The sequence below is a fragment of the Strigops habroptila genome, chromosome 1 (genome assembly GCF_004027225.2).
Source record: "Strigops habroptila isolate Jane chromosome 1, bStrHab1.2.pri, whole genome shotgun sequence".
Classification (NCBI taxonomy): Eukaryota; Metazoa; Chordata; class Aves; order Psittaciformes; family Psittacidae; genus Strigops; species Strigops habroptila.
Window position 1 is genome coordinate 82301203 of NC_044277.2, and position 72089 is coordinate 82373291.

Sequence of the window (72089 nt, forward strand, 5' to 3'; positions counted from 1 at the left end):
CATAAACCCTGACTATACTGTAGAGTTGTCATACTCTGACAAAGTATTGTAAGTAAAAGTTTCTGGTACCCATGCCTTGGACACACATAAATGTATATATATTTCAGGCGTTTACATGTAAAGCCTGATTGTACCATTTGGAAAACAATTTAATTATTTAATTTAACTAAATTTAATTATTTGCACCTCTTTTACTGCCTGCCCATCTTGGTTAGGTAAGTAATTGACAACATTAAAGGGGTTCCTTAATTCTTCTCTGTTTCACTCCTCCAGAAATAAAACTTTGAAAATTTACTTAGGAAAAACTAAACTAAAGGGGGGTGGGGGGGGGGGGGGGGGGGAGGAGAGGAAAAAAACCCAAGATGTAGAAACTGGAAGTCAGAAAGTGCTTTCAATGAAAGTTGGGACAAAACCAGGTCTTCTGTTAGACATGAAGCCTTACTGAACATCCATTTCAGCTGTTCAAATGATCTGTTAAAATCTAAATGTCTTAAACCCAATTTTTTTTTCAGAGATAGAAAAATTCAATTGTTTAGTAATATGAAGGTGAAAGAGTTAGAAGCATCTGAAATTTTTAATACATTTCAGTGCTCTTATTTATAAATATGTTTAACTATTCACTTTCTAGATTTCAGGAAGAGATTAATGCCTGCGACTACCCAGTTCCAGTGGAAAGCATCACACAGATAAGCAGTATCTTGTTCTGTAGGTCATTACAGCTTCTTTTGTGGTAGTTAGTGCCTGTGTAGTGCTTTTCATCCTCGAAAGATTGAAAACACACAGACAGTAATTAATCTTCCCTGCACTGCTATAAAGTAAGTAAACACTGTTAATCCTATCTGATGAATGGAAAAACAGCATACCTGGGTATTTCTCATCAAATTGAAGTTGGTGAGTCATAATTCCACCTACAGAATTTAAGAAGTTTGTTTACATGTAATGTTTGCACCACTTTAACTGTATCATCAGCTTGAATTTGGTAAGGTTAAAAAAGGTACAAGCTCTGGAGTGGATACAGGTGAACTGGTATAAAAACATTCCTACTGGAATAACTTATTCACATGTGATAATTGTGATAGAACTGTTACAGTAATACAGCAGCTTCTACTCTCCTATCTGTACCGATTGCAGTATTTGGGTTAGGAAAAAAGTGTGCTCAACTCTAATAATTTTGTAAGAGTGGAAACAAGTATAGACCTGTCCCTTAACAAAAAACATAGCAATGAAAACATTAGCCAGCTTTCTCACTTTCCTGTCTTTACTTTGTTTTTTTGCTTGCAAGCTAACACCATTTTGTTAAAACCCCAAGTGTGCTGTGCCTCACTATGTCTGCACTTATACATGTTTTGGAATAAGTGGGTGAAAACACAACCAGCTGAGTCTGTTCCATGAGACTACTTAGATTGTCATTGTTTTACCTAGATGAGCAATATGTGCTGGTGGGGTAGAAAATGCACTGGGGATTCTGCTTCTCCAGTCTCAAGTAACCAGAGAATAGTGGCCATGAGCTATCTCCAAGTTGCAAGTCAGTTCCATTTGTAAATACAGTATTTTGTGGGATTATAGGTAGCTCTGTAGTGTTCATGTAAGTGTTACATCTCAGTTTGGAGAAACACTGGAAAGGATTGTAAGGTATGCTTTGGTCCAGCCTTCAAAGACAAAGAGCCCTGACGCTATAGAACAGGTCTCTTGCTTACTCATATTAATCTCAAATCACAAAGGAGAGAAGCAGCCTGCTGTATAGAGCTTCCTCACTTTGTGAATAGCTTTGGTATCTGTTAAGTGTAATTTTTCTTGATAAGGTGAAGGTGGGAGACTTTTATACTGTATCCAGTTTGCAGGTTATATGGGTGCCCTGGTATACTGATGGACTCTTTTAGAACAGCTTCCTACTAGCCGGTACTTCTAGGGAAGCCCATCATGGACGGGACGTGACATGCATTGGGGGCACATACAGACCTTGTCCTGACATAAAATCAGACAGGACATGAACTGAGGTTCCACAGTTTGAGTATAAACCTGGCTTCAAAATCTGCACCTCAGAAGTCAGTTCCACATGGACCTACAGTTTACACATTGTTCCAAATGCCTTAATACTGGAGGTGAATTTCTTCTATAATGAGATCATTTACTTAGTGAAAACTGCACCTATAAAGTTCTGCCACTTGCCATCTTGCCATATGTCAGTGCTGTTGTCATTTTGTTAATAGAACAGAATGAAAAAGTAACATTTAGTTTCAATGTTAAAAAGGTTGTCAAAATGTTCCTACGCATATATTTTTAACTCTTAAGAGATGGCTAACTGAAGAACCATGTCTGGTTCATGTCTAATTGAAGAGCCATGTCTGGCTTCCTCAACTCAATCTGGAAATTTAATTCTGCTTGGATTTGGACCTTGCCAGAGTTCTTTTTCCACTGTGGTAATAATAGAGGTTATCACAAATGAGCACTACTTTTTTCTTACTCTTAAGCATTTCCATTAATCATTCAGTTCTCTAGTTGAATGAAAATTTAGTAGCCTGAAGCAATTTTTAAGACTGACATGTCTGAAAACCATTATAAACTTTAACTTTCTAACTGTAATGATGTTCAAGATGAAGATTGCTTATGACATGAAGATGAAGAACATTCATGACAAGTTCTTCTTGAAGAAAAAGCACCAGTGATAGAACAAATTTCTCTGCCTTTTTCTGGTATTTGAAATACATGTTGCTTTCACTTTTTGTCATAGCTGGATGCCAACCAGTTGGCTGCCTCCCAGCTTCTGTTAACAGCTTCCTGTATTTCGATAAGTCAGTTCCTCGGCAAAATTTCCCAGATGACTGAATCCTCATCAGAGAGGAGGAAAAAAAGATATATGTTTCAAGCAACCCTGGTACCGCTTTAGAGGAGTAAAGCAGCCATGTGTTCTGTTTACTGGGACAGCAGGCTGCAACAGATGCTTCTCTACCACCTTGCTTACTGAACACCAGCTGTTGCCCAGAGCTAGGCTTCGAAGAGATGAATGGAGCATGAGGAACTCTAATAAAAGGCTGTAGCAAGATAGGTTTAACTTTACGAGAAGGAGACTGGGAAGTGAAAGAAGGCCTTTAACTTCAATTTTCTATTTAAACAGGTCACAAGTTACTCAGATGTGCATCAGCTAATGGACAGACAGAATATCTAAGATTAGTCAATAACAGCAGCACCTGTAGTATTTCTGTTTTCAAATTCAAATGAAAGGTAAATAAACCCTTTTAACTGTTTTGTGTTGTACTCCCCTCCTCCCCTTTTCCATAGCTATAGGCAGACTTGTCTCTGATATGTAGTTAGAAACTATACAGGGAAGAATTTAATTGTAACTATTTTGTATTTAGTAAAACAAAGAATAAAATGATGAGACTGAAATACGATTCAAATACCTTGTTCTATAAAAATGAAAAAAAAGGAAAGGAAAGGAGAATGCATCTTCCATGAAACATGAAATAAAGAACTTGCTTTGGAAAGGGTCTGGGTTCTTCCTGACTTATGAAATGGTCCAGCCCAAAGCACTTTCTCCACTTTCTGACCCATCACGCATTTTGTAAAAAAACTAATGTTAGCTTTGTTGAATACAAAACCAAACAAACAACACCGGGAGATGAAATAAAATTATCTAAGGCTGGAAAAAACCCCACCCAAATGTCAAATTCAAGCCTTAGGACACACCTTCTTCTCAGGAAGTTTTTCAGATCTATACACTGCATAGAATTGTTACCTCAGTGTAAGACCATTATAGTCTTTTTTCTTTTTCATTTGTGTTTTCTTCCCCCAAGTGGACTTTTTCCAGTTGTTTGTGTATGTGTACTGAGGCAGCCAAGTTTGCTTCGTCTGACTTTTAGTTAGTTGATAAATATGTGATGCCTTTCTTTCCACTAAATAGCAGTAGTTAAAAGAAATAAATATGTTTATTTCAGGATTCATAGCAAAATCAGACTATACATTCCAGGAACTACTTAGTTTTGTGAAAGTTTTTTCATCCTCCTTTGAGTTTTCAGTAGAATAATAAAATACAGTCAAATTGCAATTCATGTATGAAAAATCAGAGTTCAAAAACATATATGTGAAGTTTATATAGTAAAATATCATTGCAATGTTTTTTTGATTTTTTTTCTTTTTTTTATTCAGGAAAACCACACTTCTTTATCAGTACTAAAGAATGGCGTTTTAAAAAGGGATCCCAAACTTTTCACAAGAGCCACTACTCCTCCTATTGTGAGGATGTCAATGAGAATTTCAACATTCTACACTTCTGAAATTCAAAAGGATTTTAATTACAAGAGTTGAAGGATGCAATGCTTTAAATCTGAAGATTTATATAGCAATGAAATATCTTACCCATTTACAAAAGTGTCTACTTTAACATTACTAAGTTTATTTTTTGAAAAGTTTTCCATTCTTCACCTGATTGAAACTCAGAAATAGAGGGAGTATTTGTTGAGCTGTTTTGGGGTCGGTTTTGGTTTTGGGTTGGTTTTTTTTGGGGGGGAGGGGCGGTAGGCAGGGTTGCTTTTTAGGGAAATGCAGAACCATTCACAAAGTAACCAGATTAAAATCCTAGGAATCTGGATTTATTTGTAGAATAGATACTAACAAAGAGGTAATACTGCAGATAAGAGAGGAAGATATATTTTTTTTTTTGAGAAAAAGAGCTGCTGTTAAGTAAAACATGCAAGCAGCACTTCCACAGAACATTAAAATATTTGTCTGTTATGCACACAGAAACAAGTCTGTCTAACTGATAGCTTACTATTGGAGGAAATAAATCTTGTAAAGATTTAGCATTGAGCTTGCACTATTCTTACACCTCTAACTCCATTGGGTAATTACCGCAAAGTATAAAATATATATAATTATATGTACATAAATTTAAAAATATAAAATTAATAAAAATTAATATAAATTAATATAAAAATATACTAAATTCACATTTCTTTCTTCAAATACAGACAATAAGTATCAGTATATGAAAAAAAAAACCAAACACCCTGCATATCAGACATACATGGTGGAAATTTTCTCATTTGAATTGATCATTCCAGGTTTTCTTCAATGAAGAGAACACATGATAAATTCTCCTGGAGATTGTCAACATAAAGTGGTGGAATTTTTACAGTACCTTGGATATTCTTTATCCTTCAAAAGTTTCTAAGCCAAAACCTTGGAAGACCAGAATATTTGTGTGTGTAAAACAGGTATTTGTGTAAACAAACAGTGAGAAGCAGGCCAAGGAAGCCATCATTCTTGGCTGCATTTTGTTTATTTTCCATCAAGAAATCTATTTAGGAATTAAAGCAGCTTTAGTTTCTTCTGGATTCCTGGTAGGCAAGAGAGAGACAGCACAGCCAGCAGATGTGAGATGCCAGATGACATCCATGGAGGGACACATCTCTCTCTCTACACAGTGTATGGAGAGCTGGTGGTTGCACCAATATTTCCATCTTGTAGAAACAGTCCAAGGTCTAGCTTGCTATTTATGTTCCCCTTTGTCCTAGTATATGGGATATCCTATGTGACACAAGTTTTTCTGAGATGTGTCTTGAGTAGTGGCAATTCTCCGTCTTTGTTCTTCTGATAAGCTGTGGTAGAGAGTTGTACATGGTATCTCTCTTGAAAGAAATTGTAAATATCTTTATTTGATTAAAACGTTCTGCTATTTTACTCTGTGGTTTTGACAAACAATAACATCTGTCCAAAGTCTGCCAGTATGATAAATATTGAGCATAAATCACATTATCTTGTGTTAGCATGTCCCTTGTAACAGTACCTTGCCATAAATTCTCTTGTAAAATGGGACTAGGCCTCTGGGGCCTACAGTACTCACCTTACAATAGACCAAACCTATAAAAAAATCTCACATTCTGTCATGACCTACAAAATTAATTCTAAATCGAGAATTATATTATGTTATTATGTTTAAGTTTTATATGGTGCTAATAATGTTGAAGATCTGATTGTACTATAGATAAAATATTCAAAATCTTTAAAAACATTGAATTTCAATACAGAGCTCTTCCTAATTACTGGAAATTAATGCTGAGTTCAGTTTCTATAAAGAGATGTGTAATGCCCACCACAAAGTAAGAAATATCACAGTCTCAAAATTTACATTATTTATCTCTATGGCACAAATTAATTTTTCATCTATATATATTTTTAAGAATTAGAAAGATAAGGACCCTTTGCAAAAAACATTCAAAGTTTCATTATGGTAGGAATTATTAACTTCATTTTACCTGTTAAGACCGTTGGGAGTTGAAAATATAATGCATATGCCAGGTGGTTTTTTCAGAATAAAAGACATTAAAAAAATTATTTTATTGGCAGAAGGAAGTGGCTTTGGTTTTGTTTTATATAACTTCATTCCCTTTAAAAAGAAATCTATTTTATTTTAAAGTTGTCTGCGATTAAGTTTAATGTTGAGCTCTGATGAAAAATCAATCATTTTAAAATGGTATGGCTGAGACTATAAGAATGTGTGAAAGTGCCTATCCATTTTACAGCTGTGTCAGTGTAGACACACTCTGAGGAAAAAAGAAAATACTCATGCTTCAGCGCAGGCTGTGAACTCCAGCCACCCCAGGCAATAAGCAAGCATCATCAGGGGCCCAACTGAAGTGCCCCTATGCCAATGCACATAGCATGGGAAACAAGCAAGAGGAGTTAGAGGTGTGCACACACCTGAAGGGCTACAACTCCAGTGGCATCATGGAGACATAGTTGGATGCCTCCTACAACTGCAGTATTGTATGGAAGGGTACAGGCTCTTCAGGAAAGAAAGGCTGGGGAGATGAGCTACAATGACCAGCTGGAGTGTGCAGAGCTCTGCCTGGGGATGGATGAAGAGCTAACCAAGAGTTTATGGGTCAGGATTAAAGGCAGGGCATGGATAAGGGACATGGCAGTGAGAGTGTCCTACAGGCCACCTGACCAAGAAGACCAAGAGGATGAGGCCCTCCATAGATGGATAGATGCGTCCTCATATTCACAAGGTCTGGTCCTCATGGAGGACTTTAACCACCCCAATATCACTTGGAGGAACAACACAGCAGGGCACAAGCAATCCAGGAAGTTCCTGGAATGCATTGATGATAACTTGCTTCTCCAAGTGATAGCGGAACCAAGAAGGAGAGGCGCTATGCTTGACCTTGTCCTCACCAACAGGGAGGGGTTGGTGTGGTATGTGAGGCTGGAGGGCAGTTGTGGTTGTAGTGACCATGAAATGGTGGAGTTTGAGATGTTTAGGGTGGCAAGAAGGGTGTACAGCAAGCTTGCTACCTTGGACTTCAGAGAGTGGACTTCAGTCTATTGAGGGATTTGCTTGGAAAAGTACAAAGGGATGAAGTTCTGGAGGGAAGAAGAGCCAAAGAAAACTGGTTAATATTCAAGGATCACCCCCTCCAAGCTCAGGAGAGATGCATCCCGATAAAGAGGAAGTCAGGCAGGAATGCCAGGAGACCTGCTTGGATGAACAAGGTAGCTCCTGGACAAAATCAAGCATAAATAGGAGGCCTACAGAGGGTGGAAGGAAGGATGGGTAGCCTGGGAGGAATATAGAGAAATAGTCAGAACAGTCAGGGATCAGGTTAGGAGAGCTAAAACCCTGGCAGAACTCAATCTGGCTAAGGACATTAAGGGTAACAAGAAAATTTCCATAGGTACATTGGGGATAAAAGGAAGATGAGGGAAAATGTAGGAGCCCTCCAGAAGGAAACGGGAGACCTGGTCACCCAGGACATGGAGAAGGCCGAGGTATTCCATGACTTTTTTGCCTCTGTCTTTGCTGACAAATGCTCCAGCCACACCGCCTGAGTCACAGAAGGCAAGGACAGGGAGCGGGACAATGAAGAACCCCTTCTGTAGGACATCAGTTTTGAGACCATCTAAGTAACCTGAGGGTGCACCATGGCCAAGGCACTCAGATAGCTGTGGTCAACAGCTCCATGTCCAAGTGGAGATCAGTGCTGAGTGGTGTTCCTCAGGGGTTGGTATTGTTTAACATCTTTGTCAGTGACATGGAGAGTGGGAATGAGAGCACCCCCAGCACGTTTGCAAATGACACCAACCTGGGTGGTGAGGTCAACACCGAAGGAAGAGATGCCATCCCGAGGGACCTTGACAGACTTGAGGCCAGTGCGAACCTCATGAAGTTCAACAATGCCAAGTGCAAGGTCCTACACCTGGGTCTGGGCAATCACAAGCACAGCTATGGTCTGAACGCAGACTGGATAGAGAGCAGCCCAGAGGAGAAGAATTTGGGGGTGTTGATTGACGAGAAGCTCAGCATAAGCCAGCAATGTGGACCTGCACCCTAGAAAGCCAACTGCGTGCTGGGCTGCATCAGAAGCAGCATGACTAGCAGGTTGAGGGAAGTGATTCTCCCCATCTGCTCTGCTCTTGTGAGACTCCATCTGGAGTACTGCATCTAGGTCTTTGATGCCCAACACAAGAGGGACATGGACCGGCTGGAGTAAGTTCAGAGGAGGGCCACAAAGATGCTCAGAGGGCTGGAGCACCTCTGCTATGAAGACAGGCTAAGAGAGTTTGGATTGTTCAGCCTAGAGAAGAAAAAGCTCCAGGGAGACCTTATAGCAGTCTTCCAATACCTTAAATGTGGCTTATAAGAAATCTGGAGAGGGACTTCTTACCAAGGTATGTAATAATAGGACAAGGAGGAACTTTTTTAAACTGAAAGAGGGTAGATTTAGATTAGATATAAGACAAAAATTCTTTCCTGTGAGGGTGGTGAGACACTGGAACACGTTGACCAGAGAAGCTGTGGATGCCCCATCCTTGGATGTGTTGAAAAGCCAGGTTGGATGGGGCTTTGAGCAACCTGGTTTAGTGGAAGGTGTGTCTGACTGTGGCAGGGGAGTTGGAACTAGATGATCTTTAAGAACCTTTCCAACTCTAACCATTCAGTGATTACATGATTCTGTGTACTTACTAACGATTTTAGCCATCTTCTCAGGTGCACAGCTCCTCTCCTGTGGCCTGAGGAATGCAGTAGTATTCATTTCCATTCTTCATATTCAGCTGTTTTACAACTATGACATATCAAATTTTTTCCCCTTCTGCAGCCAATAGAAAGACAGTAAAAGGTGATGCAGTTAGGTGTAAACCTAGGCTGAGAAGTTTAATTTCAATTCCATTAACTTTGCCATCTGTTTTATCTCAGTAACACAAGATACTGACAGATGGGGATTCTGCTCTTGAGTTCATGTAGTTAAACACTGGGCCTCTGGCTAATAAACTTATGGTCTAGGGTGAGGCATCTCTGCCCATGGCAGGGGGGTTGGAACTAGATGATCTTCAGGTATTTTTCCAACCCAAACCATTCTATGATTCTATGATACCATCATTCATGTTCAAATTAATGGTAAGCTACTCCCTAGTTAGATATCTAGGTCTTACATAGTAGTATCTATGATGCATTCATCCTTTCACTGGCTCATCCCAATGAGAGGAAAGAGGTGGGTTTTCTGCATAGCTGGATATAAACACTGGAGGGCTATCCACTCCAGAGCTGGGCATGACTGAACGGAAATTCCCGTCTGGTGCAGTGTCCAGGTAAGACATTTGGCTGGGTGCACAGATCCTATTGATACAACTAGGAGTCTTGGGCTGAGAAAGAAGTATTTCTTTTTATTCTTCTTTCTTATTAACACTGCCACAGATGTGTGAGCTGAATGATTAGATGTAAAGCACTGCCAAACCAGTTTGTAAGTTACGGTTAATATGACTAATGGACTTGTCTCAGGTGAGCTGTAGCTGAAAACAGATGGCAAAAACAATTCTAACAATTACATCCTTACCCAATGTGAGGGACCAGGAGACAGTACCTCCTGAAAAGAAGATGCAGACTGTTTCATTAAGCATAAGGCCTGAGACTGAATCTTCTCAGACTTATTTTAGGAAAAGAATCCTGTTGGAAGAACACAGCAGAAAAGTACATAGACACTCCTATGAGTAAAGTAGATAACATTTGCATAGTTTTATGTTGTTCTCTGCCTAGCAGGGATCCATGGATGACATACAAAGGAAGAGGAAACCTGTCTCGCTGAGATAGGAGTCTGATAAAAATAACCTCCTAGGTACTTCACTAACTTATTGCTGCGATAGCTGTAAATTAAGTCACTGCTAATTACTGTGGTTGCCATTCTAAATTTCTTTTCCAGACTATTTACTAGAGATATTAGTCTTTACTACAAATGTTAGTTGCATTTCTCTCTGCTTTTTTTGTTTCAACATGAAGTCAATAATTAAACAAACAAACCCCCACATTTTAAATTACTTTTTAATGATTATTCTTCTCAGAATCTATATTTATACTGGAGGAGGGGAGTGAAAAACAATATGCTCATCTCACATACCATTTTTGCCAAAAAGATTTCTCGGAAAGGTAAAATACAATATTAACTGTAAATCCTTGCAAACGAGTGGTTTTGAAGGTTTTTTTTTTATTTTGTCAATTTTTCTAGATGTGATAGTAATACTTTTGCAAGCATTTTTTCAATTGCACAAGTTTATACAGTTTTTCTATAGTAACAGGTTTGACATTTTGCTTGTATCTGTGGATTTAGTTGACTCAGGTCCATTCCATTTTTTTTAATCTGTAGATATGATCTTTTCTTTCTTTCTTCAGTGTTGTTGATTGGTCTTTTTTCCCCTATAGCAAAAAAGGTGGCAGGGTACTTTTAACTTTCCATACAGTCCTCTCCCTCCCTCAGCATTTTCTTTGAGCTCATTCCTTTCTGCAGGACAAAGCACAGTATTCCACTCCTACATGAACTGCCCATAAACAGTCACTTATGCTCATGAGCAGTCATGTGCTTGTATGAATTGTCTCTGAGAATTCCCCATAAGCAAAGATCAGCTTCCAGTTCTGTTCTGCAATCCAGAGCATGTGTTACACATTTCACTTTTGTACCTCCAGTTCCTTGTGATAACACGTGTTATCACAGAGAATAAATCTGGATTCTTGCTATTATTTTTAGAAATCTATATCAAATTATGTTGTTCTGAGGCAACTCATGAAGGAAAAATAATATTGTCATAGACCAGGATCATACTGACCCAAAACAAAACGGAAAGACCATCCCAGCTTCAAAGAGCTTATAGTACGTAACAAGAGGTATCAATTTGAGACAGTCAATTGGAAGAGCACAAAAAAATAAAAAATAGTGATCTTGGTACAGCAGAAGTACAAAATTTTCATGTTCTAGAATCACAGAATCATAAAATAGTTTGGGTTGGAAGGAACCTTTAAAAGTCATCTAGACCAACCCTGCCCTTCAATAAGCAGGGACATGTTCAACTAAATCAGGTTGCTCAGAGCCCTATCAAATCTGACCTTGAATGTTTCCAGGGATGGGGCATCTACCTCTTCTCTGTAAAACCTGTTCCAGGGTTTCATCACCCTCATTGTAAAGTTTCTCCTTATATCTAGTCTGAGTCTACCCTTTTTTTGTTTAAAACTGTTACCCCTTGTCCTATCACAACAGGCCCTGCTAAAAAGTCTATCCCTATCTTTCTTTTAAGCCCGTTGTTCATTGAAGATGTCTCTAAAAAGAAGGATTTTTAAGATGGATTTAAAGGTAAATAGAGCCAGATGTTTATAAACTATTCCAATAAAAAGAAGAGGTAATAGAAAATTAAACTTTAGAAGTAGGAGCCAAAGTTTTCCTTTTAAATGCAACAATTGAGAGGTATTTGGAGAGGCCTGATAATGAAAACAAGTAGTGTATGTTTGATACAATGGAGAAGACATAACCAGTAGAGAAATGGAAAACCAGGATGAAATTCCTTAAGCAGCATTCTGAAGAACGAGGGAGGAGAAACTTATTCTTTTCTTAAACCTGAGAAAGGTGTTGCAAGGATATGGCAAGCTGCCATTTTATAAAAGGCTAAAGTTGAAAAAAGTGTGCAGAAAATCTGCAAGTATTAATATAACCTTGATTTGTGGATGACGAAAATTGTCAAAATCTGATGATGTCAAAGTAAGCGCTGAAGTGTGAAGAGAGGTGAGGGATGGCAAATGGGTCAGGAGAAAGAAGGATAGCTGAAGTGCTAGTTATTTATGTTAGAGAGACAAGCAGAGAATTTAAGATATACTTTTGGAATACAGAAGTAAAGCAGTACATTGACTACAAGAAGTTCAGAGTTAAACCTGCATCCATAATTGAAGTTAACCTCAGAAGGTATAGGGAATGAAGAGCAGTGACTGAACCCTAGAAAACATATAGGAATTTGAAGAAAAAAAAGTCCTTTAACAGACACACTAAGTAACAAGGGACTGAAAAGCTAGGAGGAGACACAGGAAACAGCTCAGACTTGGGAGGCAATGTAACACAGAAGATATTATGCTGTTGAGAAAAATATGGTTGTCAAAGATGGTTGACAGGGAGAACAAGCAGGGTGGATAGACTACAGTTCTAGAGATTTGGCTAGGAAATTACCATTTGAAAAGCTGGTGACAGGGCTTTCAGCTGAGACCAAGATGTAAAGCTGAGAAAGGAAGGAGTGCAGGTATGAAGGAGGTGTGAATGCCAGAGGGGCAGGAGGAGACACGGAGGAGAGGTGATGCAATGCCCCTGCTCCTGCACTCACCTTCAAGAGTAGCAATTGGCAGAATATGGATGGCCCAGGAGCATGTGGAGTATCACAGGACATGCTCTACAGTTGCTTTAAGCAGCTCTTTCTCTCACATCACTGCCAAACAACTTCACAGTTGAGAGCACGGAAGACGATACCCACTGCTGGCTGCCAGGCACTGAGAGGTGCAAATTGTCGAACTGTTGAACTATATGGAGGGTGGTCTAGATATTGACTGAGGTCTCTTCTCCAGAGCTCGCTAAAAAAGGTGCAAAGGTAGTGTATTCTGAGAGAAAAGCCAAAGGGAGGAGCATTCAAGGATTTGGAGGAGGAGATTACAGCCAAGTCAAGAGTAGATAATAGGTATCTGCTTATTGTGATGTATTTCCAGTGCACTGCTCAGAGCTCCTGGGGTTTCAGGTCTGTCATTTGCAGAGCACTTTGCCATCTGCACAGCAAATGGTGTGAAAAGGTGTTTAATTCAAAGTGGCAATCATATAGAACAGCGAGTAAACGACGGACTTGGCAAGAGGGAATAGCTGGTTAAAATCATATATTTTTTATACTTCAAAAAAGTTTTAAAACAGTTGATTAATGTTAAATTCTCCTTGAAATGTTACTTGGTGCTGACTTCTATAAATCATTTGTAATCTCTCTCAAAAAAGCTTCATTGTCCAATAATACCAATTTTGAGAGGTTTCCTTTGATTTTTATACCTTTATAACTGCCAAAATAAGAAAATAAATGGAATTGTAACTCTCTGCAGCCACATGTAACCCTATATACAGCTGTTTCTTTCTGTAAATGTATTTTGCCATTTAGTGTTGAAAGTTAAAGAGAGGAAATATTAAATTCTGTCCACAGGATATAATGAATGGACATATCATACATTTGTCTATATAGCACATTTAATCATGAGGGTATAATAGGCATCACTGAATATATCTTGCTGTATTTGCCTCAGATTCCTAGCTGGTATCATTCAGGATTAAACCACACATTAAAAAAAAAACAAAAAAAACAAACCCCAAACAAAACTGCTGTTTGCTGTTTACTGTTTACTGTTTAGGAGTTAAAATATTCTCCAGTGTCCTGTGTAAGATTAAGCTATACAAATTTACGTATTTATAGCCTAATGTTTAACATGCTTTATCTACTGCAATGAAAATTTTAATGATGCATTAATATGTCTATTTTTCTTCATATTTTTCACATTATTTTTCATTATGCTACCTCTGCATTATATCTTCACCTTTTTGGCATTGTTCCACTACTTTAAACCAATTATTCTTAGGACTAACTAAACTTATTGTTAGCAAGTGAATTATTTACACACCTAGCCTGACTTTTATTTAATATCCTGACTCTTAGGAGCACTAATATGCTTCATTGTATGAACTACAATTCCACTGTACCTTTATGCTACAACTGAGCAGAAATTTAACAACAAAAAAATTTAATTCCTGAAGAAATTCTGACATATAAAACTGTCAACTTACTATGAATTGGGAAAAATAGCACATCTTTGAAACTTTCTCCAGAATCCAATTAGCAAAGAGTTGATTTGAAAACCTCCAGATTATTGTGCCAAAAAAAAAGAAAAAAAAAAAATAATTTATAAGCTTGAAGTTACTCTGAGCAGAAGCAAAATTAAATATTCTGGGCTTTAAAGTTTGCTGCAAAATGTTAGAGAAAGTGAAACATTGAAATACTTTTTTAGACATAATATTTTGGGGGAAAAAAGCCCACAAGCCCACCCCATTGACAGAAAGTTACACATCGTTTTTAAATATTAAGCCTGTTGGTGTTTAACCTCAATTGGCAACTAAGAACCACCAAACTGCTCACTCATTACCTGGTGGAAGGGGGTGAGAATCAGAAGGGTAAAAATGAGAAAACTCATGGGTTGAGATAAAGACAGTTTTATAGGTAAAGCAAAAACCACGTGCACAAGCAAACTACGTACAAGCAATTCATTCACTACCTCCCGTCGGTAGGGAGGTGTTTAGCCCAGGAAAGCAGGGCTCCATCACACTTAGCGGTTACTTGAGAAGACAAACCATCACTCTGAATGTCACATGGTATGGAATATCCCTTCTGTCAGTTGGGGTCAGCTGTCTCAGCTGTGTCCCCTCCCAGCTTCTTGTGCAGCCCCAGCCTGCTTGCTGGTGGGGTGGGGTGAGGAGCAGAAAAGGCCTTGGCTGTCTAAGCACTGCTTAGCAGTAACTGTAACATCCTTGATTTATCAACACTGTTTTCAACACAAATCCAAAACATAGCCCTATACCAGCTACTATGAAGAAAATTAACAGTACCCCGGCCAAAACCAGCACAAAGCCTTTATTTTGAATTCAAACTCATAAAGATTTTGATTTCCTGGTCACCAGCACCTTCAGCAACTTCTTATGGGTTCTGTTAGCTGTGATTATGCAGGACAGACTGCATATTGAATATGATGCAGTAGGCCTCACATATTTTTTCATTTTATGGAAGAAGAGGTTTTATGTGATAGGATAAATTTTGACAATAAGTACAAAGATGTACACAGTCTTTAGTCTAATTTTTCCCTATTTTCAAATGGAGCCGTAGGCTGGCCATAAAAGTAATATTATCAGGCCAAGTGGAGTATCACAGTGCAAAATTTTCCTTGGGAGAACTAATGAGGAGTTCCTGAAGACTGCCCACTTCATACTCATTGTTGCCACCTATCCATGGTCTCAGCAAAAACCCCACACTTTCGTTTCTCACACTACATGCCAACTTGTGACTCCTCTGATACACATCCTGAAATGTTAAAGGGACTGATATTGCTGTTCAAAACAGCACTATGTAAACATTTCTGTTTTTTGCCATGTGGAGTATGTTGTTCCAAGGGATTTGGGCAACTTGAACCTAGAGCACAACGACTTTTGCAGGAAGAGGCCCCTACCTGACACAAGGCTAAGCTCACTAATCACGTATTTCCCTTGCATTATTTTTTGGGGGAAATAAAAAACAACAACAACAACAAAACTGAAGCTTTTTGTTCAAGAAATACTCATTACCCCTATTAAGCATTTGGTCCCTGACGATAAATCATTCTGAATCTGAGACTAGGTCACCCAATGATCTCTATACATTAAAAATGTTTGAGGCACACTTCAGCATCATACAGAGCAACTAATATTTTGCCCAATGTATTTACTTGATCTTGCAGGGGTATTTGAATGTATGAGACCATTTGCTGCTTCTTGATGAGATTGCCTTGTAAATCATACACTTTGTTTTGAGAGGTTTTATAGGCCATTTGTGGGTGGAAGTGAGGAGTCAATAAATACATATGTGATGTATGATAGAGCAAAATGACTGAAAGTCTTAGCCTGATGTAAAGAGATATAAAGCACATGAATATACTGCTGGTAGGTCTTGAAAATAAACTAGAATATTAAAACTAGCAGTATTGGCAAACCAGAAAATGACAATTAATTTAGCAAGTTGTGTGCATTCCTATTTCTGCTAGCAGCCAGGCCAAATGAAAAGATGAACTGAACTGTGGAAAAATTCCAGACCACAGCCTCAGCCCAGCCATCTAGGTTCACAAATCCAAATTAGAAGTGTGATTCCAACTGCTCTGAGTTCTACTCTTTTGATTTGTTCCTCCTGGAATCTGACTCTGGACCTGAAATACTTCAACAACGCGCACTTGTGCTTTCAGTTGGTAACTAGACTGTAAGTTGGGTAAGGCAGATGCTTCCTTTCTGCTTTGGGCTCCATTTGAGGATGGCTACAGAAAACTATTGCTTCTTTTTTTACCCCCTCTAACTTATCTTAAATGAGTCTAATTTTTTAGAAGTTAGAAGTTTCAAATCTTCTGCAAATCACATACTCCTGAGGGAAATGGGTGAGAATTCTTCTGTTCTTGAAAACATCTTGCTCAGTGTAACAGGGTTTTTTCAGCTATGAACTGGAGCTATTTTCTAGTTGATTGGAAGTATTTTTTTCTCCAAACAAAAAAAGCAAGGATTTTTAATGTGCTTTTACTTCTTTTCAAGGCATGCTATAAATCCACTTCATATAATGTTATGAAGTTTTATTTTTTTGTTTATTTTGGGGTTATTTTGTTTATTCTTTGTAAAAAAGTGTAGTGGAATACATAACATCTGATTTATCCTGTATGTCTAGAGATATCAAGAATTATAGGCCCGTGTCTTGAAAAAAAAAATCATATCTGATATATTTGTGAAATACAAATATATCATATTTCATAGCTGTTTCATATCTGATATATTTATGAAACATGTAGCCTGTCTTTTGAAGATTGTTTTGAAGGAATGTACCTTTGTTAAACAAAATGAAATAACTCTTTGGAATATATTCAGGTATAAATGATTATATGGTAGTCTTAAGATGTGACTCCAGAGCAAGACATGAAACTATACTCATCAGGAAATAGAACAATCTTAATCTAGCAGACCCTTTTCATAAATCTGCTGACTTTTTTGTTTTCTATGACTGCCTTCTATTTGTAGTGTTAAGAGTGAGGTGATTTGTGGCACAGTAGGATATGTTAATTGTAGCAGTGCAACTGATTGCTTACTGTCCAGGGTAGAAGAGATCAATGGCTTAGAGAGAAAGGTCCCAGTTATAAAATGCAGAGAGAGGGTTGTATGCTTTTTTACTTGAATAGAACTTACCTGGACTTCTAAGCATATGTGACAATTTTTCCTGTGTTCAAAAATCTATTCCTAATCAAGTGGTGTTCCACATCACTCCTCCAATGCAGAACACCTGTGAAACAGTGTATCTTGAAGTTCACTGCCAATCATCCAATTAGTCACAGTTTAGGTAGGACTTTTTGCCCATTCAGTTAGAGCAGTTTGTAGACTAAAAGAATCTTTTTAGTTCTTTGACAGGTCTTTTGGTTTGGTTTGGTTTTTCTTCTGAGGATGGTTGTTCGAGTTTTAGCTATTTTAAATACCAACTGAATAAACTTGTGTGTGCTGGATTTTCTTTTTTTTTTCCTTGCCATTGTTTACGTTATCTAGCATTGCTTGATCAACTTTCAAAAGGAGGGTAACACCTGCTCTGTGCCTTCAGGATCTCAGAAATCACAAGGGATTTCTACTAAGCTCTTGAATATAAGCAGCATGCATGAAGGGGCTCAGAGCTTAAGGAAGAATAGATGTATGCTCCAAGCTCTTTTTACAGATCTCTGACACCAGTCATGCTATGTAAATATCTGGGACTGGTCATGAAAATAGAACAACAGTTCAGTACTTTTCCGTGATCAGGGCCTAACCTATGCTACAGCTCAATATATCTTTTTCAATCAGTCCACAACTGTTGGAGTAAGTCCAGAGGACAGCCATGAGAATAATAAGGGGGATGGAGCACCTCCCATATGAAGACAAGCTGAGAAAATAGGGGCTGTTCAGCCTGGAAAAGATAAGGCTACGTGGAGACCTCACAGCAGCCTTCCAGTATCTGAAGGGGGCCTACAAGGATGCCAGACAGGGACTCTTCATCAGGGAGTGTAGCGATAGGGCAAGGGGAGATAATAATTATGGTCAGTTTCACCTCCAGTATCTAATATTCTTCCTATCTATTCTATTACCTATTCTACAAGTAAGCATTTTCCCAAAAAGAGCACTAAAGGATATTTTAAATAAGCTAGTATAGCATTAATTAATTAGTTATATCTACTCTTTTTCTATTAAGATGCTTAGTAAATTAAAATTCTTTCTCCTTCCCTCTTTAAAATATTTTCTATTTTTTGCACTGTACGGAGCTGAGTGTGTTTTAAAAGATTGAGACAATCATTTAAATATAAACTCACTGTTCAGCTTAGCAAGTAATAATACATATCACATCTATTAAGAATTATCTTTTCTCTGACAAATACTATTATTCTAGGCTTTTGCTTTCTTTTTTGTTTCTTTTTCTTCTTTTCTTTTTTTGTCTCCTTTTTTTTTTTTCCCCCTAGTGGAAGGCTGTTCTCCAGCTTTCACTCTTGATTCCATTACTATGACCCATCAATCTGTCATACAGTGCCCTCATGTAATCCAGGAAACTAAAAATGTAATAACAAGTTTTTGTCCCAATCATGCAACAGAATTCTCTTTTGCTTTTTTGACATTTTGATATTTATGGCTGACATGTTCACTATCATGGTTAATCCTACTGTTCTGTTCTGCAAAATGTTGCCATTTTACACACATCTTTCTGAGCCTACTTCTATCAATATTATAGTTGAGCCTCACCGGATATCTCTGTAGGCTTCCCCATTCTCTTAACCAAAATTTCTAGATTTTCTGTGGTAAGATGAAATGAGATTTAAGGGGTAACAGATTTGTATTTTGCAATGTTGACATTTATGTCTAGTAAAACAGTCAGTGGAGGTGTAGTACATTTTCAGAATGTACTAAAAGTAGATTAACCCCTCTATTGAAAAGATGAAAAGATAACTACAGGAAATAAATGAAGTTTTCCAGTCAAGACATGAAAACACAGTTGTGCAAAAGGAAGCGAGAGTCCCTTTGCTCTGCGCTTGCCACAAGAATACATGTTGTGCAGGTGTATATTTAGAACCAAATACGGATGTCACATGGTAGGTCCCTCAGGCTGCCTGACAGCAAACTGTTAAAGAAGGGGTAACAGCTGCTTCCAGTAAAATTGCAGTGAAAATGGAAATGGATTAAACCCAAATTTGCTGCCCAGATCTCAAAGGACCAAGTCTGGAAAAAAGACACCCTGTGCCTGAGGAAATGGCATAATACCACCAAATGAGAGAGCTCTAATAATGTATTAAAGACAAAACACAAGATAGTTGAGAGACACTGTAAGTTGGAACTGCACAAACTTCCCACACTTGATGAAGTAGGACATTCTGTGAACTGTTATACCAGAGAGTTAGCTGTCTGGAAATGTGGATACATCAATAAAAATGTCAACATACCATAGCTAGGAAATTGCAATAAACACAGAAAATAATACAATACTAATGTCAGCCTGCTGCACAAACTAATTTACGAATTTAATTTTATATTAAAATATACCTAGATATACAGAGAGGCTCTTTAAGCACATCAAGATTTTTGATGACTGGGTTGAGTGAAAACCTGTTCCTATTTGTACCAATGTCAAGAAAACACAGCAGAGACTGTGTTTCAGTGCTTTTTGCTGGAGTAACCCAGCTAAGAATCACATTAGCTCCATTCACTGACTGTGTTATTGTATGTGTTTTGTTTCTACTGATAGAGAACTTGGTACTGAAGTCAAAATTCTAACAAGCTGCAAGAAATGCGAAGGTATGACTTACTCTCTTTTTTTTTTCTTAAAAAAACAACCTACCTACCAACCAACCAAAAAAAAAGAGAATCAAAAAAACAACCAACCAACAAAAAACCCAAACCAAAACAAAAACCAAACATGAATTGTAGCCTTTACTGGCTAGGGATTACAGTTTTAGAGGGATTCTATGATATTTTTTTTCATTACATACTGTTTAGAAAGCATATATAGAAACACTGATATACACGGCTTAGTTTATGGGAGGAAGAAAAATCATTTTGATAGAGATACAAATTAGGAAATTCATAGCATTCAGGTATCTTAAAGACTAACCATGCCTACGGATAATTTTTCTCTGTTTTTCTCTATTGACTTTAAATCAGGCTTCTCATACTGAGATTTGTTAGAGTTGACTGCCAGGAAGATGGCAGATAGATGGAAATGAACTGAGATAAGAAGGGCAGATACCTAAGCTTCATCTACAGGTTTTGCTGCCTAGTTTTGTCAACATATAATGTGAGAAAGCTGTACCCCAGCTGAAATCATTCTGCTGCGGGGAAAATGGTGCTTTACTAGCAGAAGAAGGTTTGCCACCTTATAGCATATTTTGCAGGGAGGTAGCAAAACAACAGAGGAAGAAATTCCTTCTGCTAGTGTACGCACTGTGCTCTGAGGCACTGTTGGCTTAGTTATGCCAGTGTAACTAGAGAAAAATGTGTCAGCTACTCATGTTAGGCTGTATTTATAGCTGTAGTTTAGAGAGAGATTCAAAAGGCCATTAACACTCAAATGTAAAATGTACTATTCTGTGTAATTTCTGCTTCTAAAATATTGAGAGACACTGTAAGGACTCAGTTTGGTGGAGCTCATGGATGCAACTTCATGTAAGACTTTTCAACTCTCTCATTTCATATTCTTAGTAAAACACAGCCCAGTTAAAATTCAAACAATATGTATTTTACATAACATTTGTGTTTGAGACAAGGTTGAAGATTGTCACCTGCTTTCTTTAGCAATTTTCTGGCCTTAAGTAGCAGAAGTTGCAATCAGTTGTATGAGTTGCTTTAAGCTGTATCTTTCACAACAATCAAATTTTTCTTCCATACTGTAATATTCCTTGTGAAGGAGAAGGTAAAAGCTAAAGCATTTTAATATAACAGGGTTTTACTTAGTGTTAGTAACAAGAGTTGGTAGGTAGGTAGCCCTGGTAGTAGCTGCAAGTTGTGAAAACATCTGTTGAAGAATCTACAAAAGAATCAAAAAAAAAATTGTAAGATTGAAATTGTGTTGGAACTTCAAAATGAAGCTAAAGTTTTTAGAGACTGAGAAAATCATGATACATTCAGTGTTCTTTATTTCCTGAGACCAAGAGCAAAAATCTGAAAATAAATTGGAAGGGACTTTTAAAGATCATCTAGTTCCAACCCCCTTGGGACAGCTTCCACTAGACCAGGTTGCTCAAACCCCCAACCAGCCTGGCCTTGAGCACGTCCAGGGATGGGGCAGCCACAATTTCTCTGGGCAACCCGTTCCAATGTCTCACCAGCCTCAGAGTGAAGAATTTTTTCCTAATATCTAATCTAAATCTACCTTATTTTTTTATATCTTTTATTTTTTTAATCTATTCTAAACCAAGAAATATTAAAAGTACAGTAACTGATTTGAAAAAATGCATAGCTAGTTTGAGGCTCAGATAAACTTTGAAATAGAAGGCAAAGATACTGCTTCAGACCACCAATGCAAAAATTATTGATAATGACAAGCAAGGTGACTTTTAATAGATCTTGAATTCTGGATTCAGTTAAAGCATTAGATATCTTCTTTTCCCTGTTATCTTAGTCCTTAGAGGTGTGCTGGAAATGTTTCCTATTTCTCTATACATTTTGAAACTTAGAAAACTTTTCCAGTTCTTCAGGAGAGTGATCCATTTTGCAGGGTTTTGAGATTTACTATGCAGAATTTAAAATACAAAAAATCCTGATAAGGAGAGTCTTGATTTGGGAAGTGAGAGACTCAGACTTGGTTTTTCCCCCATAAGTACTATAGTCACCTGGTGATTTATTATTATGGACCAGACTTGGTCAGTCCATTTGCTACCTCTCTAAAATAATCAAGTATTCACCATTGCTTGTTTTGGGGTGGTTTTTGGGTTGGTTTTTTTCTCCATCCCAGGTGACTTCTGCTGTCATTTAAATATAAAGTTGGATGCTGTGATCCTTTAGCTATAAGTAGGGACAATAAGAAAGAAACAGATTCCAAAGCCAAATAGTTCTATCTTAGCCCCCCCCCAAAAAAAATACATGATTTTGATATATGTCCCTGTTATTACCATCACGGATGAAACAGGCAGCTTGATGAATATGAATTTAATTTATTGCTAAACAAAAGAGAGTAGGATAGCGAGAAACAAAGACAAAACTCAAAACACTTTGTCCCTGTGCCCCTCACTTCTTCCCAGACTCACCTATGCTCCTTAACTCCTGACTTTACCTTCATCAAATGAAGGGGGTAGGGGGATGGAGGATGGGGTGTTGTGATCAGTCCGCGACATCTCCTCTGGGACACTGCTTCCTCCTCACACTTTTCCCTGCTTCAGCCTGGGGCCTTCCCACGGGCTGCAGAGAAACCCCCGCGCCACGGGGGTCCCGCCCGGTGCCGCAGGGGCATCTCTGCCGGACGCCCGGAGCCCCTCCTCCCCTCCTCCCGCTCTGCCCTCGGGGCTCGCAGGGCTGTTTCTCACCCGGCCCCCCTCAGCCCTTGCTGCCGGGCAGCGTTTTGCCCTTCCTTACCCAGGCTTTCCCCGAGGCGCCCGCCCGTGGCTGAGGGGCTCAGCTCTGCCCTGCGCTGGGACCGGTGGAGCCGGCTGGGACCGGCTGTGTCCGGCAACGGCCGCTCCGCACAGGGCACGCCCAGGCAGATCCAACACCTTGCAAAGTGAAGAGCATGATATGGATTTCAATGTTTTTAGTTGTCTTTCCTCCTGGAGACATAAAATAGTAAAATACTGTTCTAGCATTAAAGTTAACTACCTGTAGCTTTGCTGGTGCATTCCTCTCTTAGTACAGAGGTGTTATGTCGCCCGAGTTTTAAAAACCAAAGCAGCATTTCCCTAAGTTTAGTAGCTTTGTGTACAAAATAGGCTAAAGAAAAAAAAAAACAAACCCAAAACCAAAAAATCCCCCCAAACGACAACAAAATCGAAAACTCCACATTTTCTCTTTCTTACAAAACATTCATTAGAGTCCTCTTAGATTTGAATCAGGTGTATAAAATAGTCTTTGTTCCTTAGCTTTTAACCTTTGCTTTGCACTAATGGTGATGCACAGGGAGACGTATATTAGAATCTGCTTGCACTCCGAGCTTCAGTAGACATTGTTTTATTAAATAAACTGGAACTGGAAGAGAACTACTGTTTTTGCTATTCACTTCATTGAGGACTAAGGTTTCACTGTCAAACCTTATCAGTATTTAGAAGATACTCCCTAGACAGACAGAAGAAGTCCAATATTCATATGTGGGGAGCTAACTATTTCTGAGCAGAACGTGCACTTGTAATCCTGTTTTCTCTCTAGCAGACAGGCATCAAAATGAGTGAAAAGGGCCTGAGCTCTGGTTTCGGTTCAGACAGTGACACTGAATGGAAAAAATTCCCTCCTTGTTTTTTCGCTCCTTTGCCATGTCCATTTGGAAAGTGACTTTTTCTTCTTCTGTATTTGAATAATACCTCACAGACAGTTCAAACTGATTTCTAGCTGCTATTGTAATAATAAATAGAAAGAATAAACAGAATGTATATACAAACATAGCGTTTCAGATATCTAGACTAGCATTTTTTTTTGGATGCTAATTCAGGATGCAGCTTCATGAGACATTAAGTAAACCTAAATGTCAGCACACCCTTTGCTCTGGCACGTTTGCTTATCTTGGCTCTCTGACGCGTCAGTGCACTTGCAAAGTCAGCAGAAAACTAACCCAAGAAAGAAATAGAATAGTTTCCTGCAAGTTCAGTAAGTTGAATTGATTCATTGGAAGGCCAAATGAATGCTGGAACTGTTACAAAGGAAGAGGAAGGAAGTGGAGAACTGTAGCAGCCCCATTTAAATCAGTTTATACTGCTCTAGAATTATTTCTGATTTAACAAGAAAAGTAAACAGTTTAGAAAGCTTAATGGAAAATGCATGTCAGCCATGTTGTCGTATGGTTTCAGCTGAGAAAGAGCTATTTTTCTTCCTAGTAGCTGGTACAGTGCTGTGTTTTGACTTTAGTCTGAGAACAATGCTGATGACACACCAATGTTTTAGCCGTTGCCAAGTAGCACTTACTCTGATTAAGGACTTTCCAGTCTCAGGCTCTGCCAGCGAGGAGGGGCATGAGGAGCTGGGAGGAAGCAGAGACAGGACACCTGACCCAAACTAGCCAACGGGGTATTCCATACTACATTGGGTCATGCCCTGTATATAAACTGGGGGGAGCTACCTGGAGGGGACCAGTTGCTGCTCAGGTCGGGCTGGGTATCAGTCAGCAGGTGGTGAGCAATTGTATTGTGCATCAGTTGTGGGGTTTGGTTTTTTTTTTCCTTCCCTTTTTTAGTTTTTTATTTTCTCTTCTTGTTATTTACATTATTATTATTAGTAGTAGTAGTAGTATATTTTACTTTATTTTAGTTATTAAACTGTTCTTATCTCAACCCGCAGTGGGGGAAAAAGGGAATGAGCAAGCGGCTGCATGGTACTGAGTTGCTGGCTGGGTTTAAACCATAACATGTCATCTGTAATTTTTTTAATTTATAAATATTTCATAACTAATATTTTCTGGAATAAAATTTTGGTGGAATGTGGGCTTCAGATTATTGAAGAAAAGCTGGTTGAGTATTTGCTATTTTTTTAACATTACAAATCTAAGAAAAAACAAAATTTGCATGATTCTCCCTCACCTGTATTTTCTGATCACAGGGTTGGCTTTTTTTTTTTTTTCTCTATCTCATAAAGAAAGAAAAACCAGAAAACTATTTCTTATCACTTACCTTTAGTGGATACCTACTGCTATAAACACAGAGCAGCAAAAAGACTAAGAAAAAGGTGAATTCACCATTCAGTGGGGAGGGGAACCTAGTGACACAGGACATAGAAAAGGCCAAGGTACGCTATACGTTTTGATTTTCTGGGGTTTTTTTTATAAATTTTTCTTTTAGAAACTCAGTTCCTTGAGACTGCTAGCAGACTCTTAGGTAGTGTAACAGTAACCACAATAGAGAACGATACACTTAGGGAGTACCTGAGCCATCTAGACTTACAGAAGTCAGTGGGCTGAGATGGGATGCATCCAGGGTACTGAGGGAACTGATCAAAGTCATTGCATGACCTTTACCATATTTGAAAGGTCATACCAATCAGGGAACTTGCCGCAATTGGAAAAAGACAAACACCACAGTCATCTTCAAGAAAAACAAGAGGGAGGAACCAGGGAACTGCAGACTAGTAAGCCTCACCTTGGTCCTTCAGGATGTAATGGATCAAATCCTATGGAAGACATTTCCAAATTCATGAATGACAAGGTGGTGATCAGGAACAGCTATCGGGAATTTACCAAAGGCAAATAGAGTCTTGGTAAATCGTGATGAGAGGGCCAGCTCTGTGAACAAGCAGAGAGCAGATGTTGTTTTCCTTGACTTTAACAAGGCTCCTGATCCCATCTGCCATGGTGTCATAATAGGCAAATTGTGGAGATATGGACTCGATAAGGGGACTACAAAATGAATGGAAATTTGGAAGGACCTTTGGCAGCTGATGTCTTAGTGATATTCCTCAGGGACTGATGCTGCACCAAAACTGTTGAATGACTTTATCGACATATAGAATATGAAATGAAATGTACCTTCAGAAAGTTCACAGTATACACTGAATTGTGAGTCATGTCTCAATATACTGGAGGGCAGGGCTGCTGGTGTGATCTAGACAAACTAGGAAAGGTGGGCTGACAAGGACTTCATAGAACTGAACAATTTCATACACCTAGGGTAGAATAATCCTCCACAACAGTACAAGATGGGCGTTGATGGGTTAGAAAACAGCTTTCCAGAGAAGAGCTGAAGGGGCATGGTGAACAGCAAACTGAAGAGGAGTCAACCACCTACCTTGATAAAAAGAAGGGTAACAGAATACTGGGCTGCATTAGCAAGTGTAGCAAGCAGGCCATGGGGAGGTGATCCTTTCCCTCAGCATTTGTGCAACTGCATCTGGAGTATCATAGAATCATAGAATCATAGAATCATAGAACCATAGAATGGTTTGGGTTGGAAGGGATCTTAAAGATCATCTAGTTCCAACCCCCCTGCCATGGGCAGGAACACCTTCCACTAGACCAAGTTGCTCAAAGCCCCATCCATCCTGGCCTTGAACACTTCCAGGGATTTGAGCAGGTGTTGCGCTAGATAACTGCAGGGGGTCTCCTCCAATCTGTGCAGAAGTGCAACAGTACTGGCATTACTGATCATATCTTTCCAGCATAAGTATTCATGTAGCACTAATTAGATTCTCCAATCCTGTCTTTATGTGGCTACGCTTAAAATATGGAATGGATTCTGTCAACACTATTTCAATTCTGATTGTTTGCATTCGTGCTAAGTGGAAAAGCGGAATGGTCACACTGAACATTACATACTCTTTCCCTCTCTAAATGTGGGTGAGAGAGGAATTTTAGTTTGTCCTTCCATAAATAAGGAATCCTTGCTTATTTTTTATGTCCAGTGATGAATTGTCAAGTATGTATCTATCATTAATTTATAGCATGTACTGCTACAGTTTTGGAGAGATCTGTTATTCTTAAGCACTAATTTCAAAATTAGGAGTCGAATTCTTTATATTAATATACTGGAGAATTATAGTTGATTGCTTTCCTGTATAGCTTTTTGAGATACCACAAACATCTTGGTAATCTAGTGACTCTTTTCTGATTGAGAATATGTTATTTTACACATTCCATAAAACATGATTTTGTATAAAATATTATCTATCAAATGCATGAAGTGTAATTATTATTATTTTTCTTTAGATTAAAATGCATCAGTGGAAGTTCTGCATAATTTCCACAATAGGAATGTGTTGCATAAAGATTTAGTACCGAAAGGAACCTGTTCTTCACTGAATAGAATTGTGTAGTATATAGCACACATAAAAATGAAAAATCTCGTCTTTGTTAGGGAAAACTGAATCTACAGAGAATTATGAAAAAAGTGGAGTCACAGAATAATGACATATAAAGTTCCATGCTGACTTTTCTGAGACAAGATGTATGTTACAATTGTGCTACATTAATAAAAGATTAGCTAAATATGCCAATTATATCTTCAGTGTAAAATTTCCCCCTCATTCAGTATCACTAGGAAGCTGGGAACTATCTTAAAGATTTGTTCCATTTTAATCATCAGAAGACAAAAAAATTCATTAAAAAAAAAGTTTTATTAAAACTAACATCTTTCTTTTTTTAATTTCCACTTTTTTTTTTTTTTTTTTTTTTTGCTTCAGGTCTTATCGGAATTATTAAAAGTTGTCATGAGCAATTCCACTGTTTTCACTAGAACTTCTTGTAAGGAACTTGATCCAATATTTACAGAAAGAGAAAGGGATTTTTTTCTTCTGATTTGAATAGGGGCTAGAATAATTCCATAATGCTGGTTTTGTGTTCATATATATGAAATATTCAGTGAAAAATACAGTGGGTTGGGGTTTTTGTCATCAAGAGAGTATATTCCAAATGGAAATGATCAGTTGGGATTTTTTTCATTTATTTTAATGCATTTACTTTTATGCAGTTGGCAATGACACTAGGAACAGTTCATATATCTATCCTGATCTAATCTAGTTGGTATAAACTATTGATCTACTGATTTTAGTGAGGAAGGATAGTAAAAATCCCAGTTTGATGAGAGTTGTCTTGACTTGAGGGTACATTTCTGTTTCAAATCCCATGGTAATAATATCAAATGTTTCTACAGAAGCTTAAAACCTGCTACAATTAGAGCTTCTTGGAAGGTACTGAGAGGAAAGAAAAAGCAAATAGATTTATTAAACATAATAATGTATTTCTGTGTGCTTTTTTATTAGAAATGTATTCCTGTCTTGTTAAATTAACAGAGGTTATCCTTGTTGTAACCATCTTTATCTGCTACACAAATATACGTTTGACCTTTAAAAATGTGACAGTTTAAATTTCTATTATTTCTTGCTGAGCTCTTCATTGTCATTTTCAAGTTAGGGAATAACATTAGAATTGTTAGAATCTTCAAAAATATGATAACTTTATTTTCAATATAAATGAAAGCCAATGCTTTCAGTGCACTGGGGGCAGCCATTTCCTATTAATTTCTGCTTATCGACATTACATGAATTGAATATACAGAACTGCACATAGGGGATTGCAATACCCTGCTTCAATTAATTTCTAATGATAATTGGGAATCAAACCCCTTTGTATCAATTTGATAACCCAAAAGAAATATTTTAAAGAATCCTATAAATGTTTAGGGAAGGACTCAACTTCAAGTATTTGAGTTGACATTAAGACAACTAATTATGCTTTTTGAGTTAAACAGATAACCAGCTTTTCCATCATTTGCATACAATCTGGCGTTTAATTCAGAATCTCTGAATGAAGTAGGAATCTTTTGAAAGCTTCAGTGGAACTTGGTGGTCAAGTGGGAAAATGGGAGTTTTGTGTCTTGATGGATGAGATCTTCACATTTTCTATTCCCTGGTCTGAGCCACACTCCATTTTGAGGAAATAGGGTAAAAGTGAAAGAGGCAACCCAGAGATCCCATTCGTCTTTTCTTCTTTACTGCCAACCCCAGCTCAGCAAACAATATTGCTTGTATTCCCAAAGTTAAGTTGCCCATAACATTAACAGAAGAAAAAAGTAACTAGGGAACTGATAATTTAAGGTCAGAAAAAAGAAATACTGTTACAGTAAAAAGATGCAGGGAGATTGTTCCAAATGGCAGTTCTATAGCACAAAGAATCTAATAACAATATGGCTGCAGGGAGGGCCAGTGACAACAGGACAGAGGGAACTGTTAAAGGAATGATGAGACAGTATATCTCTAAACTATCATGCATGTTTTTCCTGATTAAAAAAAAAAAAAATTAAAAATTTCTAGATTTACATACATAATCTTCACATGTTTTGGAAAATCATAAGATACTAGAATGGTTTGGGTTGCAAGAAACCTTAAAGATCATCTAGTTCCAACCTCCCTGCCACAGACAGGGACACCTTCCACTAGACCAGGTTGCTCAAAGCCCCATTCATCCTGGCTTTGAGCACTGCCAGGGATGGGGCAGCCACAGCTTCTCTGGGCAACCTGTGCCAGCACCTCATTACTCTCATAACAAAGAATTTCTACCTAATGTCTAATCTAAATCTACCCTCTGCCAGTTAAAAGCCATTCTCCCTTGTCCTGTCCCTTCATGCCCTTGTAAAAAGTCCCTCTCTAGCTTTCTTGTAGGCTCCCTTTAGGTATTGGAACGCTGCTATAAGGTGTTCCCTGAGATTTCTCTTCTCCAGGCTGAACAACCCAAACTCTCTGCCCAGCCCGTATTTGTGCTTGGGGTTGCCCCAGCCCAGCTGCAGTACCTTGCACTTGGCCTCACTGAACCTCATGAGGTTTGCACGGGCCCACCTCTCAAGCCTGTCAAGGTCCTTCTGGATGGTATCCCTTCCCTCCAGCGTGTCGACCACATAGGTTGATGTCATTGGCAAACTCGCTGAGGGTGCACTCAATCCCACTGTCCATGTCACTGACAGACATCTTGAACAGTACCAGTCCCAATACTGAGGAATGCCACTCATTACTGGTCTCCACTTGGAATCTCGCTGTTGGCACCAACTCTCTGAGTGTGACCATCCAGCCAATTCCTTAACCATCAAGTGGTCCATTTGTATTCAACCGATGACCTAAAAGGAAAGAACTTTCAGTTCCAAAACAGAAATGCTGAAGCAAACTTAGTTTTGGGATTTCGTGTGCTAGCACCTTCGCTCTCGTTTCCTTATTTAAACTGATGCTCTAAGGTGCTGTGTATGAAAAGCCCTGGAATAAAAATAGAATGGTGCATTAAAGAGAAAAAAGGTTTAAAACACATTATGCTGTGGTGCCATGTCATTAATATGCTTAGTTATTTTAAATTGCATTCTATATGTTAGATTGGGATTGTTATCTGAAACTGGGTCCCCGGTTGAGCTAGCCATTTTCAAGAAGTTCCTAAGGTAGAATTTCTTTTTCCAGATAAATTTCTGCTCATCATGTTTTCTACTGTCCAAACACCCATTTGCACAAATAAGCAAACAAATAGACGCATACGCCTTTCTGTAATGGGAGGAGTTTCTTTGTATCTGAGGAACAGCTGGAAATCTTCTGTAGGACTAAGGTAGGATTATAGTTCCATTTTAATGTTTATAGTCACAGATAAAAGCTATCGTCCATGCAGCAGCAGAGATAAGATGGCTGACAGCACTAAGCTGCCTTCACTAAGCAGTGTTGATGGCTGCCTTTTTGGCAGCCTGGGGCAGTATGCATGATTAAAGAGAGAAACTTAAGCTAAACCAGACACTTTAAAAAGAAATACACTTTAGAATAACGTTAATTCTACTTAGTACCTAGGATTTCACTGTATATATCTTAATAGTCTTAAGCAACTCCCTTTGTAAGCAATTCATCCAGGAGTTAATGTGTCAAGTTTAATATGCATCAAGAAACGCTCATTTGTAACTAAAAGCTTCATAATGCAGAGCAGCTTTTCATCTTGGACATGTAATCACCAGCCTCCAAGCAGAACACACCAGAATATACATCCCATGCCTCAGCTCTAGAACTGCAATAAGAGAAGGCTGGCATGAATTTTCTTGCTCCTATTTTCCTTCTCAGCCTCACGGATTTCAAAGAAATCTGGATACGTTGGACAGATGCTAAAAATGTCAGTAAATAAAAAACTATTCTCATTAGAAATCATATATGTAAAATATAAAATGTATCTTAGATAGCTGAGTAACAGAAAACAGCTGGTGAGCCAAGAACGCTTTTCCTGTTTTCCGTCTTTGCCTGTAGTAAGCCTAATTCCACACTGAACCTATTAGGAATGTTTGCCTATTTAAGGTCTCTGAAAATGAAGACCTGATTAGGGGTAATTGGGCACACTTTGACTTTCAAGTGAATGAATTTTTATTAGCTGAATATGTAACCTTCTTGACGCAAAAACAAAATCCACTAGGTATGTCCAGGTCAGAGCTTGAGTGTTAAATATAATATGTTAAGAAAGGTTGCATAGACATACATTCATTGTTAAACCATTAGCATACTGTAAAACCCCTCATGTCTATGTATGAACTCTATAACTAGAAAGTGAAATACCATGCCTTCTCTTTCTACCAGTTCAGAGTAAAATAGTTGTCGTGGTTTGAGCCCAGCTGGTAACTCAGAACCACACAGCCGCTCGCTCACTCCCCCCCCCGCCTTCTTCCTCCCCCCCGCTCCCGGAGGGATGGGGAGGAGAATGGGAAGAATGCAACTCCCACGGGTTGAGATAAGAGCAGTCCCGCAACTAAGGTATAACACAAAACCACTACTGCTACCACCAATGATAATAACGATTAGTGAAATAACAAGGGGAGAGGATACAATTGCTCACCACCCGCCGACCGATACCCAGCCCGACCCGAGCAGTGATCTGGGCCTTCCGGGTAACTCCCCCCCGTTTATATACTGGGCATGACGTGCTGTGGTATGGAATACCCCTTTGGCTAGTTTGGGTCAGGTGTCCTGTCTCTGCTTCCTCCCGGCTTCCCCTCCTCCCTGGCAAAGCATGAGACTGAGAAAGTCCTTGGTTGGAATAAACATTACTTAGCAACAACTAAAAACATCGGTGTTATCAGCGTTGTTCCCAGGCTGAAAGTTAAAAAACACAGCACTGCACCAGCTACTAAGCAGGAGAAAAATGACTGCTATAGCTGAACCCAGGACAGTATCCACCCCTTATTCCATACCATTCACGTCATGCTCAGATCCCACATCTCTCAGCACACCATCACCCCTGTCCCATATATACACATATATATACACCCACACCCACACACAGAGAAAGATATCGTTCCCTAGTCCATGGACCAATCCCTGTAAAATTGCTGAACTCATCCAGTCCATGATGTCAGGCTCCATCTCTTGTAATAGTCTTTCAGGGCAGGAGGGACGGTACATAGTGTTGGGTTGTTGCCTGCTGATGATACCGCTAAACTCATCTGGTCACTGCTGAGCTCGTCTGGTTTCCTCAAAATTCATTCTTTGTTGAGGTGATGATCGGAGGGAAGTCAGGGTCAATGGCTGGTGACCTGAAGATATCTAGCTGGTGGGCTATAAAAGTGTTATAGAGCAGGCAACAGCGTACAATTGAGTTCATTGGCTGTTTTCCCCCAAAATCAAATCCCCTTGAGGTACACATCGGACTTCGCCATCTTCCCGCATTACCCACCAAGTATATCCAGGTCCCTGAGCAAAAGCAACCCCACGAGTGGGTTTGCCTTTACCTGAAGCAGGAATAACCCAGACTGTCTTCCCCAACAAATTCTTTATGTGCACCACAGGAACTTTATCCCCCTCTACAGTACGTAAAAGTTCTGATTGGGCTGGGCCAGCCCTGTTGGCAGATCCCCTACTGTTGACCAACCAGGTGGCTTTTGGTAAATGTGTATCCCAGTGTTTGAAAGTCCCACCACCCATTGCTCTCAGTGTAGTTTTTAACAGCCCATTGTACCGTTCGATTTTCCCAGAGGCTGGTGCATGGTAGGGGATGTGGTATACCCACTCAATGCCATGCTCTTTGGCCCAAGTGTCTATGAGGTTGTTCCGGAAATGAGTCCCATTGTCTGACTCAATTCTCTCTGGGGTGCCGTGTCGCCACAAGACTTGTTTCTCAAGGCCCAGGATAGTGTTCCGGGCAGTGGCATGGGACACAGCGTATGTTTCCAGCCAGCCGGTGGTTGCTTCCACCATGGTAAGCACATAGCGCTTGCCCTGGCGGGTTGGTGGGAGTGTGATATAGTCAATCTGCCAGGCCTCCCCATATTTGTACTTCAGCCATCGTCCTCCATACCAGGGAGGCTTTAACCACTTGGCTTGCTTAATTGCAGCACATGTTTCACATTCGTGAATAACCTGGGCAATAGTGTCCATCGTTAAGTCCACCCCTCGATCACGAGCCCATCTATATGTTGCATCTCTGCCTTGATGGCCTGAGGTGTCATGGGCCCACCGGGCTAAAAATAATTCACCCTTATGTTGCCAATCCAAGTCCATCTGAGCCACTTTAATCTTAGCAGCTTTATCCACTTGCTGGTTATTCTGGTGTTCCTCAGTGGCCCGACTCTTGGGTACATGAGCATCTACGTGGCGTACCTTCACCACCAGGTTCTGCACCCGAGCAGCGATATCTTGCCACAATGCAGCAGCCCAGATGGGTTTACTTCTGCGTTGCCAGTTGCTCTGCTTCCATTGCTGCAACCACCCCCACAGGGCATTTGCCACCATCCATGAGTCAGTATAGAGATAAAGTACTGGCCATTTTTCTCGTTCAGCAATGTCCAAGGCCAGCTGGATGGCTTTCACCTCTGCAAATTGACTCGATTCACCCTCTCCCTCAGCAGTTTCTGCAACTTGTGGCAGGGGACTCCACACAGCTGCCTTCCATCTCCGATGCTTTCCCACAATACGGCAGGACCCATCAGTAAACAAGGCATATTGCTTTTCACTCTCGGACAGTTCATTATATGGTGGGGCCTCTTCAGCACGCGTCACCTCCTCTTCTGGTGACATCCCAAAATCTTTGCCCTCTGGCCAGTCCATGATGACTTCTAGAATTCCTGGACGACTGGGATTTCCTATTCGAGCTCTTTGTGTAATTAGTGTGGCCCACTTACTCCATGTAGCATCAGTTGCATGATGTGTAGAGGAGACCCTGCCTTTGAACATCCAGCCCAGCACAGGTAACCGGGGTGCCAGGAGGAGCTGCGCTTCAGTTCCAATCACTTCTGAGGCAGCTCGAACCCCTTCATAGGCTGCCAGTATCTCTTTTTCAGTGGGAGTGTAGCTGGCCTCAGATCCTTTATATCCCCGACTCCAAAAGCCAAGGGGTCGACCTCGAGTCTCCCCTGGAGCTTTCTGCCAGAGGCTCCAGGTAGGACCATTCTCCCCAGCTGCGGTATAGAGCACATTTTTCACATCTGGCCCGGCCCAGACTGGTCCAAGGGCTACTGCATGAACTATTTCTCGTTTAATTTGTTCAAAGGCTTGTTGTTGCTCAGGGCCCCATTTGAAATCATTCTTCTTCCGGGTCACGTGGTAGAGAGGGCTTACAATCAGACTGTAATTTGGGATGTGCATTCTCCAGAACCCCACAACACCTAAGAAAGCTTGTGTTTCTTTCTTGTTAGTTGGTGGAGACATTGCCGTTATCTTGTTGATCACGTCTGTGGGGATCTGGCGGCGTCCATCTTGCCATTTAATTCCCAAAAATTGAATCTCCTGTGCAGGTCCCTTGACCTTATTCCGTTTTATGGCAAAACCGGCCTTCAGCAGGATTTGGATTATTTTCCTCCCTTTCTCAAAAACTTCTTCCGCTGTATCACCCCACACAATGATGTCATCAATGTATTGCAGGTGTTCTGGAGCTTGCCCCTGTTCCAGTGCAGTCTGGATCAATCCATGGCAGATGGTAGGGCTGTGTTTCCACCCCTGGGGCAGTCGGTTCCAAGTGTACTGGACGCCCCTCCAAGTGAAAGCAAACTGTGGCCTGGATTCTGCTGCCAAAGGGATTGAGAAAAATGCATTGGCAATGTCAATTGTGGCATACCACTTGGCTGCCTTTGACTCCAGTTCATACTGAAGTTCTAACATGTCCGGTACGGCAGCACTCAATGGTGGTGTGACTTCGTTCAGGCCACGATGGTCTACTGTTAATCTCCACTCTCCATTAGACTTTTGCACTGGCCATATGGGGCTATTAAAGGGTGAGCGGGTCCTGCTGATCACTCCTTGGCTCTCCAGTCTGCAGATCAGCTTATGGATGGGAATCAAGGAGTCTCGGTTGGTGCGATATTGCCGCCGGTGCACTGTTGTGGTCGCAATTGGCACTTGTTGTTCTTCGACCTTCAGCAACCCCACAACAGAAGGATCCTCTGAGAGACCGGGTAAGGTGGACAGCTGCTTAATTTCCTCTGTCTCCAAGGCAGCGATACCAAAAGCCCATCTATACCCTCTTGGGTCTTTGAAATACCCTCTCCTGAGATAGTCTATGCCAAGGATGCATGGAGCCCCTGGACCAGTTACAATGGGGTGCTTTTGCCACTTCCTCCCAGTCAGGCTGATTTCAGCTTCCAGCATAGTTAACGCTTGGGATCCTCCTGTCACTCCAGAAATATAAATGGGTTTCACCCCTTGATACCTTGATGGCATCAGAGTATACTGTGCACCGGTATCTACTAGAGCCTTATACTTCTGTGGGACTGATGTGCCAGGCCATCTGATCCACACAGTCCAGTAAACCCGATTATCTCTCTCCTCCACCTGGCTGGAGGCAGGGCCCCTCTAATAGTGATCACAAAATTCTCCACTTCTGTCTTGTAGAAAGGGATTAGTATTCCTTATCACAGGAGCTGGAGTAAAATCAGCTCTTTCGCTCCATCTGGGAAACTGCTCGCCAGAGACTGGAGCAGCAGCTTTCCTGGGAGGATCATCCTTGACCATTGTTCTCCTCTTCAGTTCACGCACCCGTTGCTCCAGAGCTGAAGTAGGTTTTCCATCCCACTTTCTCATGTCTTCTCCATGATCCCGCAGGTAAAACCATAGGGTGGCCCGTGGCGTGTACCTCCTATATTTTCTTTCTCGAGCAGTAGGGCGCCTTCTGTTAATAGCTGAGACATGGGTTGGTACGCGTGGAGAGCTGGATAGATCGGATAAATCGTCTCTCAATTGTTTGAACTCCTGGGACAGTTTTTCCACAGCTGAAATGATGGAAGGGGTGAGATTGTCTTCGAACTCTCGGAGTTGACGAATCAGGCAATCCACTGTTGGTGATACTCCGTCATTCCAGGTCATTGATGCCAATGTGTGGGCATATGATGATGGCGCACTCCGTGTAAGTTTCCGCCACATGGGTCGTGTACATTCGACTTCATCTGGGTCTACGGATGTGTTCCTGGAATCCGGCCTACGATAGATCATCTCTATAATGGCTGATTCCCTCAGGGACTGGATGCCTTTCTCTATCGTGGTCCAGTTGGCTGAGCGATTCGTAATATCGTCTTTGTAGGGAAACCTTTCCTTCACAGCTGCCAGGAGCCACCTCCAAAGACTGAGGGCTCGCTTCTCTCTTGCAATCGCTTTGTCAATTCCTCCTTCCTTAGCAAGTGATCCCAGCTGCTTGGCTTCCCTACCTTCTAGTTCGTGACCGTCGGCCTCATTGTCCCAGCATCGGAGCAACCAGGTGACAATGTGCCCCCCTGGAAGACGGGTGAAATCTTTCCGCATAGTCCGTAGTTCGGTTGAGGTCCGGGGTCGAGAAGTGACCTCTTCTTCTTCTTCCTCTTCCTCTGACCCACGTAGTAGTAACTCTTGTTCAGGTTCTGTTGCATATAGTAATGGCACTGGGTCTTCATCTTTCTTCGCTTCGCGGGTTGCTCTTTGTGCCTTTCGTCTGCTTTTGCTTACAGGGGCAACAGACATTGTCACAAACTGGACATTTGGTTTAGCTGCAGTGTTTGTCACTGTGGTTGGAGTGGCTGCAGTGTCTGCCACTAGGATTGGAGTGGTTGCAATGTCTATTGCTGGGGTTGGTGCAGCTGTTGTGCTTGGGAGTTGAGTAACACCAACAGCTGCATTATCTGTTGCTGTCGGGATTTGAGTAGCTGTTGTGCTTGTCACTGGCGTTGGTGTAACTGCTGTATTTGAAGTTGGAGTAGTTGCGTTGTCTGTTGTGGTCAGGGTTTGAGTAGCTGTTGTGCTTGTCACTGGGGTTGATGTAGCTGCTGTACTTGGAGTAGCTGTGTTGACTGTTGTGGTCAGGGTCTGAGTAGCTGCTGTGCTTGTAGTTGGCATAGCTGCATTGTCTGTTGCTTTGCCATCAGATCCAGAGACATTTTTTTCCCTTTGAAGGTGCTGGATAGTGTTGAGCAGGGCTCTGTAGGCATAGGCCAAGCCCCAGCACGTTGCCATGATTTGTCCCTCTCTGGTATAACCAGGACGACAGCACACCTCGTTTAAGTGTTTTACTAGTTTTTCCGGATGTTGCACTTGTTCAGTGGTGAAGTTCCAAAGCACTGGAGGGGCCCACTGGCCTAGATACTTGCCCATACTATCCCACACACCCTGCCACTCATAACTGTCCAGCCTCAGGGAAAATCTCCTGGTGGTCCTCCTATATCGTCGTCTAACCCTAGACCAGATTCGAACCTGATACTGCTGAATTTTTGACATTAAACGAAATAGGATGTTCCTACGACGGGATGGCCGTGGGTAAAACACACTCCGTATGTTTGCCAACATGCTGATCCCCAGCGCAACCAGCAGGCAGGTTTCAAGGGTACTCAAAGGCCATCTAAAACCTTCAGAACTCTCAATTGCTGTTGTAAATAGGCTGGTGGGGGAACGGGGGGTGAAAGAGAATGCTTCCTTCGTAAGTTTACCCCCCGAGGAGAAAAAAAAAGATATGCAATTGCTAAAATATTTCATTATATACCTCCCAATGTATAGTGGTGATGGCCACGCTGGAAGCACAAACCAGACCAGTTTCATGATCAATGAGTCTATTGTATTACAAGTCATTACCATGAAGTACAGTGAAACAAGAACCTTAGCCCAGGCCCCCCAGCCGATAAACACTAAAACAGCAAATAGTGGCTGTAAGTAAGGTACAACATGCTGAAACTCTGAGATCAAGCGCAACACGTCTGAGAGCCAAATAATCACCATTGTGACGAGTAGTAACAATGAATGCTTATCACAAATATGATTAAACACACTCTGGTCAGATCTGTCGTTATCTCAACCTTTCGTGCCCCACGTTGGGCGCCAAAAAGAACTGTCGTGGTTTGAGCCCAGCCGGTAACTCAGAACCACACAGCCGCTCGCTCACTCCCCCCCCCCCCTTCTTCCTCCCCCCCCTCTCCCGGAGGGATGGGGAGGAGAATGGGAAGAATGTAACTCCCACGGGTTGAGATAAGAGCAGTCCCGCAACTAAGGTATAACACAAAACCACTACTGCTACCACCAATGATAATAACGATTAGTGAAATAACAAGGGGAGAGGATACAATTGCTCACCACCCGCCGACCGATACCCAGCCCGACCCGAGCAGTGATCTGGGCCTTCCGGGTAACTCCCCCCCGTTTATATATACTGGGCATGACGTGCTGTGGTATGGAATACCCCTTTGGCTAGTTTGGGTCAGGTGTCCTGTCTCTGCTTCCTCCCGGCTTCCCCTCCTCCCTGGCAAAGCATGAGACTGAGAAAGTCCTTGGTTGGAATAAACATTACTTAGCAACAACTAAAAACATCGGTGTTATCAGCGTTGTTCCCAGGCTGAAAGTTAAAAAACACAGCACTGCACCAGCTACTAAGCAGGAGAAAAATGACTGCTATAGCTGAACCCAGGACAATAGTTAATATCAATAATTATTTTAACATAATTAGAAAAAGATCTATAAGTAAATATATAGTAATTGTCACCTTTGTAACAGCTAGACCTGTTCCAGTGTCTCAGCACCATCACAGTAAAGAACATCTTCCTAATACCAAATCTAAATCTACCCTCTTTCAGTTTAAAGCCATTCCCCCTATCCTTGGTTCAGCTATAGCAGTCATTTTTCTCCTGCTTAGTAGCTGGTGCAGTGCTGTGTTTTTTAACTTTCAGCCTGGGAACACCACTGGTAACACTGATGTTTTTAGTTGTTGCTAAGTAATGTTTATTCCAACCAAGGACTTTCTCAGTCTCATGCTTTGCCAGGGAGGAGGGGAAGCCGGGAGGAAACAGAGACAGGACACCTGACCCAAACTAGCCAAAGGGGTATTCCATACCACAGCACATCATGCCCAGTATATAAACGGGGGGGAGTTACCCGGAAGGCCCAGATCACTGCTCAGGTCGGGCTGGGTATCGGTCGGCGGGTGGTGAGCAATTGTATCCTCTCCCCTTGTTATTTCACTAATCATTATTATCATTGGTGGTAGCACTAGCGGTTTTGTATTATACCTTAGTTGCGGGACTGCTCTTATCTCAACCCGTGGGAGTTACATTCTTCCCATTCTCCTCCCCATCCCTCCAGGAGTGGGGAGAGGAGGAAGGAGGGGAGTGAGCGAGCGGCTGTGTGGTTCTGAGTTACCGGCTGGGCTCAAACCACAACAGTTCTTTTTGGCGCCCAACGTGGGGCACGAAGGGTTGAGATAACGACAGATCTGACCAGAGTGTGTTTAATCATATTTGTGATAAGCATTCATTGTTACTACTCGTCACAATGGTGATTATTTGGCTCTCAGACTTGTTGCACTTGATCTCAGAATTTCAGCATGTTGTACCTTACTTACAGCCACTATTTGCTGTTTTAGTGTTTGTCGGCTGGGGGGCCTGGGCTAAGGTTCTTGTTTCACTGTACTTCATGGTAATGACTTGTAATACAATAGACTCATTGATCATGAAACTGGTCTGGTTTGTGCTTCCAGCGTGGCCATCACCACTATACATTGGGAGGTATATAATGAAATATTTTAGCAATTGCATATCTTTTTTTTTCTCCTCGGGGGGTCAACTTACGAAGGAAGCATTCTCTTTCACCCCCCGTTCCCTCACCAGCCTATTTGCAACAGCAGTTGAGAGTTCTGAAGGTTTTAGATGGCCTTTGAATACCCTTGAAACCTGCCTGCTGGTTGCGCTGGGGATCAGCATGTTGGCAAACATACGGAGTGTGTTTTACCCACGGCCATCCCGTCCTGGGAACATCCTAATTCATTTAATCTCGAAAGTTAAGCAGTATTGGGTTTGAATTTGGTCTAGGGTTAGACGACGATATAGGAGGACCACCAAGAGATTTTCCCTGAGGCTGGACAGTTATGAGTGGCAGGGTGTGTGGGATAGTATGGGCAAGTATCTAGGCCAGTGGGCCCCTCCAGTGCTTTGGAACTTCACCACTGAACAAGTGCAACATCCGGAAAAACTAGTAAAACACTTAAACGAGGTGTGCTGTCGTCCTGTTTATACCAGAGAGGGACAAATCATGGCAACGTGCTGGGGCTTGGCCTATGCCTACAGAGCCCTGCTCAACACTATCCAGCACCTTCAAAGGGAAAAAAATGTCTCTGGATCTGATGGCAAAGCAACAGACAATGCAGCTATGCCAACTACAAGCACAGCAGCTACTCAAACCCTGACCACAGCAGACAACACAGCTACTCCAAGTACAGCAGCTACATCAACCCCAGTGACAAGCACAACAGCTACTCAAACCCTGACAGCAACAGACAATGCAGCTACTCCAAGCACCGCAGCTACACCAACGCCAGTGACAAGCACAACAGCTACTCAAACCCCGACAGCAACAGACAATGCGGTTACTCCAAACAACGCAGCTACACCAACCCCAGTGACAAGCACAACAGCTACTCAAACCCCGACAGCAACAGACAATGCAGCTACTCCAAACACCGCAGCCACACCAACCCCAGTGACAAGCACAGTAAGTACTCAAACCCCGACAGCAACAGGCAATATAGCTACTCCAAGCACCGCAGCTACACCAACCCCAGTGACAAGTACAGTAGCTACTCAAACCCTGACAGCAATAAACAATGCAGCTGTTGGTGTTACTCAACTCCCAAGCACAACAGCTGCACCAACCCCAGCAATAGACATTGCATCCACTCCAATCCTAGTGGCAGACATTGCAGCCACTCCAACCACAGTGACAAACACTGCAGCTAAACCAAATGTCCAGTTTGTGACAATGTCTGTTGCCCCTGTAAGCAAAAGCAAACGAGAGGCACAAAGAGCAACCCGCGAAGCGAAGAAAGATGAAGACCCAATGCCATTACTACACGGAACAGCATCTGAACAAGAGTTACTGCTACGTGGGTCAGAGGAAGAGGAAGAAGAAGAAGAGGTCACTTCTCGACCCCGGACCTCAACCAAGCTGCGGAATATGCGAAAAGATTTCACCCGTCTTCCAGGGGAGCACATTGTCACCTGGTTGCTCCGATGCTGGGACAATGGGGCCGACGGTCACGAACTAGAAGGTAGGGAAGCCAAGCAGCTGGGATCACTTGCTAAGGAAGGAGGAATTGACAAAGCGATTGCAAGAGAGAAGCGAGCCCTCAGTCTTTGGAGGCGGCTCCTGGCAGCTGTGAAGGAAAGGTTTCCCTACAAAGACGATATTACGAATCGCTCAGCCAACTGGACCACGATAGAGAAAGGCATCCAGTCCCTGAGGGAATCAGCCATTATAGAGATGATCTATCGTAGGCCGGATTCCAGGAACACATCCGTAGACCCAGATGAAGTCAAATGTACACGACCCATGTGGCGGAAACTTACACGGAGTGCGCCATCATCATATGCCCACACATTGGCATCAATGACCTGGAATGACGGAGTATCACCAACAGTGGATTACCTGATTCGTCAACTCCGAGAGTTTGAAGACAATCTCACCCCTTCCATCATTTCAGCTGTGGAAAAACTGTCCCAGGAATTCAAACAATTGAGAGACGATTTATCCGATCTATCCAGCTCCCCACGCGTACCAACCCATGTCTCAGCTATTAACAGAAGGCGCCCTACTGCTCGAGAAAGAAAATATAGGAGGTACACGCCACGGGCCACCCTATGGTTTTACCTGCGGGATCACGGAGAAGACATGAGAAAGTGGGATGGAAAACCTACTTCAGTTCTGGAGCAACGGGTGCGTGAACTGAAGAGGAGAACAATGGTCAAGGATGATCCTCCCAGGAAAGCTGCTGCTCCAGTCTCTGGCGAGCAGTTTCCCAGATGGAGCGAAAGAGCTGATTTTACTCCAGCTCCTGTGATAAGGAATACTAATCCCTTTCTACAAGACAGAAGTGGAGAATTTTGTGATCACTATTAGAGGGGCCCTGCCTCCAGCCAGGTGGAGGAGAGGGATAATCGGGTTTACTGGACTGTGTGGATCAGATGGCCTGGCACATCAGTCCCACAGAAGTATAAGGCTCTATAGATACCGGTGCACAGTGTACTCTGATGCCATCAAGGTATCAAGGGGTGAAACCCATTTATATTTCTGGAGTGACAGGAGGATCCCAAGCGTTAACTATGCTGGAAGCTGAAATCAGCCTGACTGGGAGGAAGTGGCAAAAGCACCCCATTGTGACTGGTCCAGGGGCTCCATGCATCCTTGGCATAGACTATCTCAGGAGAGGGTATTTCAAAGACCCAAGAGGGTATAGATGGGCTTTTGATATTGCTGCCTTGGAGACAGAGGAAATTAAGCAGCTGTCCACCTTACCCGGTCTCTCAGAGGATCCTTCTGTTGTGGGGTTGCTGAAGGTCGAAGAACAACAAGTGCCAATTGCGACCACAACAGTGCACCGGCGGCAATATCGCACCAACCGAGACTCCTTGATTCCCATCCATAAGCTGATCTGCAGACTGGAGAGCCAAGGAGTGATCAGCAGGACCTGCTCACCCTTTAATAGCCCCATATGGCCAGTGCAAAAGTCTAATGGAGAGTGGAGACTAACAGTAGACTATCATGGCCTAAACGAAGTCACACCACCATTGAGTGCTGCCGTACCGGACATGCTAGAACTTCAGTATGAACTGGAGTCAAAGGCAGCCAAGTGGTATGCCACAATTGATATTGCCAATGCATTTTTCTCAATCCCTTTGGCAGCAGAATCCAGGCCACAGTTTGCTTTCACTCGGAGGGGCGTCCAGTACACTTGGAACCGACTGCCCCAGGGGTGGAAACACAGCCCTACCATCTGCCATGGATTGATCCAGACTGCACTGGAACAGGGGCAAGCTCCAGAACACCTGCAATACATTGATGACATCATTGTGTGGGGTGATACAGCGGAAGAAGTTTTTGAGAAAGGGAGGAAGATAATCCAAATCCTGCTGAAGGCCGGTTTTGCCATAAAACGGAATAAGGTCAAGGGACCTGCACAGGAGATTCAATTTTTGGGAATAAAATGGCAAGATGGACGCCGCCAGATCCCCACAGACGTGATCAACAAGATAACGGCAATGTCTCCACCAACTAACAAGAAAGAAACACAAGCTTTCTTAGGTGTTGTGGGGTTCTGGAGAATGCACATCCCAAATTACAGTCTGATTGTAAGCCCTCTCTACCATGTGACCCGGAAGAAGAATGATTTCAAATGGGGCCCTGAGCAACAACAAGCCTTTGAACAAATTAAACGAGAAATAGTTCATGCAGTAGCCCTTGGACCAGTCCGGGCCGGGCCAGATGTGAAAAATGTGCTCTATACCGCAGCTGGGGAGAATGGTCCTACCTGGAGCCTCTGGCAGAAAGCTCCAGGGGAGACTCGAAGTCGACCCCTTGGCTTTTGGAGTCGGGGATATAAAGGATCCGAGGCCAGCTATACTCCCACTGAAAAAGAGATACTGGCAGCCTATGAAGGGGTTCGAGCTGCCTCAGAAGTGATCGGAACTGAAGCGCAGCTCCTCCTGGCACCCCGGTTGCCTGTGCTGGGCTGGATGTTCAAAGGCAGGGTCTCCTCTACACATCATGCAACTGATGCTACATGGAGAAAGTGGGCCGCAGTAATTACACAACGAGCTTGAATAGGAAATCCCAGTCGTCCAGGAATTCTAGAAGTCATCATGGACTGGCCAGAGGGCAAAGATTTTGGGATGTCACCAGAAGAGGAGGTGACGCGTGCTGAAGAGGCCCCACCATATAATGAACTGTCAGAGAGTGAAAAGCAATATGCCTTGTTTACTGATGGGTCCTGCCGTATTGTGGGAAAGCATCGGAGATAGAAGGCAGCTGTGTGGAGTCCCCTGCCACAAGTTGCAGAAACTGCTGAAGGAGAGGGTGAATCGAGTCAATTTGCAGAGGTGAAAGCCATCCAGCTGGCCTTGGACATTGCTGAACAAGAAAAATGGCCATTACTTTATCTCTATACTGACTCATGGATGGTGGCAAATGCCCTGTGGGGGTGGTTGCAGCAATGGAAGCAGAGCAACTGGCAACGCAGAAGTAAACCCATCTGGGCTGCTGCATTGTGGCAAGATATCGCTGCTCGGGTGCAGAACCTGGTGGTGAAGGTACGCCACGTAGATGCTCATGTACCCAAGAGTCGGGCCACTGAGGAACACCAGAATAACCAGCAAGTGGATAAAGCTGCTAAGATTAAAGTGGCTCAGATGGACTTGGATTGGCAACATAAGGGTGAATTATTTTTAGCCCGGTGGGCCCATGACACCTCAGGCCATCAAGGCAGAGATGCAACATATAGATGGGCTCGTGATCGAGGGGTGGACATAACGATGGACGCTATTGCCCAGGTTATTCATGAATGTGAAACATGTGCTGCAATTAAGCAAGCCAAGTGGTTAAAGCCTCCCTGGTATGGAGGACGATGGCTGAAGTACAAGTATGGGGAGGCCTGGCAGATTGACTATATCACACTCCCACCGACCCGCCAAGGCAAGCGCTATGTGCTTACCATGGTGGAAGCAACCACTGGCTGGCTGGAAACATATGCTGTGTCCCACGCCACTGCCCAGAACACTATCCTGGGCCTTGAGAAACAAGTCTTGTGGCGACACGGCACCCCAGAGAGAATTGAGTCAGACAATGGGACTCATTTCCGGAACAACCTCATAGACACTTGGGCCAAAGAGCATGGCATTGAGTGGGTATATCACATCCCCTACCATGCACCAGCCTCTGGGAAAATCGAACGGTACAATGGGCTGTTAAAAACTACACTGAGAGCAATGGGTGGTGGGACTTTCAAACACTGGGATACACATTTACCAAAAGCCACCTGGTTGGTCAACAGTAGGGGATCTGCCAACAGGGCTGGCCCAGCCCAATCAGAGCTTTTACGTACTGTAGAGGGGGATAAAGTTCCTGTGGTGCACATAAAGAATTTGTTGGGGAAGACAGTCTGGGTTATTCCTGCTTCAGGTAAAGGCAAGCCCACTCGTGGGGTTGCTTTTGCTCAGGGACCTGGATATGCTTGGTGGGTAATGCGGGAAGATGGGGAAGTCCGATGTGTACCTCAAGGGGATTTGATTTTGGGGAAAAACAGCCAATGAACTCAACTGTACGCTGTTGCCTGCTCTATAACACTTTTATAGCTCACCAGCTAGATATCTTCAGGTCGCCAGCAATTGACCCTGACTTCCCTCCGATCATCACCTCAACAAAGAATGAATTTTGAGGAAACCAGACGAGCTCAGCAGTGGCCAGACGAGTTTGGCGGTATCATCAGCAGGCAACAACCCAACACTACATACCGTCCCTTCTGCCCTGAAAGACTATTACAAGAGATGGAGCCTAACATCATGGACTGGTTGAGTTCAGCAATTTTACAGGGATTGGTCCATGAACTAGGGAATGATATCTTTCTCTGTGTGTGGGTGTGGGTGTATATATATGTGTATATATGGGACAGGGGTGATGGTGTGTTGAGAGATGTGGGATCTGAGCATGACGTGAATGGTATGGAATAAGGGGTGGATACTGTCCTGGGTTCAGCTATAGCAGTCATTTTTCTCCTGCTTAGTAGCTGGTGCAGTGCTGTGTTTTTTAACTTTCAGCCTGGGAACAACGCTGATAACACCGATGTTTTTAGTTGTTGCTAAGTAATGTTTATTCCAACCAAGGACTTTCTCAGTCTCATGCTTTGCCAGGGAGGAGGGGAAGCCAGGAGGAAACAGAGACAGGACACCTGACCCAAACTAGCCAAAGGGGTATTCCATACCACAGCACGTCATGCCCAGTATATAAACGGGGGGGAGTTACCCGGAAGGCCCAGATCACTGCTCGGGTCGGGCTGGGTATCGGTCGGCGGGTGGTGAGCAATTGTATCCTCTCCCCTTGTTATTTCACTAATCATTATTATCATTGGTGGTAGCAGTAGTGGTTTTGTGTTATACCTTAGTTGCGGGACTGCTCTTACCTCAACCTGTGGGAGTTACATTCTTCCGATTCTCCTCCCCATCCCTCCGGGAGCGGGGGGAGGAGGAAGGGAGGGAGTGAGTGAGCGGCTGTGTGGTTCTGAGTTACCGGCTGGGCTCAAATCACGACACCCCCTTTTCTTGCCCTGATATATTGTATGGTCATATAGCTTTCTAGATGGAGTTTAGCAGATAATGTAGTCTATGGTTTAGAAAACTGCAAGACTTTAAAAGGAACTTTTAGTAAGCAAGTTGTCAGGCAACCAACTAAGAAAGGAAGGATGAAAAACAAAATTAATGAAGTCCTAGAAGTGGGAGTGTTCAGGTCTTCTTAATTTATCTTTAAGCTACTTTGAGAATTACTTTGATTTAATGTTTGTTTAAATGTGAGATTGCCTTGACACTTTTTTACAAAAGAAGAGAAACTCTGTGTTTTATCTTTTTATCGTTATTTACATTAAAGAATAATGACGTACTCTCTTCCGTAGTTGGTCTCAAGAACATCTGTGCCAACTTTTCTTTCTTCTAGAGGGATTCATGATTTTTCAGGTCCGTCTGGTTATCTAAGTTAAAATGTTGTCATAAAACAATATGTGAACTTTTTATAACTAACATTTATAGTCATAAAGCCCAGTCACTGCAGAAGAAGCCTATTGTGCTTTTGCATACAAATTTATATCATATGTTGAATGACAAAACTCCTTAATGATATTCCAGACAAATGCAATTGGCTAACACATTGTCTCCTAACACTTTCATTATAGAGTCAGATTTTTTTTTTTTCTCCCAGAGAACTCATATTCACTGAAGACAACGCTTTTTAAAGGAACATAATGATGAAAATAAAGAATCAAATGGTCAAAGTGTGGACATTTGGCTGAGAAAGTGCAATAGCAGTTTGGGTCACTTTAGAGCAGTTTGGATCTTCAGAAATTTAGGTTTTAATCTGTAATATGATTTTTTCATTTAGAATGGAACAGCCACAGTAACAGAGCAGAAGATCCTCAAGTAGTCAGTTTTTAAGCACTTAGAACACTGTTCGTTCTTGGGGGGAAGTGACAAAAGAGGGTTTTGAATAGATGCTCAACACTTGCAGTAATCGGCTGTGTAGCATTCCTGTAATCTTTTATGAAATATTTATAGTGGTTTTAGTTGCAGAATTATTAGTTTTGTTCTTCTGGAAATGTTGTAGGTGACAGGGAAATGGAGTTTTGCTTAGCTCTAATTCTATAGAATTATCTAAATAAGAAAATGTGCTCAGTTAGAATTAAATCTGGCAAGGGATGTGAAAGATAAGAGGAAGGGCTTCTATGAGTATGTAGCAAATAAAAGACAGACTAGGGACAATCCCTTTCGAATTTCTGTTAAATAAAAATATCTATCAAATTTATTTTCGGAGTCATATATGGGTTATACGTATCTTGTATCTCTGAACATCATGGAAAATACACTGTCATGTCATTCTGCAAAGGTTTTTGATTCCCGTTATCAGGCAACTGGGAACCTGGAAACTCTTATTTCATAAAAGACTATCATGAGAAAAGAAAGGTGATAGGCAATCCCTGATCAAGACAACATGACAGTATGCAATTGTGGGACCAAGTAAGCTACGGTCTCCTCTGTTCTTATGTTAAACGATAGCTGCAGTAGCCAAGTGTGGGAATAAAAGCAACTGGTCGAGAATAAATTAGGAACCAGTAATACCTGGAAAGAGAATGGACCTGACAGGAGAATTTAAAAAGAAATACTGAAATGGGGTAGGTCAAGAGAAAGCAACTGAAAATGGTTCAGCAGAAATAGAAAATATTTGTGAAAACCATTATCACACCTTTACTCTTAGAGGCTAATCTGTTTGGAGGCAGAACTGTGTAGTTCGTATCACATTAATAATGCATAACTCTATGGATCTCTTGACCAGTTTTAGGAGTGCTTAGGAAAGTCTTGTCATTATCTTTGTAAGTATAGATTTGAAATGCAAATGCAGTAAAATGGCTTGTTTAACTAAAACCTTTTTTAAAAAAAATACCCCAAATCATTAATAGGGAAGAGATGTCAGGAAAGACAAGCGTGCTCATTCAATTTTGACTGAAGAAGTTGGTGCTTTTTTCCATAACGGCCTTACATAAAACTTCACAATGTATTATTAGCCTCTCCAGCTCTTTGCTGCATATGCTTTCTTGTCTTCTATCACAGAGATAAAGATTTTGTACAAGGGAACTGAGATATTATAGTGCCAACTACAGCAAAACAGAAATTGAGGAAAGAAAAGGCAGGGCACCATGCAGCAAATAGTCACTTGAGCCCAATAAATTATGACCATAACTATAACCAGTATCATTTAAGTACTCTTTGGTTTCTGATGATAAAGCAATAGTTTATCACAGTGTTGACAACTGACAGCCCCTATGGCCCCAGCTTGTAGCTTGGACATTTGTTACCCAGTTATCCACAGTGAATTTAATACAATGCAATAAACAATCATGCTTGTCAGGAGCAGAAATGGACTCAAACTTAACCCAGCACAAAACACTCCCAACCAGGCAGACCAAGGTAATGAGAAAAATTGATGTGAAGTTATATCAAGTTTCCATTTAAGAGGACAGTGTCATCAACAAAAACTACAGCATCTAAAATAAGATACAATGGAAGTCTACCCTACTTTTTGTGATGCTGTATCGTTGTTTGAGGTCATTTAGAACTCTCTTTTTTAGCTCAAACATTAGTGAAATATTTTTTGGCAGGTTTGTCTCAGTTTGAGGCAACTCATTAAATGGAATCACTGTTTCAATCATGTTTCTTTGAAGACGAAAGAAATCATATGAAAAGATTTTGTTATAGAAGTGTTCAGGGCAAGGGGGTTAGGTCTTTCAGGACTTGGGGTTCACTGGTTTATTGATTTGTGTAAATACAGGGAATAAAAAAGGAATTTGTTAGGCGATCTCTAATTTTTTTCTTAACTACTTCTCTATCAATTTCTCTCCAATTACTGATCTGTCCAGGCATAGTTTCTCTCTTTGTCCAATTTCCGTGACAAAATGATATTTTCCTTCAACTCTTTCTTTTTTTAAATTGCTAACAAGCATTCTTGGCAGCAGTCACTAACAGCAGTTAAAAATTTATAATCTTTACTTATAATTGCTAATTGTGCCATGAAGGTAGCAATTGAGAAAAGGATTTTTAAATTCATCTTGTACACTACATAGTGTTAATATCCCTCCAGAAGGAAATAATGGGATTCCTTGTTTATTAGTAGTACAATCCATTAGCAAATTTGTATTTTTCAAATCCATGTATACAATGATGTTTGGAGGTGTAAGAGAATTCATTCTAAAACATTTATTAATTTTAAATATTTCTTAATTTTGCTAACTGAATACAGTTAGCTTTTTTTTTTTTTTTTTTTTAATGTCAGAACAAGAATTGTGATCAACAGCTATGTTTGATTTAATTTGGGATTTGTTTTTCCTCCAGTGGCAATTAACAGCTTGATCATAGCAATGATATTAGGAACTGATAAATGACACAAACTTATTTAGAATTAAAATCTTCTCTTATAAAAGTATGTAAAAATATTTTGTCAATTACTTTCGTGTTGTGGTACAGTGTGCAACAAGAATAAGTTTTCAGTCATGTTAATTTATTTTTAGAAAGATGGGCAAGACACTAATAAACATTTATACTGATAAAACTGTGGGATTTCTGTTGAAATCGGGGATGGGGAGGAGGGGGTACCTTTTTTTCCCCATACTGCATTGCAAATTTCAGTCCATCTTTAAACTGACTGTAAGACCTAAGGAGAATTAGAGCTTTTTCAAAGTTTGGAACTACAAAAAAATCTATGTTAAATTTGCACCAGAGCTCATCAGTACCCAAGAAAGATCTGGCCAAGGAGATTGTGCTAGATTTTATTAGCAAAACTTAGCTTCCTGTATATTTTAAACAATAATAACAAAGAAGTTCATCTTCTTAGCAATGTGAAACTTAAAGGAAATAAGAAAATTTAATATTGTAATTTAGTTTCATACTATAGATTTCATTCTTGATTTGGTAGCATAAAAATAAATTGAAAACTTGTAATTTCATTCAGGGTGATAAATTGTTCTTGTGGAAGAATGTGGGTAGTGTGTATGAGGAGGAATATATCTGGCATATCATCTGTGCCTTCTTCTGTCATTGAATATGCTGGAGTGTGTTCTCCAAAGCTGTTTTCTGATGAACTGCTTTCAGAGTTTTGAAAGATTCTCAAAGAAGCTACTTGAAGAAACTGGATTTCAGTTTTATCATCAAACACACAAAAACCCCATCTCAGGTGATTAAATTTACATGTTTATATTGTTGATGAAGTTTTACATTACTTCACGCCTCATGGTAATTTGTTATGCAGAGTTGCAGTGCTTTCTCAGGCAGTTTTCTTTCCATGCTTGCCTTAGCAATTGGTGAAATACATCTAGCTGTATCTCACATTTTGTCCACAAATACGCTGTTGAAACTTATCATCAGCAAATTGCTGTAGACAGGATGAGATGAAGTACGAGGTCCTGTATACTGTGATATGCAGGAAGCAAGGCAGTGATCTCTTTCCTCTAAGAACTTTGAATCTATCAAATGCTTTAAACAAGTATAAACTAATGTTTCTTTGTTGTTCATCCATCATGACCAACTCTTTCCTTTGCAATACATTCACAAAATGTTTTTCTTATCTCCTATTACTGCCCTAGATTATGACAAACCACTGTCATATGCAAGGTGATGATCTTTGCATACCAGTAATATAATAGCCATGCTTCATCTTTATCTCACTATTCACAGGACTAGTTTTCAACCTTAGAAACAACAACAATTGTTGCCCAATTGCTTTTCATTTTAAGACTGAACTGCAAGATAATTTTCACTCCTAATAATCTAGTGCACATGAATTATTTCACTGTTAGGAAAAAAGCTTGCAGTATGGACACAGTAATGTGAAATGGCTCTGCTGCTCACTCAGTGAGCTTCCCCATGCCAGAACAAAAAAGAGAAGGCGATGAGGCTCATTGCCCTTATTTCAACAGGGTTTTTTTTTTCTTGAGTCATTTGGATTTAGCCTACATTCAGCATGAAGTGGTTTGAAATGCTGTAGAGTCTTCAGACAGTTAAAAGAAATCCTTTTGGAACTAATCCGTGAATTTTTTTAAGTCAGTGACAGTTTTTCGAGTTGACTTCATAGATGCTAGATCAAACAGCTATAAGTTGTGATTTGTCTGTTTTCTTATTAGAAGTTGAAAATGTGAGTAAACAATTGGCCTCATTGAATTTTATTTTTTCTTTTTGCTTTAGTAAGTCTAGAATCTTAGCCATTGCAAAAATAAAACCATTATGAGTTTTTTACCATTATGAAATCAAACCTCACCAGCTTCCTATGGCCTAAAGTTGATGTGATCTAAGGCAGAGGCAAAGATAATACGTTTAAATGTTGTCACATGTCTAAATGTGGTGTTTCAGACAAATGCTTATGAACAATCAAAGGCAGCAGATAGGAAGCCACATAAATAAAGTTGCAGGAAGAACAGACTTCCCCTGAAGCCTGAGGTGCCCTTGCAGAACCACTTTGCTGCTCTACAGACTGAAGAGGAGAGACCTGTGACATCAGGAGAGATGCTGGAGCGGAGTACAGCAGCCCAATCTGTTCCCTGTATAACAGCCAGCACAACTAAGATGACAGATAGTAGGATTATAGCAGTAGGTGACTCTCTTCTGGGAGGTACAGAGGCACTCATTTGCGGTAACGATCTTACAGAGATGTGGTGGGATAACTTCTATGACTGGAGCATTGGGATGGAAGGATAAAGGCCCTTCAGGAAGGACAGACAAAATAGGTGAGGAGAGGGTGTCATTCTCTATGTCAGTGACCAGCTAGAGTGTGCAGAGCTCCACCTGGGGGTAGATGAGGAGCTAACTGAGAGCTTACGGGTCAAGATTAAAGAGAAGGGAGAGACAGGGGACATTGCAGTGAGGGTCTGCTACAGGCTGCCCGACGAGGAAGGCTGAGAGTATGAGGCCCTCTATAGACAGACAGGTGCAGCCTCATGTTCACAAGCCTTAGTCCTCATGAGGAATTCAACCACCCCAATACCTCTTGGAGGAGCAACACAGCAGGACACAAGGAATCCAAGAGGTTCCTGGAATGCATTGATGATAACTTGCTTCTCCAAGTGATAGAGGAACCAACTAGGAGAGGGCTTATGCTGGATCTTATCCTCACCAACAGGGAGGGGCTGACGTGGAATGTAAGGCTGGAGGGCAGCCTTGGATGCAGTGACCATAAATGGTAGAATTTGAGATGCTGAGGGTGGCAAGGAGGGTACACAGCATGCTCACTATCCTGGACCTCAGGAGAGCAGATTATGACCTCTTGAGGGATCTGTTCGGTGGAGTGTCACGGGTAGAGGGGCCAAAGAAACCTGGTTAATATTTAAGAATCACCTCCTCCAAGCTCAGGAGAGATGTATCACAACAAAAAGGAAGTCAGGAAAAAAATCCAGGAGGCCTGCGTGGATGAGCAAGGCAAACTCCAAGCCTAGGAAGGGTGGAAGCCTAGGAAGGGTGAAAGCCAAGGACAGGTAGCCTGGGAAGAATATAGAGACACTGTCAGAACAGCCAGGGATCAGGTTAGGAAAGCTAAAGCCCTGGCAGAACTAAATCTGGCCAGGGACTTTAAGTACAAGAAGAAAAGCTTTTATAGGTACATCAGTGACAAAGGAAGACTAGAAAAAACGTGGGCCACTTGTGGAAGTTTATGCTGGATATAGAGAAGGCTGAGGTACTTAATGAATTTTTTGCCTCAGTCTTCACTGGCAAGTGCTCCAGCCACATCATCCAAGTCACGGAGGGCAAAAGCAGTGACAGGGAAAACAAAGAACCATCCTCTGAAGGAGAAGATCAGGTTTGAGACCATCTAAGGAACCTGAATCTGCACAAGTCCATGGGATCTGATGAGATGCATCCACAGGTCCTGAGGGAACTGGTGGATGAAGCGTCCAAACGTCCTGGGTTCAGCTGTAACAGTCATTTTTCTCCTTCTTAGTAGCTGATGCTGCACTGTGTTTTGGCTTTAGTCTGAGAACAGTGCTGATAACACACCAATGTTTTAGTTGTTGCTCAGTAGCACTTACCCCGAACAACGACTTTTTCAGTCTCATGCTCTGCCAGGGAGGAGGGGCGCGGGAAGCTGGGAGGAAGCACAGGCAGGACATCTGACCCAAACTGGCCAAAGGGGTATTCCATACCACAGCACGTCATGCCCAGTATATGAACTGAGGGGAGTTAGCTGGAAGGCCTGGATCACTGCTCGGGTCAGGCTGTGTATCAGTCGGTGGGTCATGAAAAATTGTATTGTGCATCACTTGTGTTTATTGGTTTTTTTTCCTTTCCTCTTTTAGTTTTGTATTCTCTCCCCTTGTTTTTTCCCTTATCATTATTGTTATTGGTGGTAGCAGTAGTGGTTTTGTATTATATCTTAGTTACTGGACTGTTCTTATCTCAACCCATGGGGTTTACATTCTTTTGATTCTCCTCCCCATCTCTCTGGGAGCGGGGAGGGAAGAAGAGAGAAAGTGAGCGAGTGGCTGCGTGGTTCCGAGTTACCGGCTGGGCTTAAACCACGACATCAAGCCACTATCCATCATACTTGAGAAGCTGTGACAGTCCGATACTGTCTGGAACAGACGAAATGTAACCCCCATTTTTAAAAATGGAAAAAACGAAGACCTGAGCAACTTCAGGCCAACCAGTCCTACCCCAGTGCCGGGCAAAATCATGCAGCAGATCATCCTGGAAACTATGCTGAAGCACATGGACAATAAGAGGATGTACAACTGAACCCAGGACAGGGGGTAATTGGTGACAACCAATAAGACTTCACTAAGGGCAATTTGTGCTTGACAAATTTGGCAGCCTTCTATTACAGGGTTACAGAATTGGTGGATAAGGGAAGAGAGACTGAAGTAATCTACCTGGACTTGTCTTCCTCTGCTGTGCTTATGTAAGACCCCATCTGGAGTACTGCATCCAGCTCTGGGGCTCCCAACATAAGAAGAACATCGACCTGTTTGAGTGATTTCAGAGGAGGGCCATGAAGATGCTCAGCGGGCTGGAGCATGTCTCCTCTGAAGACAGGCTGAGAGAGTTTGGGTTGCTCAGCCTGGAGAAGGAAGGGCTCGGGGAGACATTACAGTAGACTTCCAATACCTAAAGTGCGCCTACAAGAAATCTGGAGAGGGACTTTTTACAAGGGCATGTAGGGACATGACAAGGGGGAATGGTTTTAAACTGGTAGATTTAGATTAGATATTAGGAAGAAATTCTTCATTATGAAAGTGATGAGGTGCTGGAACAGGTTGCCCAGAGAAATTGTGGCTCCCCATCCTTGGAGGCATTCAAGGCAAATTTTGATGGGGTTTTGAGCAACCTGGTCTAGTGGGAGGTGTCCAGAGCAGCAGAGGCTTGGAACTAGATGATCTTTAAAGTGCATTCCAACCCAAACCATTCTAGTATTCTTTGAATGGATTGACTACTCATTTTAGTCATTAGTAAAATGTTTTACAAAGTGACCTTTTAAATTAACCTGCTTAAAAGATGCAATCATTCAAAATAGACAGGTACAAAGAAGCTTATTAGCAATAGGAAGCTTATTAGCAATACAACCCATCAATCAGTTTTCATGATTACTGGATAAATAAAGGTCAATTTACAAATAGCTCATAAAACCACTAAGGCCTTTTGCTTTAGCAGGAACAATTTTTTAATCAACACCACTCAGCCTCAAGAGTTAAACTCTGTTGTAGCAGAATGTGACCATCTTGCTTGTTCAAGAAAAGTTCATACCAAAGGATGAGATTACAGATACTTTTCTGGTGTTTAACTTGTTTAAAAAAAAAATCTAAAAAATTAATTCCATAGTTCGTGTTTATATGCTAGAAGAGTAATTCAATGAAGCCAAAATGACTGCAGAGCAGTATCTCAGAGCTTGAAGGAAAATAGGCATTACTAATTACCTAGTCAAACAGTCAGTCACTTTATACATATGCTATTCACTTTAGCAATCATTCAAAATAGCTCTCAATATCTTGTGGGGGTTTTCCCCCAGTACCTAAGTGTGTGGCAAGGTTCCATCTGCTGCACATAAGGACTGTTCATTTATTTTTCATATACACCATCTCCTTCACTCGCTTAGTGTTAGGATGTAATACTACGTAAAACATCATCAATATCCAATGCCAAAATCTAAGTGGAGATAATGAAAAGTAGTTTCCTTAATTTCTCTTATGCTTTTCTACAGGTCTGAAAGTTACAACAAAGATTTATTTAAAAATAAATCTTAATTTATCAGAAGGAATTAAATTTAAATGAATACCCTTTTTTATCATCTCAGAAGCCTCTTCTGATTTCATTCTTAACTGAACCACAAAAAAATGATGTTAAAGTGTTGCCTACAGGTGACCAGCACAGGAAAATACTTTCTTCCATTGCATGGCTCTTTGGAAATCTTCATTGTACTGAGCCTTGCCTTTCAAGCACTCAATTTTCATAAGAAGTATTTCATTGTATAAGGAGGTAGCCTTCTGAAATGGGAATTAATTTCATTTTACCTTAAGCACAAAATATACTGCTTACTCTTATATTAGGTGGAGTGGTTTTGGTGCATTTACAGACTAGCACCTCTGCCAGTTTCCACCAGGAAAAACAGTAAAGTTGCAGGCTACTCACTCTACTATAGTAATTAAGGTTCTCCTTTTCATACTAATTCCACGTTTTTCAATCTATGAGATAGAAGTTGACAGTGTTGAGACAACAAAGAAACTGCTTGGTCTTCCATGCACAGGGAATTAACAAAAAAAAAAAAAAAAGAAAAAAAAAGAAAAAGAAAAAAAGACAGTTTGTCACTTTTTACAGGAAACATTGCTTTTTACTCATCTATGGCCTCTAAACATGAAAGATCTTGTTGGTGTCCCCAATTAAATGTAGAAGATCAAAGATGCACTGATATATAACCTGCTGTCTGTCTAGCAGTATTTCAAAAGAGAGATCAACCGAAAATTATAGCAAAATGTCCTGTAAGTTGCTAGAATGCAGAATCTTTTTTTTTTCTTTCCTTTTTTTTTTTTTTTCTGAAGAGAAACAAGAGTGAAATTGCAGGTGATCTTTACTGACTGCTTGACTGTTTCCTGTTATCAGACAGTTAGGTAAGCATCAGATGGAGCATTCAACGACAGAAGACAGAAAGACCAGGAATGCAAAATTCAAAAAGTATTTGTGACAGTAATATCAAATGATTGTTTGTCTCCAGTAGCATCCACAACAATACACTAGGTACTGTATGCTATCTGAAAACCTTTATTCAGAAGAGTGAAAAACTTTAATTTTCAGATTATATTTTCAGTTAAAAAAGGAAAAAGTCAGTATGAAATATTTTAATTTTATTTCCTTTTCCTCCTATCTTTTCTCTTTAACCTCATACTGTTCAATTTTCCTAGTGCAAAAGGCTGAGAAAAGAGATGAAGAAAGAAAAATTGGAGAAACTGTGGAGGTGATAATTGCTCTTTTTAACAACACTGCCTCCCCAAATAAAAGTTGATTGGAATATTGTATTTTTGCTGAAAAAGTGGGGTTTTGCTAAGACTTTCCATTACAAAAAAATTTTGCTGACTTTTTTTTGAACTTTCTTCTTCCTTTGACTGTCCACATAAAATCAGGTGATCTGTAAAGATGTAAAGATAATAATTTTGTTGATATATTACTTGTGTAATTCTTTCACAAAGTACGGCCAGAACATTTAGAATTTAAGTCCTAGTGACATTCTTCATTCCTCATAAAGGTTTGGAGGTACATATATGACTGATATTCAAAACGTTATGATACATATTTTACAGGCCTCGAATTCAGTTTCTGCTTTTTCATGGAAATCTGGATGTTAACCCTTAGGCCTTCAGTTTCACATATCTTCATAGCTTTAGTGATATGCAATTCTTTTTTTAGTCTGTTGCTAGAATAAACTCAATTCATAGATAGCACTAATACAAGATTTAGCTGTAACTTTGCCTACAGGATGAATGTATTATTCAAACTTTGTGTTCTTTACACTCCTCAAATGGATGATGTGTGAGTTTGAAAGGGTCTTTGATGCCAGAGCTACTCTACTATCCCCCTTGTGTAAGCTGCTTTGAGATTTCTAGATGAAAAGTGCTATAAAAGTTCTAAATGGTATCACTGTTTTTATTTATTATATATTAAGCTAGAGTAAACTACACATTACTTTTTTACGTTTATGCTTGGAAAGGGTAATGTATAGATAAGTAATGTTTGAAAATGTAGGTATTTGGTACATTTGCTCTATGCCCTACTATCTATTTCCATTATTAGAGGCAAGGGAGAGTTTTACATGGGCAGAAGAAGAGTAAAGATGGCAAATTAATTTCACTGTTGTATATATTGAATCAGGGATGCTTCTCAGTTCACTTTCTAGTTTTCATACTTATCCAGATGTAATTGTCTGCTATTTTTTTGCACTAACTTTGTGTCAGTCACTAATGGTACACATCACTAGGCTGTGAGAAACTTAATAGTTTCATATACTTTATTACACTGAGATGTCTCTATAAACATCTCAAATCTAAAATTACAAATAATTGCTTCTCATTAGCAATGGTGTATAAACAGTTTATTGGTTCACCAATACTGAATCTGTATAAATAATGTCTCATCTGTTTACAGGACCCGAGGAAATAACCCGCATAGTAATAAACATACCCCGGACTATGAAAAGCAAGATGCATAACAGCAAAAAAAAAAAAAAGGCAAAAATCAAACATGAAGAGCTATGCTGTAATTTCTTGTTTTTAAGGAAGAATTAACTGAGAGGTTTAGCTTAAACATTGTAAAATGAAACCCAAAGATATATAGCAATAAATTTCAGGCAAAGATTTTATTTACTGTTTTCATCTCCTGTGTCTTTCTCTAGTTTGTCTGTTGTGGCCACATTTACCTCTAGTTTTAAATTCAATAACAAATCTTTCAAGGATAATTGTAGAAAATGTTAATGTCTTCTGCAAAATTAGTCTTCACCTTCAATATGGCTTCTGGCCACTTAAATAATACTAATTGTAATATTAATTGCCGCAGTGTTAGCAGCCAGCTAGATAATTGCAATTATGTAGAATTTAAAGGCTGAAATTTTCTAAAATGATATGTGATCTCAGGTTCCACAAATTAACTGTAGTCATTGCCAAGCATAACATATATTACATATGGGAGTGGTAATCGAAGCTCAACAGTTTCAACAAATAATGTGTTGCAAGTTGTTTCTCATAAGGGAATCCAAAGCACTAGCCGCATACAGAAATCTGTCAGAAATTCTGATTTTAAGGGCTTGAAATTCAGGCAGGTACCATATGAAAATGAATCGGAAAGTAACATAATTCCTCGAGATAGTCTCTATGCTGGTTTTGACTGGGGTAGTGTTAATTTTCTTCATAGCATCTGATATGGGGCTATGTTTTGGATTTGTGCTAAAAATAGTGTTGATGTTTTTGTTATTGCTGAGCAGTGCTTACACAGAGTCAAGGCCTCTTCTGCTTCTCACACTGCCCTAACAGCAAGTAGGCTGGAGGGCACAAGAAGTGGGGAGGGGACACAGTTGAGACAGCTGACCCTAACTGACCATATGACATCAAGATCAGCATGTAAAGCTGGGAGAATAAGAAGAAAGGGGAGGGATATTTGGAGTGATGGTATTTGTCTTCCCAGGAAGCTGTTACATGTGATGAAGCCTTGTTTTCCTGGAGATGGCTGAACACCTGCCTGCTGATGACAAGTGGTGAATTATTTCCTTGTTTTGCTTTGCTTGTGTGTGCAGCTTTTGCTTTATGTACTAAACTGTCTTTATCTCAACCCAGAAGTTTTCTCACTTTTACCCTTCTCATTCTTTTTCCTCATCTCACTGGGGAGAATGTGACTGAGGGGCTGATGGTACTTAGTTCCCAGCTGTGTTTAAACCATGACAGTCTCCTGAATTGAGAAGGAAGCATCTAAGTTATATGATTTTCAGAACTTCAGAGCCTCAGGAGGTCTCCCAGAACGCAAAAAGAATCAGCTCTTTCAGTTCACAGATTTCACCTTTGCTTTCTTTGATGACTTAAAAACAATATTATGGGATCCTTGCTGATTGCAGGCAGAATTATTCAAGTGCCATTTTAAAATGCCTTTTATAATAGGACTATGAAATTTTTCCACACATGAACTGTTCAAAATATCTGCAGTAAGTGCCTGAAATTATTTCATCTAGTACAATGCCATTTTAACTACTTTTTTAAATTTAGAAAAATATATGCAATTAAAGTGCAATTATAGAAAACTAAAAGTGCCAGTGCAATTAAAATACATAAAATGTATAAATCTGCCCACAACTCCTTCTGATTTGTCTGCTTCTACACTCTGAAGATTTTTTTTCTACATAAATTTTTCTCACGTATATATTAGATTAGCTGGTGGAAAACATTTCCTGTATATCAGAATAATTTAATATCTTTCCCAAAATAGTTAAATTAATACTTATTTTAAAACCAAATTAAACATAACGTCTAGAAAAGCTGTATTACTAGATCAGAATGTGGAAGTAGCAGTCCTGGTACCTAATGTTCAATAAAGCAAGAGCAAACTCACTCAGCATTACTTTCAGTAGACAGAAAAGGCACTCAAAATTCTGTCTCCATATGACTGAATAGGGTTGATGAGTTCCCTTATGAAAGAGTACAAACAGAACTGAAAAAGGCAAAATTGGACAAATTAATATTGCAGAGGAAAACTAAAATATGCATGTCCCTTCACCCTCACTTGCAATACTAGACATTCAGGGAAATTGAAATGCAGCTACTTTGGACTGATAAAAGGAAGTACATTCTCACATAAGTAGCTTTGGGAAGTTATTGCCCAAAGGTACTGCTCAGGCCAATAGCTTATCAGGATTGAAAACAGAGTTTAACATTTACACTGATAACAAGAAAATACAAATGTGTAATAGTAAGGATTTAGTGTTTGACTTTGCACCAATTGAATTGAATGGGTTTTCTGTGACTTCATCAGTGAGATCCAGACTAGAAGAACAGAATTTTAGAAAGGATAAAAAAGCCTTTTGCTTCAGATTATAAGAAAAACTTCAACAATCAGAGATTAGGAAAATATTTTTCTGATAAGAAATCCCATAACTTGATGATGGAGATTTCTCCTCTCTCTTGTATTAGTTTGGGGATGAATTAATCTGTCTGTTTTTCTTCAGAGGTAAGCCCAAAAGCTCTATCAAAATCCTCATCAATAAAATGTAACAGTCAGTCATAAGCATAATGGAGCCAGCTCAGCTGATATTTAAGTATAGTTAGAAATAGTAACCAGCTGAGGGGAAAAAAAAAAAAAGTGGGTTTTTTTATTGTATTGTTGTGAGAGCATTTTACATCAACTTACATCCAACTGAGAGCAACTAATTTCTACAAGGAACTTTCCTGTATCTTGCAGGCAACATACTATATACTACATGTATTTCTGCGGTTTCTCATTTTTTAATTGAATAGCAGAATTAATTCTGCATGTTGAGATGAAACGTGAAGAGATGACCAGAACATTTTTTAAAGCTACCCTCAGCAGTCACATCTGTCCTTTTATTGGAGAGTCTAATATTGGGATGCCAATAATTAGATATGCTAATATGGGATTAACTTCAGAAAACTTGAAATTGCTTCAACTGTGAAATATTGTCCTAGGTGTTATTTCCAAGTCTCTTCAAATTTAACCTGTAAAACCAAAATCATTAAAACATCTTTTTAAATAAAAATAAATTGGTTATTACTCTTTATGATGTCATGTTTTTTGACAGTCTGGAGGTTCCATTAGTTCATAATAGACACATCCTATACATGCACACACATTTAGGTATCTACTTTTTACACGTTTACTTGAATTCAGCTACAAAGGACCACGGCTGCATTATTCAGAATAAAAAAATACAGTCTAAAATGATGAGTCTCCCTAAACCTTGAAAGCAAGTTATATAGAACAGAAATTTTGAATTAAAAAGAACTTAGTCCTTAAACTTGCTCATTACCACAGAAATGTGAAATTTGCCTAGGAATGTTGATGGCTGCATTATTAAGTGAATTTTAAAGAAACTTTGGAATTGGAAAAAAATATGTATATTTATGTTAGATGGCACACTTGGAAGTTGGTATTTCATATATAAAGGTAAAATTTTACTCATTGGACAGCAGCTTGTTTGTTAGCAAGGCAGGTAACTATTACTCTTTAATTAATCACAAGCACGTCTAATAGCATAAACTCTTCTTCAGTTTCTTCACAGAAATGGTTTAACAAGTTATCATTCGAGGTAGGGAGTAATTGCTAGTGCTACTTTGAACTTTGTGGCTGGAACCTAAGACTAGAGAAGATTGCTTCTGAATACCCAGGAAGGTGAAAGTTGCTATTAAATAATTTAATAATTTTATTATTGTTACTGACGGTTGTGACCATATACTCCTTGAAATTTATTCAACTCAGACAAATTCACATGAAAACTTTTGGAGAAAATAACATAATTTTTAATAATACTTGGGTAGACATAGTCAGGCAGATTTTATCTGGAATGCATTCCAGATATTAAAGGTGGCACAGGGAGTTTTCTCATTTCACACCAGAATTTGAAATAACTTATTCATATACCATGAAGAAATTCAGATATCATTGTAATGTGAGCAATACTGCACAAATATATCACTGTGGCATGTGTATTCCAGTTCAGAATAGAATCATTAATTTGTCCCAAGAAACAAGTTATTCAGTTAAAGAAACTGCATTTTTCACGTCATTATTTTTGGTGAGATAAGGAGCAAGTGTAGAGGTGGACTATAGAAGCAAAACCGATTGCAATTGCAGTTTCCCTATTTCTTTCTACTTTGTCTGGAATTATTTATATGCAATGATCATCAACATTTTTTCTCAAGGCAGCCTCTCCTGGCAATAGAAAGATTCTAATTTTTAACCTTGAACTTTAGATGAGACCTTTATTACAGATTAACCTAATCTAAGTTCCTGGCTCTCATTAAAATCCTGCACAATTAACTGGAACTTTCCAGCAAAATCAGTTTCTTGCTTCATCTGTTTTTAAATAGATGCAAACCTTCATATTAGAAAATTTAAAATTTGCTTTTATTTTCTCTGATTTTAACAAAATCTGCTTGTTATTATGGCATTTGTGGCCAAAACAAAAAACTAAAAACAAATAAAACCCCAAACAAACAACAAACAAACAACAAACAAGAAAACACCAAGAAACCAAACCCCCCCCCAAAAGATGAAATGTTAAATTATTTGGGTGCCTCATTCCTGGAAGTGTTCAAGGTCAGGCTGGATGGGACTTTGAGCAACCTGGTCTAGTAGAAGGTGTCCTTGCCCATTGCAGAGTTTTTGGAACTACCTGGTCTCTAAGGTTCCTTCCAACACAAACCATTCTATGGTTTGTTTCTATGATTCTATGATATGTGTGGGACCCTATCAGTTCAGCTTGCCTAGAATAGAAAGAATCATAGCTATGAATGAACAGAGGGGAAGTATTTGAAGACTTACACATTCACAATGAAAATTGCAGAAAGGACCATTGGGTATTACTTTGCAAAATGGAAAATATGAGGCAAAAAAATAATTCAATTTCTGTAAGGATACTGCTACAGATAATGGAGGCAGCAAGGTGAGAAATGTTTCATAAAAGTTGAGTGCTGCTTATTTATTTTTTTTTCACTTTTAAACTCTGATAAACACAAATTTTCTACAAAATTTTCTTTTTAATTTTTTTTTTCCACAACTACTAGGCTATATAAATTCTCCCTTATTCTAAGGAAACATTTTTATCAGGGAGGTCAACAGTGTAGTTCAGTATTTTGGAGTATTCGCATTCATTAATATATTTCATTTTGACTGACAGACTGCATGAATCTAGTTGGTTTGAAGAAGGTAAAAGGAATTATTTTAACTAATATTTTTTAAAGTCTCAGTCCTGGTGATTGCTTATAACAATAAGCCATCAAATCTGTTTTATACACCTTTATTCTAAGTAGTATCTTCATGTTTATCAAATGACATATGAGATGCAGGCATATTACTTAACCTTATTGTACATTTCTAACCCTTGAACCTTCTAATCTTTGCTCAAGGATTTGACTCATCTGTGTCTGTTTTTCTGCATGGCCTTTCTTATGCGGTTACCAGTCCTTCTGTAAACTATTTTGGCAGGAAGAAAAAGGTCAGGATTTTTGAGACTGCCCAGCTTCTAGGCAGTCCCTGAAGTTTGTGTAATTGAAAATAGGTGAGACTTCAGGCTGCTCTGAATTATACAGGAGGGCATTTACAAGTCTTGGATAACACGAGGTTAGAGAAGCAGACATATAACTTAAAGATTTCATTCTTTTTCACTTTCTTTTTGGCTGTGCTGAGCATAAATTGAGTGCATCTGAGGCTTAGGCTGACTATAAATTGAAAGTATCCAGTCAGATTTATATTCACAATGTAGCAATATAGAAGATCTTACAAAACTTTGGAGTTGAGATTCTCTAGATGTGTTATCGAATCTAGTACAGTGGTTTATAGGCCAGAATTCAATATTGATCTTCACCCAAATGTCACTCTCTGTGGAAAAGGTCATAAGTAAATATTTACAGACAAAATTATGAAATTGAGACTTAGGCCCATGGAATTCAAGCCTTTTTCTTGTTCTTTGTAGATAAAATTGATTTTACTTTTGTTTTTATACCAACTATTCCACCAAAAGAGCCTTTCATCTGTTTATTTAGAAGGGAGAGTCTTTTCAGTGTTATGTTGTTTTTGGGAAAATGCCAAAAGAAAGAAGCCTAAAAAGCAAGCCAGAACCTTTGAAGGACTGTGATTTTCTCATAAATTCTGCCCTGAGTGCAAATGCAACTCAACATCACAGAAACAGCAGAGCTTTACATTCTCCATATAGACTAACGATTTTGACCTGAGGCACTTCCCTGAGATCTGATCCTTGTGCCTCCTCCTTCCTAAAAGAATAATTTAACTATGTGCTTTGTGCATTTCAGTTTGTCCAGTATGTCAAATGTTACATTAAGATAGTGGTCCACTGTCTGCAACTGGAAAACATAAGGTCTCATTCTTATTTATGGCCAAGGCCGTTTATCTCAACTATCATGTTGGATGTGAGTTGAAGTTCAGAATAAATTTCTATAGGTGCATATATATCTATTCATGGATATGTGTATGGATGCACCTTTATACACACATGAATACTTAAAGTGTAAATATATCTTAAATTAATCTTTAATACATTTGAAAAAAAAAAAAGGTGATTTCTACCTATTTAAAGTGAAGACACGTTAAGTTTCCTTTCTGTTCCCTTAAAAATGTATTTGCAACTTTCAACGAGCTCTAGTGTTAGCCAAAGTATCTGAGAGTATTTCCAGCTAAATTTGTTCTTGCTATAAAATACTGGATTTACATCTACACTGAAGGTAGGTGTCATATATTGTTTATTTGATGTCTTGTAGATGGGACATTTGAAAATAAAAAATACACAGTCTTAACAAACCAGACCCTTTTTTTTTCCACTGAGAACTTTATCTTTGTCAATGCAAACACTGATAGAAAACATCAGAAGTAGAATACAAATATTTCTTTGCATTTGAGTTTCTGACTCAGTTATCAGGTTCTCAATTCAAATAACCATCTTTCAAGTTTGTCTGAGAAACCTTTTAATAGCCTATTGTCAGGGTCCAACTGGAGAAAACCCCAGTGTCAGACCTGTTTTGTTTGTAATCCCAAGGGTGAAATTAAGACACAAACAAAGTCAAGTACCGTAATCGATCGGTTGGTTTATTACAAAAAGACAATTATTATAAAAAAGGAAATTATTGTAAAAAAAGGTGTCCTCGCAGAGGTGTCCTCCCTGGCGATTACTGTTTCCCCCTTTTATTATGAGTTGGGGGAGTACATCTGTTCTTAATGTCCCGTAATATACTTTCCTGGTGGACCAGTTTCGCTGGCCTTGCAGCCAGCTCTTCAACTGCAGCAATTCTTGGGATAATGAACAGCAATTCCTCACACCAATCCTCAAGATAATGGTCCGAAGAGTCTTATCTCAGACCCTCTCACCCATCTCTCAGGCAATAGATGGTACAGTCCCATTTCAGCTCCTCAAACCCATCTCTAGACAATGGTCTATAGAATCCCATCTCAGCTTATCATACCAATCTTTGAGACTATGGACGGTGGAGTCTGATTTCAGTTCAGTCTCTCACACCCACTTCCAGACCACTTCTTTTAGTTTGTTTCTATTATTTGTTGTTTCTATTATTTGTTACTTTATAAGGAACATACGGTAAATTCCTGAACATTAGCACATTGTTTTATTGAATTCACTCTTATATAAAATGTTGTATCATATATTGTCTGTAGGGTAAAAAGCATTTCCTCTTTCTGAAACTGAAAGCAAAGGACATATTATTAGTTGAGAGTAAAGATTTTAACACATCTTTCAACACTTCATGTGTATTCAGGACTTTGGTTCCCAAAACTTTATTTTTAATTGATCTTTAAGCTGAAAATGCTTCATTATTTTGAATATTAGCAAGTACAGAGGGCCTCATAAAGGACAATGATTGATAGAAAATATTGTCTGTTCTCTGATTTCTGTTCTCCTTAAGTACTATCTTATATTCTCTACTTGCAATAACTCAATGTGTAAGGCATTTGATATTACTTTTAACTATGGGGCTAAAAGAAACCATCTCTTTCTTCTTAACTGGTAAGAAAGAAATACAGGGCCTAATCCAGTATTCATTACTTAGTCCTTCTGATTTCACTAGATTTTGGACCATGCCTTAAATGAGCTATACATTCCTGATTCACTCAAGAAATTAGTCCCAAAACTCCATCACAAGACATGACCTCATCCTTAAAATGAGGATTGGACAATTTGTTTCAGTAATGGATATAATGGCAAAAAGCCAAAGAGGGCAGGGGAGAGTCTTGTCCGTTATTTTTGTCAACCTAGGAATAATGTAAGCCTTGTACAACTTACAAAGCATTACTTAAAAGCTGGGACTAAGATGCTAAAGATGAACTCTGTTCTCTACAACAGGCAGAAAACTCTCACTGAGATTAGAGAGTGTAGTCTATGCATGTCTGAATTTAAAATTTCTTCTAGACAATATTATTTTGTACCTTTTTTGTTCCAGTAAACTGTCGCTCAATTCTTTCCCTTTCAGCTAATTGAATGAGATGATTTTCTGTTAGCACTTCAGTATCTTCAGTTTCTCAACTAAAGCTTTTTGATCATGAGCCTTTTGGGTCTGTGAGCACTTTGGAGCAAGAGTTTTTTACTAATCATTTAGTGTTCAGGAGAGTATTCTTTCTTAGACTTATGGTATTCTAAATGTTAAGTAATAGGCCAAAAATCTATGAACAAAATATGGCTTGGGTAAGAATTGGCTACCTGCATCCAATTGACTTTCCCTATTTATGGTTACTTACCATTGAAATAAACAATTGAAGTTAATTTATGTTTTCATAAAATCCTCTGCAGTCTTAGATAGTCTTCATACCTAGGGCAGATAGCTAAATTTAACATTGGAAAATAAGAAACACAAATTCAGTTTTATAGTTGAAATCGATTCATGTCAGAAAAATTGATCATGAAAATTGAGAGAGAACATTTGATACATATTTTTGTTTGTAATCACTATTTGACACACTTTGACTTAAGATTTGCATAAACATTTTTTGAGAAACTAGACACTAAGACTAGCGATGACATTTTATAGAAGTGACTGACAGCGATCTTAATAAGAAAGGAGTTTGGTTTGCCTTTAATTAAATAAGGCAAGTTCTTTGTTTTTATGATATTATGCAATAAACATATGGATCTTAATGTTTCATTTACTCTTGAATGTTCACATTATACTTTTTTTATATATATATAGTTAACAAAATCAAGCAGCATTTAAAGAGAAAAAATTCTTTACATTTATAGGGTCAGATGAAAGACAATAGATAGGAAAATATGTAAGTATTCAGAATCATTTATGATGTAGGGGCAACAAACAAAATCAGGTCCTCTAATAACTTGATGTGACAGTCTATAAAACTGAAAGGCAACCCCTTTCAAATGAATAGAAAAGAAATTAATTTATACACAGTTCGTCATCGGCTTGAGATTATTTGCTCTACAAGTTATCTTCTAGGTCAGGGCTCAATAGAATTCAAAACAGCCTAATATATCCATAGACAACAAGAATAGCTATGCTTACAATGGAAAAGTCACAAAGCCAATGTAAATTAAGGCTATAAACACTAGGCCAGACTCCAATCATTAAATATTTAGGATGAAAAAAACCTTCCTCGCTGTCTTAGTCCACAATTGTACATTGTTGTTTCTTCCCTATACAGTATTAGTTATCGTCAGAAAAACAGGTGGCTGGGCTCAACAGTTTCACTACTGGGCTGGACTAAGAATTATTACAGAAGTGGCCCCTCTTGAGGGAAAATGGTCTTAGATTCGCTGGTCTCACTAGAGTTACGAAACTATCTGTTCTTGTGTTCCTCATGTGTAAGATTAATACTTCACGTCTAAAAGTCCAAACAAATGCCTCTCAGTCCTTCTACATGCATGTTGCTTTTGTTGGATCATTCACTACAAGACTATTGAGAATGTTCCATGATGAGACACTTGTTTACCTGGAAATTGAATCTTATTCATATTAAACAGGAATCTCTAGGCTTAAAACACAGAAAAGAGAGAAGGGAAACAAAACCTTCACAGTTCAAGGAGGGTGGGCAGACTTTGTGTCCCTTCTTATCAAAAACACTGACATCAAGTTTTACTTTCTTTTGTTTCTAATTCTCATTTCTCTAGTCTGTGTGAGCTCAGGTCAGGCCAGGCTGGAACTTCTAAAATGCTCAGCCAATTAGGGTAATTCTGATGGTGTGTACACACGGCAACTGCTGGTATAAAATACTGTGTAAGTCAGCATGCCAGAAAGTAATTGGTGGCAGTATTCCAGAAAGAATTAAATTCATTGAATAGCTGTTAATAAGATTTTTACTCAGGGATACTTTTTCACTCTCATACTTTGTGTTAGCAACCCTAACAACAGAACTCTCCTTCATGGATTAGCAAAATAGACTAGATAAAACAATATAAATGGAACATCTAAAGATTTCTATTAAGTGATACCAAATTTAAAGACTTTTCCTAATGTCCTCATCTATTATACTAGGGCATTTCAGTTACCTAAAGGAGGCACAGGTTTTGCTGAATAATATAAGAAATACATGGGTATATCTTTACATGTATATGCACATGCATACATGAAAGAAGCAAGCTGCTTTTCTCTCTGTTAACACAGAGAAGAAATACATATATTGAGGAAGCAATCATATATGAAATAGCAGTAGAGAATTATCACCCTATTGTCCAACTTCAGTGTGGGCAAAGAAGCCGGTCATATTATAGGGAGTAGTATGTAGTTTACAAGAAAAGTGTGGATTTTAGGAATTTTGGAGGTCCCCTGTAGTTCAGACTTCTTTTCACAATCTTCTTTCTGAAGATTGACCATTGACATTTTTAGTTATCCTCCAGATCCTCATCTCAACATCATAATCACCTAACAACATTCCTGAACTTTCTTTGCTTCAAACAAGCAGAAAGGGATAAAAATCCTGTATTTAAATGTCTTCATTTGTGAAAGCATTATACTCTCCTGACTCCATTAGTCGTAAAGTACCTACAGGCAGAGGTGTTATTACGTATGGTAAGATCAACAACTCTATATGTTTGTTTTGGATTTCTCTGATAAAATCTTTTATACTAACTATTGGTCATCTGTAAATACATTTTCAGTAAAGTCGGAGCCTGTTCCCAGTGAAACTATGCCAAAAGATGTCTGGGAGGAACATGTCAGCAAGTACTTAGAAGTAATTCTCAAATCTTTCCTGCAGTAATTCATTTTGCAGTACCCTTTCCTGCCAAACTGAAGACGAAAAAATTGCCTCCTCTGCATTAATGAGATTGATTTCGTTTACAGGCACTGTTGTAGCTAGTTTACATAAAATGAAATGTGTGTCACAAAAAATAAACCACACAGTAGCACTGAATAAAGGAATGTAGTATTTTTTTATACTGATGGCAAGACTACTTTTGATTAGGACAGAAATATCACAAGAATGTTTTCTAATCTGTTGCTTAACACATTCTTGGCTGTTCGGCTGGCAATGTAAATAGTATGTTGTGTTATAGCTAAGTGGTTTAAATTATTAAGGCTTATTCTAAGCTAATTTAAACAAATTACAAAATATAGCTGTTGTGTGTCATTTAGGTATATCTACTTTTTATTCTCTTCTAGAAGATGCTTTGCATTGTAAGAGCATCTTTGGACTGTTGAGAGAAATTGAGAAAACTGAACAAAAAATATCAGCAAATTCACATGTTTATTGTGTCAGAGTTTGTAAGATTTCTATGTCGATGTAGCTTTCTGGCATGATACACAAATATTCCCACTTATACACATCATCACTTATTTCAATATTTTTCTCAAGAAATGACCCAGCTATGGCACAAATACTAAAAAATATACCTGGCATGAATCACAGAGAAACATGTTAACTTCATTGTTTTGGTGAATCTTTCTGTTATAAGCAGTGGTCACTTCACTATTTCAGGGAAGTCAGTGAAGATTTTTAGTATTCAGTGACTAGGCGTGTCAGTAGGTTCAGTCTATGTAGAAAATTTAGGAAAGAAGAAATAGATCTTTTTGGACTGTTGGGGGAAATGGAGAAAACTGGACAAAAAGTGTTAGCAAATTTACATGTGCCTATCTCTGCTTATGAAAGCACTATTATACTGTAGCTACTGTATAAAATCAAGAGGTCAGGGAAAAATAATTGTGCACTAAATTATGCTTTGTTTGTAGCAATGGCTCTAGTCTGACTTTCATTCAAATGAACTTATGTCTTTGTGGAAAGAAATATGAGGGAGAAGAAGGATGCTTCCTATTTTCTTAAATCACTTGAGCATCCTACTTGGGTACAGAATGAGACTCAGCTTCTCCCTTTGACTTGTACTACTACAGCTGTTCCAGTTTGTGTGGTCATGTGGTGTACTTGATTCTATTATTTGGTCATTAAGAATAGGGTATAAGTGAAGCAGCGTATGTTTACACAACCTTCTGTTCTGTCTGCACTGGAAAAATAGCTGAATAATAATAATAACATCGTGAATTTGAGCAGGGATTTCACAAAGACAATCTGCTCAGGCTTGTGTTTCTTGTGTGTTGACTACAAGTTCTGCCCAAATACGTTTAAAAAGAAGGTAAAGTTAAAACACAATACTTCCTTTTGAAATTTTGATCAAAACTGTACATTTCTGAGAAAAGCTCTAGTTTCATTATGACTTTTTTAATAAAACAAATTATTTTTAAGTTTTTCTGACATGGTCTGTGAAATATTCCTCTTGTATTGTTGTGTGTAGCTAGAAGTGTGCTACATATTCTGATATAAAATAAAGGTGGGTTCCTAACAAATGAAAAAATATCAAAAGTTGCATCACCTCCTTGCATGCAAAATCCCTCCATGGATTTGGGTGTTGTAAATTCTTGGCAAATGGAGAACGAGTTCAATTAATTTTTAATAAAAAGGGAGACCTGTAATATCTGGGTCCTGTTTGGCACACGGGTCAGTATGTCCGTGTTTTTTAATAGCGTTTTCTTACAACTCTGTCATCTACTAATAAGAATCAAGCACATTTTTCTTACAGACTATATTAAAGAAACATTTAAGCCTAGAAGATATTCAGTGAGCTTTTTATAGTGTAACTAATAGAAGCCAGACTGTGACACTATTGGATGGCCTCAGTTTCTGGTTCTGCGAGTGGTTTCCTTGGAGACCTTCTGCAGGTCACTTCCTTGCCCTTTGTCATCAGTGGCACTAATTTGATGTAGCTAATCCTTCATTTCCTTGGCTTTTATTACTAGTGTGAGAGAAACAAATGTTTCAGAAGTACTGAAACAAACTTTCACCATTTCTGCCACATTTTGTTCATCTTGGTTAAACCCTGCTGGATTATCAACTTCACACACAGGACTTTTTGAAGACCTCCAGACATATCTGGTGAATAAATAGTTGTCTGAAGCACATAATTCTGCTCCATTCTGATTTGCTTCTGAGCAAGAATCCAACACTCAGTAATGGAACAAGAGACTGTTCTGGGAGCTATCTGACAAAAACTGAAAACCACTACAAGTCTTGTGGAAAAACTCTTTTCGTGAAATGAAAAAAAATAATTCTACAAGCAAATAGTCTGAGTATTGGTAGAAGATCCAGTGCTAACTGAACATTAGCTTTTTTTACTTTGTTGCAAAGAAATGAAAGGAGTCCTGAAGAAAGACTGCCTGATGACTGATGTGGTTGATATTGGCTGACCCACAGTCGTATTTGCAAAATATTTTGCTTTACAAATTCTTTATATACTATCTTTTATTATTTGAAATGTAGGCATTCTGAGTATGGTACCCTCACTTAACTGCAGCAGCAACTGAGGAGCTATGCAATTGGTCTGAAGACAACTCAATATCCTTCTTTCCTTTTTTTAAAGGATACTCAGTGAAGGTTGGTAACATTAAGAATTCAACTCATTCTCTTTCTTTCCACTTGTGAAATTTTCTTCTCTATCATACTTTATACTCAGTCTGTTTCTGTCTTTTCTTACTCAGGCTTGAAAATATCATTTAAGTTTAATCAATAAAATGAAATCCAAAATGTGAACTGATGTCTATTTTCATAATATGCATCTTCCATTCTAAGGGAAAACATTCTGAAAAGAAGTTACATGGTGCAAATATTCTTCCAGAATCTCACACATATAAACTATACCTTAAACTTCTTATTTTTAATC

At 39.7% G+C, this 72089-nt stretch overlaps 1 long non-coding RNA gene across 1 annotated transcript; it reads left to right on the forward strand.

The window, feature by feature from the left end:
• The first annotated feature begins 29559 nt into the window (after positions 1–29559).
• Positions 29560–41395, forward strand: LOC115619343. Its single transcript, XR_003994979.1, has 3 exons — positions 29560–29692; positions 35101–35107; positions 41385–41395. It is a non-coding gene; the product is annotated as an uncharacterized LOC115619343 (long non-coding RNA).
• Positions 41396–72089: the final 30694 nt, after the last annotated feature.